The sequence below is a fragment of the Phallusia mammillata genome, chromosome 5 (genome assembly GCF_965637545.1).
Source record: "Phallusia mammillata chromosome 5, kaPhaMamm4.hap1.1, whole genome shotgun sequence".
Classification (NCBI taxonomy): domain Eukaryota; kingdom Metazoa; phylum Chordata; class Ascidiacea; order Phlebobranchia; family Ascidiidae; genus Phallusia; species Phallusia mammillata.
In genome coordinates this window covers 14750900-14822131 of record NC_137256.1, presented here as the reverse complement: position 1 = coordinate 14822131, position 71232 = coordinate 14750900, and the positions used below count along the sequence as shown (strand labels likewise).

The 71232-nt window shown below is 37.3% G+C and overlaps 6 protein-coding genes and 4 long non-coding RNA genes across 15 annotated transcripts in view; 2 read left to right on the top strand and 8 right to left on the bottom strand.

Moving 5' to 3' along the window:
* LOC145229171 (uncharacterized) overlaps window positions 1-1437 on the bottom strand; it is a 1631-nt gene extending 194 nt beyond the window's left edge. Inside the window, exons 1-2 of the long non-coding RNA XR_013860379.1 lie at window positions 962-1437; window positions 1-719 (exon numbers count right to left, since the gene is read on the bottom strand). The exon at window positions 1-719 is cut by the window's left edge and continues 194 nt beyond it. This is a non-coding gene — a long non-coding RNA (uncharacterized LOC145229171). The remainder of the gene's footprint in view (window positions 720-961) is intronic.
* Window positions 1438-5984: 4547 nt separating this feature from the next.
* Window positions 5985-8193, bottom strand: LOC145230639 (uncharacterized). Its single transcript, XR_013860712.1, has 2 exons — window positions 6683-8193; window positions 5985-6332 (listed from the first exon to the last, which is right to left on the bottom strand). It is a non-coding gene; the product is annotated as an uncharacterized LOC145230639 (long non-coding RNA).
* A 10939-nt stretch (window positions 8194-19132) lies between these two features.
* On the bottom strand, window positions 19133-19692 carry LOC145227624 (uncharacterized). The gene is made up of 2 exons (XR_013859939.1): window positions 19607-19692; window positions 19133-19329 (listed from the first exon to the last, which is right to left on the bottom strand). It is a non-coding gene; the product is annotated as an uncharacterized LOC145227624 (long non-coding RNA).
* Window positions 19693-21108: 1416 nt separating this feature from the next.
* On the bottom strand, window positions 21109-21960 carry LOC145229897 (uncharacterized). Its single transcript, XM_080095241.1, has 3 exons — window positions 21727-21960; window positions 21577-21668; window positions 21109-21450 (listed from the first exon to the last, which is right to left on the bottom strand). The coding sequence occupies exons 1-3, from the start codon at window positions 21768-21770 to the stop codon at window positions 21197-21199; spliced, it is 390 nt and encodes a 129-aa protein (XP_079951367.1). The 5' UTR covers window positions 21771-21960; the 3' UTR covers window positions 21109-21196.
* Window positions 21961-27721: 5761 nt separating this feature from the next.
* LOC145230140 (uncharacterized) lies at window positions 27722-30421 on the top strand. Of its 4 annotated transcripts, none has more exons than XM_080095519.1 (3): window positions 27722-28637; window positions 28913-28989; window positions 29109-30421. In XM_080095519.1, the coding sequence occupies exons 1-3, from the start codon at window positions 28594-28596 to the stop codon at window positions 29288-29290; spliced, it is 303 nt and encodes a 100-aa protein (XP_079951645.1). In that variant the 5' UTR covers window positions 27722-28593; the 3' UTR covers window positions 29291-30421. The 4 variants fall into 4 exon arrangements, with proteins under 4 accessions (XP_079951645.1, XP_079951647.1, XP_079951644.1 ...); XM_080095521.1 differs by having other exon boundaries at window positions 29093-30421; XM_080095518.1 differs by having other exon boundaries at window positions 28913-29010.
* On the bottom strand, window positions 30139-30841 carry LOC145230141 (uncharacterized). The gene is made up of 2 exons (XR_013860568.1): window positions 30724-30841; window positions 30139-30520 (listed from the first exon to the last, which is right to left on the bottom strand). It is a non-coding gene; the product is annotated as an uncharacterized LOC145230141 (long non-coding RNA).
* A 10032-nt stretch (window positions 30842-40873) lies between these two features.
* Window positions 40874-42105, bottom strand: LOC145228129 (52 kDa repressor of the inhibitor of the protein kinase-like). The gene has a single exon (XM_080093124.1). The coding sequence runs from the start codon at window positions 42103-42105 to the stop codon at window positions 41278-41280; it is 828 nt and encodes a 275-aa protein (XP_079949250.1). The 3' UTR covers window positions 40874-41277.
* Window positions 42106-42936: 831 nt separating this feature from the next.
* On the bottom strand, window positions 42937-44004 carry LOC145229586 (zinc finger MYM-type protein 1-like). The gene has a single exon (XM_080094932.1). It carries the CDS (start codon window positions 44002-44004, stop codon window positions 42937-42939), a length of 1068 nt encoding a protein of 355 aa, XP_079951058.1.
* A 4694-nt stretch (window positions 44005-48698) lies between these two features.
* Window positions 48699-59979, top strand: LOC145228128 (uncharacterized). Of its 3 annotated transcripts, none has more exons than XM_080093121.1 (14): window positions 48699-49031; window positions 49378-49457; window positions 50645-50749; window positions 51438-51556; window positions 53245-53351; window positions 53968-54075; window positions 54368-54502; window positions 54643-54750; window positions 54822-54953; window positions 55262-55337; window positions 56794-56954; window positions 57486-57656; window positions 57727-57853; window positions 59499-59979. In XM_080093121.1, exons 1-14 carry the CDS (start codon window positions 48974-48976, stop codon window positions 59566-59568), a joined length of 1557 nt encoding a protein of 518 aa, XP_079949247.1. In that variant the 5' UTR covers window positions 48699-48973; the 3' UTR covers window positions 59569-59979. The 3 variants fall into 3 exon arrangements, with proteins under 3 accessions (XP_079949247.1, XP_079949249.1, XP_079949248.1); XM_080093123.1 differs by lacking the exon at window positions 48699-49031 and adding an exon at window positions 49038-49301; XM_080093122.1 differs by lacking the exon at window positions 48699-49031 and adding an exon at window positions 49038-49322.
* Window positions 59980-60062: 83 nt separating this feature from the next.
* Window positions 60063-62518, bottom strand: LOC145228130 (52 kDa repressor of the inhibitor of the protein kinase-like). Its single transcript, XM_080093125.1, has one exon. The coding sequence runs from the start codon at window positions 61099-61101 to the stop codon at window positions 60274-60276; it is 828 nt and encodes a 275-aa protein (XP_079949251.1). The 5' UTR covers window positions 61102-62518; the 3' UTR covers window positions 60063-60273.
* Window positions 62519-71232: the final 8714 nt, after the last annotated feature.

The window sequence follows — 71232 nt, the reverse complement described above, 5'->3', positions numbered from 1 at the left end:
AGTAAACAGACTGAAAAACAAAAAAGGTGAAACAACATTGTACAGCTGAAAATGCAATGTGTTGCGAGTTACTGAAATAAAATTAAACCAGCTACCATATGAAAGATGAGGTTGTATCAAACAAGCTACCATAGAGATTACTGGTTGAAAATAAAGGTTTTTCGTTCCTGTCTGATGAATCACTTTTACTGAAAGAGTCTACATCAAAGTGAAAATGTATAAATATTTACCCAAAAGATGCTTTTTTAACGATGCCATGATTATGTCATGTAGATAAGACAGCGTTAATACCAACAAATGTTTGAACACATGTAACCAACACAACAAGTTGGCCTTAATTTGGGTACGATATTAAAATAACACCAACAAATCATTGAACACATCTAACATAACAAGTTTGCTTTAAATTGGGCACAAGAATTGTTAAATAAACCTGCCTTCGGGTAGTACAGCGGCAAAAAACACACATATTTCGATTTGATTCATGTAAAACTGAAGTGTGTGGTGAATATCTTAAAATAAAATGTTCCCCTGCAAGTGAGGCAAGAAGCATTTGGTATGCATCAATGATTTAGCTGACACTTCAGTGAGCTCATTTCACCCACACCATTCTTCCACAATCAATTACTTTCTTCCATATTGTCCAAGGCAATCTTGAATTACCTTTGGAATGATTCTGCTACTTTGTTCTGCTTCCATTCAGTTTTCCACATGTTGAACTGCAACAAAAAATAAAAGAAAAAGTGTATGCAACATTTAATTTGACAAGTAGGAGTTTACACAAAAATGCTTGAGTTAGGCCAGTGAAAATGAAAGCCAATGTTTTACAAAACCAGGATCACACTAGAGATGAGCTACCATATTTTTAAACATGCTCAAAAAAATAACAAATTGCCATCTGCTAAAATAATAGAAACAGTTGAGAATGACAAGCATATCATGACAATTGATAACCACTTACCATGTATCATTGCTTTTCAAATCCAATGTCCCAAGTCCTTCATTTGATAGTGTGCTATGCCTTAGTTTGCTTCATGAAGCACTAGAAATGCTTCCCCCACCCTGAACTGTCACTTTTCATTACTCCATTTGTTATCAGAACATGGATGCCTATTAGATACAACAACTTGGGCCCATTTTGTATTTTACAGTTTACAATCGAGGAGAATCTGGTACTACTGCTATTTCACTGCTTAAAATGCGTTTGCTTTTGTTCACATTTAACTGCCAATTTCATGTAAAACCCATTTCACCTGCGATTATTTCCAATAAAAATATAATATTTTTCAATAAAAAATAAATTTATTGCTTCACTACCCTTGCCGATAAAATCGGGCTGTGTTATAACACATGTTCTAAAATTATAACACCGCCCGATAAGAAACGGGGATTTTTTCATAACACAAGCGCTTTTAATCGGGCACTTGTTGACGAATCGGGTGTACATACAGTTTTTTTTTTTTTTTTTTTTTTTTTTTTGGACGGTAACATTGACTTCATAGATAGGTTAAGTTGGACTTCCTTGGCGAGTTGTTTGTAGTACGATACGTTGGCTATTCTCGGGAATGAAATCTGTTGAGCAAGACTGAAGCAACATATAATTAAAATTCACGAAATCAGCAAATTGGAAACCTGCTAAAATACAAACATTGTTAATATGCGGTATATGCTGAAATTGACACGTTTATTGCTAACATACACAGACTAAACAGGTTAGCAACGACAAAATTAATGTAAAGGTTTGCCAATTAAGAATGCATGCTTAGAACGAGGTTAAAAAGAGTTAAATTGTTTTTTACCAGAGACAGGAGTTGACTACAGACTCTTATCTGTAAACTTGAGGGAAGACAGTGGCGAGGATGCTGTCAAAGTCCATTGTGGTGTAGGGAGTTTTTACCATCACTTTTTTTGGTTCCTGAGAACAACTCAAACAATTTGCGTGACAAAGGACACTGAACATACCTTTATATGCCCATGTATGGAAAGTCTGCTGCCGTCTCAAGCAGAGGCAGAGCAGAGTAAGCAGTTGATGCAGCAACAGAATATGCTATTAATGATTGTATAGGCGCACTGACAGCAAGTAATTAGAAAATAATACACAAGATTAATTACAAGAAAGAAGATAAAAGTAGAGGATGGAAGGTGGTGTGGGTTTTGTAGGGTTTTTATAATTTTATATTTGATTTTTTATGTTAAATATAAATCAGGAGTATAGGTTGCAAGGAAGTGCACTTTCCTTAGGATTCAGATCTTATCCCTTTAATTGTTTTCGGCACTGAAAAGGTGATCAGCCTCAGATACCTGAAAAACAACTAATAAAATCCTGCAACAAAGACCCGTAACAAAGTGGTTATAATACACAACCTATACAGAGGTCAATCTTAAAATCATTAAGGGAGCACTGATTAAAGAAAAACCTTTATATACAAAGTAACAAAGCTTATGACACAGCTTTAATCTTACGTTTGTCAGACGTGTAACCGCTTGAGCAGCTAGCTGTCATCTCCCCACAATAATTTTAAATTATGGGGCAGCATAACTGCTCAAAGTGGCGCCTACCCTATTGCTCACAGGTTACTTCTTCCATCTAGACCACGAAAGGCGCCTCTACTTGCAATTTATCGATATCCTTAGGGTAGCTACAATAAATGCAAGCACGGAAAGATGGGAAAGTTTGTTTTTAGATGTTTATATGCATCATCGTGAGAGACATTTTTTGTACCAGGTGTTGCCTCACACCTTTACATTATTTACAACAAACAAAACATAAAAACTTATACAATAATTAAAACGTGTATAATAACAATAATATTAATAGTTACTTACATTACTTTTGTACAGAGCTTCGTCAGTCTAGTGCAGGTTTGCGCGCACCTCTGGCAATTCCAAATCATGTTGAATCTCATTCTGTGCAAATGTTTTACTTTTAGATTTCACCTTAATTGATCTTTGTCCTTTTTGATTTTTATTTCTTCCGGGATGTTGTTGAGGCTTGTCACGTCTTTTAATGAAAGTTGAATCTTTGGTATTGACCTTTAAACACTTAGGAATAGGATGTAAGTTTAAATTATTGCTGTTTTTCTGAACAACAGTCCAACTTTTAGAACGGAAAATTTGAGTGACAAAACAATTTGGGGCAATGTGTCCTACCTGGGAGCAAATATAACAAATAAAATCGTTATCTCCGTTAGATTGTAGCTTCATCTTTGAACGAGAAACGTGCATTTGACTGGTAGTTCCGTTGTGCAAAATTTGCTGTTGTAAAACTTGAACATCGGTCAACAGTGCTTCTATGTTACCTAAGAGAATATTGTTAGAAACCTGACTGTGGTACTTACCGAAATTGTTCGCAAAAGCGTCTCTTGCAGCTCGTCTCATGCTTCAATTCTGTTAAAATAGTGAAAAAAAAATTTATGTAGCAAATAAATAACAAAAACTTTTATGTAAAGAGCACAAAGATCTTCACTCACAGGCACCAATGCTAACCGTTATGCAAATAGCACAGAGATCCTCACTCGGGGCACCAATGTTAACGCTTCAGTTAGCCTATTGAGACTGAATTATCTGTCTCAAGTCCTAAACTGTCGTCACAAACTAAAATCTAATTTTATATTCAATCAGGGGTGATCGAATTCACTCTAACGCTTACGATCTCTGTGCACTACTGCTAGTTTAAATTAGAGTTAAACTATTTAGCAGGGCAGTGCCCCTAAATACTTACAACCTTTACCACACCACCTCTTGATTTTATTGGATGCAATGTAAGATTATACAATAACAAAGATTTACAAACTCAAAAACATAATCATAAGACATAAACTCGACGCAGTTGGGCGAGGCTTATATATACTGACGCAACTGGGCGCGGCCTTTATATCCGGTTGCCAGTTTGCGTAATACGCTTCTAACTTTACACAATAAAAAGAGAATACACGCGAATAAAGTTACGATAGTTGCGATAAAGAATGCGTCAGTTATTCGTTTTTGAAATGCATGGTTTGTTTCTTTTAACAACGCAAGCCTAAACGTTTCCTGTCCCATCTGAGCAAACCGAGCAATATCACATCCTTCTGCAGTTTGCCTGCTATTTGAGGCATGACGGAAATGATTGAATGTCTGTGTTATTTCAACACCATGTTTAGCAAATGGCACCATGTTGCATTACGCAACAAGGGCAGGGGTGTCAAACTCGTGGGGTTCTGGGGGCCACATTGCTGAAATTATGCCGAGGGCCGAATGTGATTTTTAATCTAGTTTGGTGCACATAAACAACCTTTTCGCTGCGACGACCACATTGCAGATCCTTATCACCAACCACCAACAGCCGCCAATGGGGCAGTTAAGTGTCAAAATTTCCGCACGGTGTCGCCACGCAACAGTTATAGTTGTCATAACGGCACAAACCAGGGTTGCCAGGTGGCCTAAAATTCGGACAAAAAACGATAAATTGGCCTAATTTCACATGCTGTGTCCGACGCCTAAAAACCATTAGGACATTTAGTTTTTTGTCCTAATATGTCCGAATTTTGCGATATGTCCGAAATTCCTATTTTTTGAAGGTTGCAAACCTTTTTTACGACAAAACGTGGTTTAAAACTGCAACTTGTTTAGGTTAGTGCCTTGTTTATGACGTTAAACACATAATTGTCTGCCAGTGAATGTCTTGCCATTGTTGTGTACAATGCAATTGTATTGTAATAAATGGTTATCTAAGGTGTGAAGCAGCAACTTGACGAAACAGTTTTTAACGTTACCAAACCAATGATAAACGCTACAGCAACCAGTGGCGTAGCCAGGGAGGGGCCAAAGGGGCCATGGCCCCTCCCAAATTTTCAAAGTTGTATATTGAGAAACTTTAATTTAGTGTAGTTCGTCTTTGTGATTTCTTTCAACTATCAAAGGAATATATAAATTAACAAAAATGACTGTTGTCACCAAGTTGTAAGCTAAAATACATGCTTTTATTTAATCATAAACATTACTGCCAAGGTAGTGGTGTATGTAGAATACATCGTGTAGACGTTTCGACAATCTCTGTTGTCATCATCAGTACATGTCACCACTACCTTGGCAGTCTATATACACCACTACCTTGGCAGTAATGTTTATGATTAAACTACTTTTCAAGTCCATGCTTTTATTATTTATGTAGACATGGAATAAATCAATAAAGCGTTTGGCTGTGCCGTTGAACCAAAGTTTGTCAAGTCACGTGTTTGGTAAAAGCACGCCTTCGCCGAGCATTAGCAAAAAGTTGTATTAGACGGCAAACTATATTTGGCCCCTTCCAAAATTTTCGTCTACCTACGCCACTGACAGCAACGTATTGCAATTGCCGACTAAATATTATTTTAAACATGTCATTTTTTGTCAAACATAGGAAGTTTGTTATGTTTACGTCCGCCACTTTGTATTTTTGTAAAACTCGCTTTTATGAGTGTGGGGAACGTAAGCGCACAAAAATGGCAGTTGGCACCTCGATATTGATACCTTGTTTGCAATTATACGCTCTAGTTTTTTTTTTGTCCTAAAATGTCCGATTTTCAGACAAATATGGTCCGAATCCAGTCGACACTATCTGGCAACCCTGGCACAAACGCCCGCAAATTTAGAAGCCTCAAAACAAATCCACTCCGTCATATTTTTACCACAAAACACTGTTATTTGCCAACATAAATCAATTAAAAATGGATTATTCTAAATGGACAACATACAGATTATAATCTGAGTAAAATATGTGCCAAAACAACTGGCAAGAAAGAGGATTTAATTTTAAGATGCGTTGTATTTCTGTTTTTTTTTTGCAATAGCTTATTGTTTTTTTCCTCTGCATAACTACTAGACAGACTTCAGGCTTATGATAGGAATGACAACTTCACTTGTGCTGTGAGCTTGATGGAGAATGTAGGTAGCAGCTCTGAGTAACAGTGGCCCAAAGTAGGGTTTACTCAAATAACCAGCTTGGGCCAAATACCACACACAACTGAGGAACAAGTGCAAGTTTATTTTCATTTCAAGTCAACATGTGATAAAATTTCCAACAGTGTTGTGAAGGCTATTGTGAAAGGACGCCTAGTCTGAAATGTTTGTCTGAGTTTTGCTTAAGTGGCATTGCACATGCTTCACTGAAAAAAAAAGTTTTATATAATGTCAAAATGAAACTGGAAAACAGTGGAGAAATTGTAAATTCAGAATTAGTGCAGCAAGAAGAGGGCTTGTTGCTACATGCAAACATCTAGCAGCCATAGCTCTTATGGTTTCCAAATTTCACATCACAGAAGAGCTATCTGTTAAGAAAAGTTGTACAGATCAGCTTCAAACGTTTCACCACCCTGCAAAACAATTGAAAAGTAATTACTTACTTTATTTATTACATGCACTGTATAGTGGTGACTTGTAAACCTTGTTTTCTACAAATTAAAAAATTGAATGAAACACAACTGAACAAAGTAAGTGCAAGGAATGTTAACCAATGAAAGTTTCGCATAACATCACCAAAATTTAGGGATATTATTTTGGCAACTGAAAGAAGAAATATGCAAAACTATGTGACTCTAAGTTTGCACTGTCCACAGAAGCAATATGCCATGGCAAAATGTATGAAAAAAGGGCATTGTTCAGCAAAACAAAAAATATCCACATGAGTCCAGTAGGTCTGTTTATTGACAACCAACAGCCATACCTTGCTGCAACACCAGATGCAAAAGCAGAGGAAACTGATTTGGTTAAGATTAAATGTCCATGTAGTAAAAAAATCGAAATTATTACCGAAGGTGCTAACTTCCCATACCTGAATTTGTGAGTGACAAATTACAAAACCTTCAATCAAAAAAAATCGTAAATACTACTTTCAGATTCAAGGACAAATAGGCATTGCTAATAAGCAGTACTGCTACTTTGTGGTGTATGAATTCGGAGATTTTTAAGTTTTCAGATTCAAGGACAGATGGGCATTGCTAATAAGCAGTACTGCTAGTGCTACTTATCATGTATTTTTTTACAAAAAATACATCATACTTTTTGGGCTCTTGATTTAGGCTTAAAATCTTTTTTAAACCACCTTTATTGTTTTGTTGCCATTTGGCAACATAAAATAATGTAAGAAACAAACCACAAAAAAGTATTCACAGAGACCAAGTTTGTTGGTAATCATAATTACTGTCAAAAATACACACACCTAAATAAAATAAAAACATGGATGCTTTAATGCAACAGCCAGATAGTCCTATAGACAACCCACAAACAAAACACATCGTCCTGGACAGAACTGCCATAACCTAACTGGCATACACACAAAAAATGTAACACTTATCTCTAACAATACATTGCCTAACATTTGTCCACATAAAACAAACAAACAAAAAGTTTATTTGACAGGCGCAGCATAACGAGGCATGGATTGCTTTAATATATTGTATATTTTAGCTAGTTCTATGACTCTTTTTCCTTTTAGCATTGTGGTTAGGAATGTTAACAAATACATCAAAGGATGTAAACAAATCTTGCACTCTGATTCCTCTATCTGCCATAATGCTGTCTTTGGGTTAAGAAAACTCTGAGGCATTTTAGTATAGTACAGAATCTTCTATTACTTGCCTATCACTTGCACATCCTCCATAAAAATTACTTAGGAAAGTCACCAGCCCTTTTGGTAAAATTCCAACCAGAATCTTTATGGTACTTTTACATGTTGAAAATGTGGAATTTTGAGCTTTAACATTTTTTTTAATTATTTTTGTGTCGTCCAAAATAACTCTGGTAGCAGGAAACTGCTGTACTTCTCGTGCTGGCCATGTATTAATTTCTTTCATCTGATAGAATAAATAAATTATCGGTTTTCAGTTTAAGGGTCATAACGCTTGATAGCCACCTTCCTTTTCTCATGCAGTTGACTATTAAGTGGAAATTTATGGCCACCTTTACTTTCCAGGCAATTTGGCACACAACAGTATTGTGACATTGTATCAGCAAATGATCAATTTCTTAAACTTTTCTTTCAAACGTTCGACTTCATCAGACAACAGTAGCCCCGCAATACTTTTTTTTTTTTTCTTCTTCTTCACGGGGTTCAAACCCAGGACTCTCCCGGGGACGAATCCCGATCAGGGTTTTTTATGTCTGTATGTGGGTCAGGCGCGCCAGACCGTTCGGCCAAGTTCCTGCCCAGCCCCGCAATACAAATCCCCTGCTAACCATAACTGTTGCGTGGCGACATCGTGTGGTCATTTAATATTTTAATTAACTGCCCCATTACCGTATTTGCTTGATTGTAAGCCGCGGCTTATATTGTTTTTTAGCTGCCGTTAGTGCGGCTTATAATCGAGGGCGGCTTACAATCGGGGGCGGCTTATATTTTAGTATTTTACCGAAATTATTTCTACACTCCAACATTGTAAATAATGTGGGGTTCAAAACATGTATGTGTGTACAGATTATACGTTCTGTTGGGTACAGTTATCAACGTAACTAACAGATATGGGCAAATAGTCATACCATATAACAACAGAAAGATGTATTAAGAAACAATAGTGTCAAAAATTTCAGGGTGCGGCTTACATTCGAGGGCGGCTTACATTATTTTTTTAACACCTCGACATGCGGCTTACAATCGAGGGCGGCTTATAAACGAGGGCGGCTTACAATCGAGCAAATACGGTATCTGCTGGTTTTTATTTTTAAATTACAGATGTAACGAAACAGGTTTATATCATATATATACCATCTATTGACGCCCCAAAAGCCCAGATTAATTTTCAACTTGATGTACAGATTGAGCTGCACATTGCACAATGTGAAGATCAATTTTAATTGTTTATTACGTCATAATGTATATTGTGACGCTTTCGTACCTATTTTTTCGCATTGTTTTCACACAATAGGCCAACAAAACGTCTGTCGCATATGGTTGTTAGGCTGGTAATACTCTTTTCAGTAACACAAAATCTGTTTAGGGCAGTTTCAAATTCAAAAGTTTTGGCCAATTAAGGAGGAAGTAATTCTATATTCTTTTTGGCATCAGTTTGTGCAACTGAAAAAGTTAAAATCAAAGTGAAAGTGAAAATCGACCGTTTCCATTGCTAAACAATAGACTTTGTTGCAGGGCCCCCGAGAGCGAAAAAATATGCCGGTGCAAGTCAATTGATGGGCGCCTCTTTCAACACTATAGTCATGTCCAGAATAGTTTATGCGCTGGTGATCAAACATTTAATAGGTTCATTTTTAAATAGGTTTAATAGGTTGCAAGTTGGCCAATGGACCATTTTTCACCCAATAAACAGCTTGGACAAGGACGCCAAACCTTAAGAGTTTTGAAAACCTAAAATTCCTATGCTTGACTGCCGCGCTAGAGCAGGGGTGGGGAACCTGCGGCCTAAACGCCACATGCGGCCTTGTATGTCAAAATACATTTTTGAAATGTTGATATTACAGACTGCACTAAAATTCTAAGGCATTTCAGTAGGACTACCAAGAGGCAAGAGCCCAAGGTTCTTTGAGTTGCAAAAGAACAATTGTTTGAGCATAATCGAATGTCTTAAACTCGTCTGTGGTGTCACAAGCAAGGATGGCAGTACGGTACGATGGTACGGTACGGTACGGTACGCAGCAAATTTCATCAAAAAGTACGGTACGTAGGTACGGTACGCAAAGAAAGCTGAGGTACGGGTACGGTACGTGGTACGGTCCTTCACTAGAGCGTACCACCGTACCAAAAGCGTACCGTACCACCGTACTGGTACGCATATTAAATGTTGATTAAACGGTCATATTTGAATCGTTACCATTTGCAGATAATATCAAAATTGTCTGAAACTTGAATTTAAGTTGTTTAAAACATGATTTCATCACAGTGTCCCTGTACCAAAATAGTGCTCAAAAAAGTTTATGACGTCACTGCTTAATAATGCGTGCTTACCATGCAAAAGGAGGGTTACGCGCATAGGCGCCGAGTGGGCGGTGGCGGGGTGGTTTTGTAAAGCACGGTGGCGGCCACCGTGGATATTTTGATTTGTTTGTAGCGGTATAGTACGAAACATCGTAAAATCTGAAAAAAATTGGGAACAACTTTGCTCTCAAACAAGTATGCTGGCATAAAAGCAACAAAACGCGTGGAAACTGCAACGTGTTTTGGTTAGAGCTTTGTTTATGACGTCAAACAAATTGTTGGCAGTGAATGTATGGCCATTATTATGAACAATGTGATTGTACTGTAATGAATGGTTATAGTTTAGACCAGGGGTGGGCAAACTACGGCCCGCGGGCCGCATGCGGCCCGGCAAAGGAGTTCATGCGGCCCGCCAAATGTTAGCAAATTTTAAAGAGAAAGTTACCGAGCAACGCTGAATAGTATTATAAGCACAGGCGTACAGTTTTGAAAAACAATAAAAAATACCGAGGGTGCGACTTGCCGATACCTATACCATGTGCAGTATCTGTACCCGTACCATACTTAGGAACTAAACACAGATACTTTTTATATGCTTTAGCCTGTTGTTTCTGCCACATTATTATGCAAATAGTCACCTGACACAATTTCTTCGTTCGATAAAAGTACATAAAAGTAAAAGCGATTCACGTTTTTAAATACAGCCCACTTTGCACTGTTGACGCCAAAACTTAGGTCACTTTGGATTAAGTTTAGGTCGTTACATTACTTTGCAAACGGACAAAAAACGGCTTTAGAATCGTTAACACAGACCCGCACAACACCTAAAGATGGATACTAAAAGCGGCTCGCCTTGTTTAATGTTGGCGCAAGGAATTTATTAACAAAAATCGTGCTTGTTTAAATGCTTGTTTATTTTAAAACAATTACAATTGTAGTGTTTCAACCAATGTTTGTCCAATCAAGTGACAACAAACGTATTTGCACATAGCTGAAAATATGCTATGTGAATATTTTGAGCTAGATCAGGCGTGCACAACCTGCGGCCGTACGGCCACATGCGGCCGTGGAGACGAGTTTGTGCGGCCGTGACCATGTATATTAAAATACATGCCCTCCTGGCCGTAATGTAACTAAAACTATTTTCCCAAATATTTTGATTTTTAAACTGCAAAAAATGGATTTCGTAGAACTGGAAAAAAGATTACCAGCCTAGTAACTATATATACAATACGTCAGGTTTTTTATCTGCTTATTGTGTACAAACAATGCGACAAAACAGGCACCGCAATCGTCACAATACAGATTATGACATCATAAACAGTTAGCTTCGTTTAGCTAAATTAAGTACCAAGAAAGACATTATTAATCTGAGCATTTTAGGTGGCTTTAAATGGTATATATATGATATAAATCAAATTCTTTGCACCAGTTATTTTAAAACAAAAACAAGCAAGCAATTGGCGGCCGTTGGTGAAACACTATGCGGCCCCATAAGATTAAGAACTTTTGAATGCGGCCCTTGCACTGAAAAGTTTGCCCACCCCTGGTTTAGACCGAACGTAGCAAAGCGAAGTTGTACGGTGGCCCATGAGGGCAACGTGCGAAAAAGTTTAAATCGCAAAATATATTTAAAAATCGACATATATATTCAGATCGCGATTTCAATATTCGCCGATCGCGATTTCAATATTTGCCGATCGGGATTTCAATATTCGCCGGTCGCAATTTCAATGTTTGCCGATCGGGATTTCAAAATTCGCCGATCGAGATTTCAAAATTCACCGATCGCGATTTCAATATTCGCCGATCGCAATTTCAATATTCACCGATCGGGTTTTCAATATTCGCCGATCGGGATTTCAAAATTCACCGATCGCGATTTCAATATTCGCCGATCGGGATTTCAATACTTGCCGATCGCAATTTCAATATTCACTGATCGCGATTTCAATATTTGCCGATCGCGATTTCAATATTCGCCGATCGCAATTTCAATATTCACCGATCGGGTTTTCAATATTCGCCGATCGGGATTTCAAAATTCACCGATCGCGATTTCAATATTCGCCGATCGGGATTTCAATACTTGCCGATCGCAATTTCAATATTCACTGATCGCGATTTCAATATTTGCCGATCGCGATTTCAATATTCACTGATCGCGATTTCAATATTTGCCGATCGCGATTTCAATATTCGCCGATCGGGATTTCAATATTTGCCGATCGCAATTTCAATATTTGCCGATCGGGATTTCAAAATTCGCCGATCGGGATTTCAAAATTCACCGATCGCGATTTCAAAGATGAACTCTCAAAGCTGTGGTAAACCTGTGGAAGAACATTTTAAGTTTTGTCCTCACTGTTCCAGAAAGACATTATTAATCTGAGCATTTTAGGTGGCTTTAAATGGTATATATATGATATAAATCAAATTCTTTGCACCAGTTATTTTAAAACAAAAACAAGCAAGCAATTGGCGGCCGTTGGTGAAACACTATGCGGCCCCATAAGATTAAGAACTTTTGAATGCGGCCCTTGCACTGAAAAGTTTGCCCACCCCTGGTTTAGACCGAACGTAGCGAAGCGAAGTTGTACGGTGGCCCATGAGGGCAACGTGCGAAAAAGTTTAAATCGCAAAATATATTTAAAAATCGACATATATATTCAGATCGCGATTTCAATATTCGCCGATCGCGATTTCAATATTTGCCGATCGGGATTTCAATATTCGCCGGTCGCAATTTCAATGTTTGCCGATCGGGATTTCAAAATTCGCCGATCGAGATTTCAAAATTCACCGATCGCGATTTCAATATTCGCCGATCGCAATTTCAATATTCACCGATCGGGTTTTCAATATTCGCCGATCGGGATTTCAAAATTCACCGATCGCGATTTCAATATTCGCCGATCGGGATTTCAATACTTGCCGATCGCAATTTCAATATTCACTGATCGCGATTTCAATATTTGCCGATCGCGATTTCAATATTCGCCGATCGCAATTTCAATATTCACCGATCGGGTTTTCAATATTCGCCGATCGGGATTTCAAAATTCACCGATCGCGATTTCAATATTCGCCGATCGGGATTTCAATACTTGCCGATCGCAATTTCAATATTCACTGATCGCGATTTCAATATTTGCCGATCGCGATTTCAATATTCACTGATCGCGATTTCAATATTTGCCGATCGCGATTTCAATATTCGCCGATCGGGATTTCAATATTTGCCGATCGCAATTTCAATATTTGCCGATCGGGATTTCAAAATTCGCCGATCGGGATTTCAAAATTCACCGATCGCGATTTCAAAGATGAACTCTCAAAGCTGTGGTAAACCTGTGGAAGAACATTTTAAGTTTTGTCCTCACTGTTCCAGAAAGACATTATTAATCTGAGCATTTTAGGTGGCTTTAAATGGTATATATATGATATAAATCAAATTCTTTGCACCAGTTATTTTAAAACAAAAACAAGCAAGCAATTGGCGGCCGTTGGTGAAACACTATGCGGCCCCATAAGATTAAGAACTTTTGAATGCGGCCCTTGCACTGAAAAGTTTGCCCACCCCTGGTTTAGACCGAACGTAGCGAAGCGAAGTTGTACGGTGGCCCATGAGGGCAACGTGCGAAAAAGTTTAAATCGCAAAATATATTTAAAAATCGACATATATATTCAGATCGCGATTTCAATATTCGCCGATCGCGATTTCAATATTTGCCGATCGGGATTTCAATATTCGCCGGTCGCAATTTCAATGTTTGCCGATCGGGATTTTAAAATTCGCCGATCGAGATTTCAAAATTCACCGATCGCGATTTCAATATTCGCCGATCGCAATTTCAATATTCACCGATCGGGTTTTCAATATTCGCCGATCGGGATTTCAAAATTCACCGATCGCAATTTCAATATTCACCGATCGGGATTTCAAAATTCACCGATCGCGATTTCAAAATTCACCGATCGCGATTTCAATATTTGCCGATCGGGATTTCAAAATTCACCGATCGCGATTTCAATATTTGCCGATCGGGATTTCAAAATTCGCCGATCGGGATTTCAAAATTCACCGATCGCGATTTCAAAATTCACCGATCGCGATTTCAATATTTGCCGATCGGGATTTCAAAATTCACCGATCGCGATTTCAAAATTCACCGATCGCGATTTCAAAATTCACCGATCGCGATTTCAATATTTGCCGATCGGGATTTCAAAATTCACCGATCGCGATTTCAAAATTCACCGATCGCGATTTCAATATTTGCCGATCGGGATTTCAATATTTGCCGATCGCAATTTCAATATTTGCCGATCGGGATTTCAAAATTCGCCGATCGGGATTTCAAAATTCACCGATCGCGATTTCAAAGATGAACTCTCAAAGCTGTGGTAAACCTGTGGAAGAACATTTTAAGTTTTGTCCTCACTGTTCCTGTAAAATTCCCACTGCAAATGAAAGTTAGGTTGCTGCACCTGATAATGTTTCAGAGGGAAAGAAGTTAAAAAGGCTGCTTAGCTTTGACTTTTTTAATGCAAAGAAAAAAGATGAAAAAGAATCATTTCACTTTAGAGGAAAGATGAAAAAGACCAATTATCAGACATTGTAAAAACAGCTACAAACTTTTTTATCCTGATGGTAAAGAAGTGCTTACAATACCAGGTTCGAATGAAGTCTTCTGTCTCCAAAAATACAAAGATGAACTCTGTAAACCATACTCCAAAATATATCTTTACCTCTGCATGATTGAAGAAGAGGTTTTGTATGTCAGTGATGATGACAATGAGGGTGATTTGCCCAAACACAACTGGAAACATTACATTACTACAGACTCTGATGTTTTAAATGAAAATCAAAATAGGTATGTAAACCTACATCTATTGTATAATGTGCAAATTTGTTTATTGCATTTGCATTTTAGGGAGATTCCATCATGTAGCTACACAAAGGTTTCGTTGAGGTGTCCAATATGCAACCAGAAATACCCCAAAAGTGAAATTGAAGAACATGCTGATGCATGTTTGGAGAGCCGGCAGCAGCCATATGCAGTCTCGTTATCAGATTCTGAAATAGTAGGTAGACAAACAAGTATTGTTGAGCCGACGAGTTGCAACCTGACTAGTATGGAAAAGAAAGAAAAATTGTCAGCAGCCTTAAAAATGGCAGTTATAGAAGTGGATGGTGGTCCAGCATTTTTCTCACCTATGACTTTTAAGTACATTGTTGGTGGAATGGAAGCTGCCACTGCATCGGTTCCGAAGGAGATTAGTGGTTCTCAGTTCGCTTCCATCTACAAACAGGTGAGTGGAACGGTGGCATTTGATGTATGATCAAATAATAACATCTCTGTAGAAACAATGTTAGCATACAGTACCATCATGTAGAGCAACATGCTAAGTAAATAATGTTTATTGAGTTGTAAAAGTTGTGTTACTTCTTACTACACATGTAGTATGGCATTTTTAACAGTACTTTTTTAAGGTTTTTCATTCCGAGACCGAAGATGTGTTAAAAGCTGTTTTGCAAACAGACGAAGGATTTACCATGTCTTAAACGTCTTAACGGTAGAAAAAAATATGTTGTCAAACGCGAGTAAACTTGTTTATGATACTCCAGAAACCTTTTATAGCATACCATGTCGGTTAAAGCGCAGAATCCATAACATGGAATACAATACGACAGCATAAAGGCCCGGAATTATCCAGAATTCGACAGTTTCAAGCGCCTAAAAGTAGACGGATCGAATCTAAAAACGACCAATTTAATTAGTGGATTTGTGTAACCTTGATACTGATCATCTTTACTGAAGTTAGAATAAAGGCCAAAAAGAATCAATAAAAAAATATTAATTGCCTGACAAATCCTAATGTTTACCATCTGAATGTGCAAAAACTTGCGTGCCATTTTCAAATGCTCTGCGTGCCACTTTTGGCACGCGTGCCACGTGTTGGACACCCCTGCTTTAATCCCTTACTACCGTTTTCGCTATGCTAGTTTCACTAAACCTCGTGGTCGGTTTGGCGGAATATTTTTCGAAACCAACGAAGTTACATACTGTTTAAAGTACAACAACAAAACTTTTTTCTTTAACCGTAGTTACGTTCAAGGCTGATTTGCAATGTTTTCTAGTAATTTGGTATTTTACTTCACATATTTATTATTTTGTTTCGTTTTTTTGTAAATGCATGTTTACTTACCACGTGCATAAGGGCCGAATATTGAAATCCCTATCGGCGAATTTTGAAATCCCGATCGGCAAATATTGAAATCGCGATTGGTGAATTTTGAAATCGCGATCGGCGAATTTTGAAATCCCGATCGGCAAATATTGAAATCGCGATCGGTGAATTTTGAAATCCCGATCGGCAAATATTGAAATCGCGATCGGTGAATTTTGAAATCGCGATCGGTGAATTTTGAAATCGCGATCGGCGAACAGTGGCGGCTCGTGCCTAAAATGTCTGGGGGTGCTGCTCCAATTTTTATCCTTTATAGGACAAATATAAGTTGGCAATATATAGAAAAGCCACATTTCTAGTTTTCTAGTCATTGTTTTGTGTAGAAAAACAAGTAATACGAATCCTAATTAGCAACTCCATTGTGACGTAATGGTTGTTACGCAATAATGTACACGGGTGTAAACCGCAGACGGTATCATTGGGGAATTTTGTTTACTTGCACAGCGACAGGCCAAACTCAATAACATTTAGTAATAATGTGGCACAAATACACACGTGACACAGACTCGAAACAAAGCGGTTGTAAATACGGTAAAACACAACAACAGTATATAGAAAAAAATTATTAATAAATGAGTCAAAAAAGGTCGAAGTATTTCAATTGGACAACATTTAAGAAAAACTGGTTATAACAATGACTACTAACTAACACACTTGCTATTCAGTCATTATTATGGTCATGTATCATTTAAGTACCTTATAGCCACAGTCAGCATTTTCAACATATTCCATTACACGTCACAGATTATAATTGCCACACACAAAAATAGCCATAAAGCTTTTTATTTGTATCATAACTGACAAATTCAACAACCACATTACATTTGTGTCAGAACTTGTTTATTCAACATCTTTTCTTAATTTTTGTGTACAACTATAAATTGTTTGTAAGTTTCTTAACTGCTAAACTTTCTGCTTTATTTGGTGGCAAATAGCTTATAATTCCTTTTTTGAAGTACAAAACTCTGCAAGCTTTGAAAATTACAACACTCTCACTTAAATTTAAAACATATGATTAAACCTTGTGCTTCTATTTTACAACCAAAATGAATCATAAAGCTATAGTTTAAGCAAAATAATTGATAGCTTCTTCCTTGATTTCCAAATGACAACCAAGAAACCGTGTTTTTTTTCTATTTAGTGCTATCACTGCAAGTGCAAGTCTTTTTGGAAATAATGGTGTTCCTTAGGAAAGTTTGCATCCTTTTCAGTGTTGACATCCTTTTCAAGAACCGTTTTGCTATTGAGAGACTCATGGAAATTGCTGGCTAGCTGGCTTTTCCTTTAAAAGTTTCAGTAATTTTCTAACAACAGGATATGTTTGGTGGTCACTACTATCTCCCCTGTAGAATGTTCATTCTTAAGAAACATTTCCTGTAAAACAATTTAGCAGCTACTGTTTAAAGAAACATAACATGTCCATTATATCAATACACAAGATTGCACTTGGTTGCAAATACTGTCCACATGGTGTGTTTTAAGAAACCAAAACTTGAAATTGTCATCACTAAGGTATTTCAAAATTCCTGTTGCTTGTGCAATGCTTGTTCTGCATTTAATATTGCCTGAATTTCAGTGAAGCATTTAACTTCACAGTGTGAGTAGTTCTTGTGGTTGCTTATTCCTGCATGACATTTTTGGAATAGAAGATGTTTTATCCCATTTTTCCTAACTTTTTTTTCAGGTTTTTATTATAAAGGTTAATCGTGACTTTTCAAAGTGTTAGATGACCTTTTTCTTTTTCAAGGTGGTAGATACACTTTCTAATTCAATGATAACTGCAAAAACTGAAGCCCACTTACAGTCATCTTAAAAATTTACGACTAACCTTCAAATTCAAACAAATAAATCAAAACATGGCAAAAAAATTGTTTAACTGTACTCACTGTCGAACTTAGAATATAGTACACGGGTTTGGCCAAAATCCATAGAAAACATGTTTAATAGAGAGACTTTGGGTTTGGCTTTGGAGCACAATAAACCCGGAACAGACAACACAACTACAGCGGCCGGTTCACACGCTGCGTGATTGGTGGAGCTGCGCGAGCCGCAGCACCCAGTCGCCTATATCGCCCGGCATGTAGCTTTTCCAAGTGCGCATGCGCACAAGTGTAAAACGTCACGATTCGTCATGAAACTGGAGCTGCAGTTCCACCATAGATAACATATTCATGCCATAATTTTTTTAAATGAAAAAAATGCCGATCAAGGCGGAAATTATACTTATAAAAATTATACTTAGGAATAAAAAATAAGTATCATGAAAGTTATCTGTATTGTTGTGGCAGGAATATTAGCACGAGCCGCCCCTGTCGGCGAATTTTGAAATCCCGATCGGCAAATATTGAATTCGCGATCGGTGAATTTTGAAATCGCGATCGGTGAATTTTGAAATTCCGATCGGCGAATATTGAAATCCCGATCGGCGAATATTGAAATCGCGATCGGTGAATTTTGAAATCCCGATTGGCGAACATTAAAATCGCGATCGGCGAATATTGAAATCGCGATCGGAATATATATGTCGATTTTAAAATATATTTTGCGATTTAAACTTTTTCGGACGTTGCCCTCATGGGCCACCGTAAAGCTGGGCGAACGGCCAACTTCTTTAGGAAACGTCTTATACACAAAACACAGTTTGCTAAATGAATAAATGCCATTGAATGTTTATTCGTCAATAAAAAAATTAAATCATATTTATTTAACTACTGTTGAATTAATTGACATTGTGACGTCATATTCCCTGTACATATGTACATGTTTACTGTACAGTAATAAAATGTTTGAATCACCAAAATGCCTGAGGAAAACGTTTTGTGATTTTTTCTTTGCTACATATTGCTATATCCTAATTCTATATGTCATTAAACATATGTTACCAATACCAGTACCAACTACTGTTTATTAAGTACAATTTCTGTCCTGTTCCCGATTGAATACCTGGATTTCATGCAAAACTTCATGGCAACTTTTTATTTTCAACATGGAAACAAAATGAAATAGCCAGAAACATTTTATTGGGATCATAACTAACAACAAACCATTTGAAATACTGAATATTTGTTTGTTTTTTTATTGGCATAGCAGTGTTCTGATGTTTCAAAGCCAGTACACTCCCAACATGCGCCTTGATGTAGACTTAGTTTCACCTTGATCAAGTAATGACACTTCAGGATCTTGAGTTACATCTAAATAACAACACTCTAGATTTGAAGAGTATTTAAGTGTTAAAGATTATAGTGGTATAGTATTTATACATATTAAAACTACTTTTTACATATTATTTTCTCCTACTGCACATGACAAACAAAACTAGGCCACAAAATTTACCAACATTTGATAGAACAGCATGTGAATGACAAGGCAAAAAGTATACTAATGCCAACTTTTTAAAACATTGCAAAAGTTATACTGATAATTGATACTGATATATATCAAACATGTTACTACAAAATACAAACCTACATATGGTATTGGTAAATCCAATCAAGTCAGACATGGGAATCCTTGGTCATAGGGAACCAGAAAAATACAGCTTACTTTACATACATTAAAACTAGTTTTTCCTAATTAAAACAAGTTTTGTTTTGACAAAATACCTGGCTTATATTACAAAAAAATGTCTTTATTGTACCTGCTAAACAAAACATAAGTTTTCATAATTATCACAGATAATTTTTCTTGTAGCTGCAGGTCTGCTCACATACACATATTAGTTAACTACAGTGACTATACGTTCATTATTTAAATTTTTACATAAAAATTTACAAATGAAAAATATTTTGGTATGTTTGTCACTTAAGGCCGATGCACACACGATGCGATGGATGCGATTGCGATGAATGCGATAACTGGACCATTGCGATGGTTGCGACGTTTCATGCACACACGAAGCGATTTTTGCGTTAAACAAGCGCGCCACAAGTGGATAAAAACTAAAAATATGGCCGGGTACCGTTCGTTTTTCCATGACTACCAGTAAAGCTCCAAGCAAATTTCAAATTCAAACAAATGCCAAACATCGTCTGCACAAGCACCACCATATTGTCTCCAAAATATCTTGAACCACCATCAATTGAACAATGGAAAATTATTGCCAAAAATTTTGAAGAATCATGGAGTTTTCCAAACTGTGTTGGCGCACTTGACGGAAAACACATTTCCATCCAGGCACCAGCTAACTCTGGAAGTGCTTTTTTTAACTATAAACACACATTTAGCATTGTTTTAATGGCCATGTGCGACGCTAACTATTGTTTTACATTTGTTGACGTGGGTGACAATGGTCGACACAGTGATGGTGGCGTTTTTTTCCAATTCCACAATTGGTCGGGCCTTAGAGGATGGTACCTTAAACTTACCTCCTCCCAAAATGTTGCCTGGCTCAAACGTGGTTTTACCACACACAATTCTCGCTGACGCAGCATTTCCTCTCAAACAAAATTTGCTTCGGCCGTACCCAGGACGTAACCTTAACTTAGCTCAAAAAATATTTAACTATCGACTATAGAAAATGCCTTTGGTATATTAAGCAGTAAATTTGAATATTTCGTTCACCTATTGTCGCCACACCTCAAAAGGCTGAAATTATCACGAAAGCAGCCTGCTGCTTGCATAACTTTTTAAAAATCACCCACAAACAATATTGTTTCCCTGGTGGATCGCGAAGATCGTTTTGGTAACGTTCAATCGGGGCAATGGAGAAGTGAAAATGCTACCATGCGCCCAATAGAACAAGTAGGGTCGAATATGCACTCCCAACCAGCTGCCATCATTCGCGATGAGTATGCCAACTACTTTCTTAGCCCATCCGGCCAAGTATCTTGGCAGGATACATATGTTAACCGCTTGCGGTAAAATAACCATTATGTTTTGTTTTATTACTTCCTGTTTTTTATTTATAACTTCCTGTTTTATTTTGGTGTTTGAAATAAACGTACATTTTGTTTGATTGGGATCACCTCTTTATTAAAATATACGTAAACAACAACAAAAAGTAAATGCAAAAAAGTGATGCAAGGAGGAAAAAACGAAATTAATGAGTTTAACCCCCCCTTACAATTGTTCTTCAGCCTCATACAATAAATTTAAAATTTGGTGCTGAAGCTTCGAACTATTTTTAAACTTTCTCAACTTGGCCACAACTAAATTCCCAAAATCAACTAACTCATCATTTGGTTGTTTGGTTTTTGCCTCATTGCATTTTATAATGGAGTATTGGCTTGTTTTTAGTATAGAAAGAAGTTGCTCGTACTCCCTGTCATTTGACATCTTTCTTTTCTTGGATGATGAGGGTGTTTTTTCAGGGACTAAAAATTGATACCCACTTAAATTGGTGTTATAATTACACTGGGTACAAAAACCAATATTTTAACATAAAATAGGTTACTTCACAACACTGACTACTACAAAATAATTTAAATATAAAAGCATACCAAGTATACAGTCATCCAAACATGTTGGAATTTCCTCATCTTCCATATTTTCTAAAGTAAAATCGAGCATTTTTTCATAGTTTGAGGATGTTCTGTAATTGAACAAGGTAGGTAAGCAAACCAACATAGCTATAGAAACCAGAAGCTTACTGGCGGTGTCTCATGTGATCTGAAAGGAATGGAAGATTATCCATCCATTCCCATATTTTTTTCAAACTGCCAGCAGAACCACTGCTTTCTGTGCAGTTTTTCAATTCCCTCCCATACCTTGTCCTCAAACTTCGCCACCTTTTTTTGCATGTGTCAACTGAAAAAAGTAAATTTTCTATAAAACATAAATGTGACTACCACTTAAAAATTTGCTGCTTTACAAACAAGGGAATTTACAACTTACTACAACAAAACTTTCCCAGCCTGTCTTATAATGAAAACAAGGTAAAGTTATTGACATAAAACCACCTCTAAAACAAACACTAAACTGTTCTTACACAATTTTGTGGGTCAAATTATTAATATTCAACTTCTGAAAACAAAAAATTAAACTAAACAAAAACAGCTAGGACCCAGCCTATACTTCCTGTATCCATTTTTTATAAACAGTAACATGTAACTTCCATCTGTAACAAAACGAGACAATAACATTTTGTCAATCATTCTCACAAACATAAACACAAGTAAACAAGACTAACAAACAGACACAAAACAATAATAATTCTATACTAATTTAAAAATAACCTTCTTCTTCCCACTCAACCGCTATTTTTGACCAAACGTTTAACTTCAAATTGTCATCTTTGTAGTTGTTCTGCTTGCAGTCGTATAGCACGGGGTGTTCCCTTACTGGATTTATTAACTTTTCATTAAATGAAATCATTTTTTTATTTTTCTGTGCACAAAACAATGCCAAAATTACTACAGTTTTAAAACTCTCCAATTCGTTGTTTACCAACAACACAAAGACGCTGGACTCGAAATCGCAGTGACCTCTGCGATGGGTGACACTAAAACGCTGAATGGGCGGGACGTCGCGGAAACCGTTAAATATCGGGTAAATTGCTGACGGTTAGTGCTTTTAGGTTTGGGTTGAGGTTTTGTAAAAGTATGTGAATCAAAAAATGTCCCTGCCTAAAATTTATTCAGCTGTTTCCTGACATTCAGCAAAAATGCTTGGGCGGGAAGTCTCCCTCGGCCGCTGAATGTTTCGTTCTGTCGCGGAAGGTATCCGGGGGAATTATTTTTAATGATTTTCTATTATAAAACCTTATCCCAACCTTGATAGCACTAACCGTCAGCAATTTAACCCGATATTCAGCGGTTTTCACGACGTCCCGCCATCTCGCGCCCGTCCCGCCCATTCAGCGTTTTAGTGTCACCATAGTATACTAACATGGTAGTCCAGCTCCTCTTTTCCTCTTGTTTCTTTTATTATCCTGCGCATTTCGGTTACGCATGACTAACACTGCACGTCGCCTGAAGTTTTGTATGAGGTACATGGTAAACAGCTAGTTTTTAAAAGCCGCTGGCGACAAATCCGTGTCTGTTTTGAAGTTTTTTAGTTATTGGGTTTATTTTTTAATGTATGTAGAGCTATTAAAACGTTTTTAGCTTTCAATTGTATGAACTCTTTGAAGTGTATTTTTGAAAACTTATAGACAGGCATCTTTTTTGTAGAAATTGCTTTAAAATTGAGGCAATGAACCGAATTGGCGAGTCAAGGTTTTTCAGCATGTTACTACACTAGCAAACATGGCCTGTGTCTTGTCATCAGGTGCACTGATGAGACCTTGTCAAAACAGTGAGCAGTATTCGCAGCTTACGTATCATCTATCTATTGGCTTATTAATCATATTGCCATCACTTCGGTTCCCCAGCAGTTGCTTAATGAGGCATTAAAAATTAGTTGTTTTCTGTGGTTTATACCCATTTGTGGTATTGAACAGATTTTGGTGAGGCATCATTTTTTGTAATTTGAAGCACATTGTGCAGAAAGTACAGACACTTTTGACAGTTTTATTTTGATATATTTTCAGAGCCCCTTTTTTTGGTTTCATTGGTAGACCTTTGGAACATTTTAGAAGAGCTTTTCGGCAAACGTGAACGACAAGACACAAATAAATAAATCCACGAATATTAAAACCTATTGGGTACTCTCTCTGTAACGTCCCGTGAACGCGCCCCGGTTACAGCGCGGAACGTCACACGAGGGGGGATTGAAACGCGATTCCTAAAGGTCTCCAACACGCAGTCCACACAGATAGGGTGTTTTGTAGATCTTATATTCGTCAATAAACAGCTTTTCTACAACAACCGACGCAGCACCGTGCTTCACGGAAGTCAGCAACGAAAAGAACTAAACCACGTTGCGTTATCACACAAAACTGGCAGTCGATTGTTACGTCACACAACGCACTAGGTTACAACACAAGTTGTACTAAGGAAATGCGGGAATCTATAGAAATCGGCAATTACTGGCAAATAAGATGTAACACTCTCTTTATCCATATCAACTTCCAGAATGTCACATGTCCTATTTTGGAAACTTTCATAATGAAGATCAAGGAAAAACTTTTGCAATACACAAAAAAGTCTAGCTTGTTGGTTGGCCAAAAAACCCTTTCTCAAGCATTTCAGGTATACACTTTGTAAAAGTTGCAGTAACTCTGATGAAGGATAAGTGTGATCTCCAGGGTTTTTCTCCATTGAAGAAATCAGCTTGCCCTGCTGTGATTGCATGGTGGGCAACTTGCGAACAATTTTGTTTACTTTTGTAAAATTGTTTTTTGCCATGAACAAAACATCACCTTCCAAATACTCTAAACTCTATGTTACCAATCACAGCATTTAACTGTTTTATCTGCACCAGTTTAACACTTGTTTATGATGTCTAGCAATTGTTTTCGTACCTTGAATTTTTTTCAAATAAACTTTTTGCTTCACAGCACTCTTTTGCTTAGTTTCTCATCTAATCAGTTCTTTTATGAAAAATCTGCCGCTTGTTGACAGTTTGAAATGAGCTACTTGGGAAAAAAATATGGTCTTCGTTTAAGCTTGACTTTTCGTCCGTCCGAATCGAGTTCCTGGTCGGGGTCAAAGTCGTTAAATATCAGTTCATTAAAAATGCAGTCAGTTTGGCAAAGTTCAATTTTCACCAGACTTTAGATTAATCAGTAACAAGCTTTATGCACCCTTGAATATGTTAGGTAAAACCACGCTCAAATCACTTCAACGCGTTTAAAGAAGGACTAAAAGGCAAAAAAACTCAGTAAATTATCCCCAACAGCACAATTCCAACCAAACGTAGTAATATTACACATGGTAGATGCATAAAACCGACCACGCACGCTCAGTTTTGTCATTTTCCTGCTCCTAAAGCACCCAACTCAATGCAAGCATCCGACAAGCGTGCAGAGTTAATCAAGCGTGACGGTAACAATAGCTGGACCAAAATCCATAGACTTTGAGCTGGACTACTATGTTAGTATACTATCATAGATAACTTAATTCACTAGATGCGCAACTCGTCTGCCGACTAAATATTAAAAAAAATCTCTCGGGTGAATTACTACATAGAACAAGATGTAGCTTTTAATGTGTGGTTATGTTTTGTTGATGTATTTTTTAAACATTTTTATTTTAACAAATCTAATTTAATTACCACGAACGCGAATATATTGGTTTTGCCTTCCTTCAGACGTTGCACGCTCGAATGAACAAGTACACATTTCGTGTGCATTGGTAAGAACATACACATATTTTGTCGTCTTGTCGATAGTTTTTTGAGCTGCGGCGTTTAGTTTGATAAAAATGTTTTAGTTTTTGGAATTTTCTGAATAATATCATAAAAAAATGGCAATTAACCTTATTTATGTAGCAAGTTTGGACTTTGAATTCGCTGAATTGCACAATTTGCATATGTGTACCACCTTGCTACATATATGGGTTGCCATTATGGTGTCTGCATTTCTGGCCCCGTAGTCAATAAATCCAACTAAGTGGCCTTCCTAGAATACCAATTTTCTTGACTACATGAAAATAATAAATTTAAAAAAACATGAAAAAGTGCATAAATTGCTGCTGTTAACTAACTTTGCATCCACAGCATTTGACTGCCAATTTGTTGATACCACATGCACCAGAGCCAATATTTTTAACAATCTACCATACAGTGTTTTTTAGGATTGTGTGATGATATGTCAGTTCAAAAAATTATGTGTAAAATTGCAACTTATACCTGTACTACTGTAAAGTACGTGATGATGGCAATATAAGAACACCACTGGTTCTGAGATGATTATACGCTGCTGGAGCTCTAGCAAACAACTCAATTGCCCAATGAACCACATCAGGGTGGTACCGTCTCCGATTAATGGTCTTTGAAGCATTTTTACATTGCATTTTTTAAAAATGAGGCTTGCCACTCATTAGTGAGTGTTTTTGACTTTCAACCAAATCCTGCAGATGGGAAATGACACATTACTGTTCCAAAATTAAATGAGAAACATTTGAATCTGCATACCAAGATATCCTAATGAATTCGGTCATCCACTGTTACCAATTCTTCTTCACTAGTTGCACTGGATTTCATTTGCTGCACTCTGTTGCGTTCCATTTTTTGCCATACTTTGCACACATTTTACACATTACCGGCCCTTTTTCTGTTACTGTGTTTGAATATTAGGTGATCTAGTTTTAAATGTGTTGCCATATCTACTGGCTACATTGCAGTGAGGTGAGCGAATTATGGTTGTGCCTGTCAGGGCGTTCCATGCTTGTATGACATGTTTGTTAATATTCTTGTTTTTTCCTGCTTACTCCCGTACAAAGTTTAAAGTTATCCAACTCCCCTGTAATGATGCAAAAAAAACAATAAAAGCCTAATGGTAAAAACTATCTTGTTTTAAAAGCAGGTGTTATACTTAAAAATGCATTTAAAGTTGATTTCCTCAATGGAGTAATACCCAAGGATAATGGTTTAACTCACCATCCATAAAATGGAGCCCATTTAACCTCAACATTGCTTGAAATGCAAAGTCTACCACAAAAATTATAACATACAGAAACCCTGATTAATTCATAATAAACATAACTCTACCTTATGTATGCTTTAACAATTTTATTTTAATATTGTTCTACCAAAAGGTACTTGCCTTTTCTATAAAATGACCACTTTTCTAAATATTGTACAACTTGTTGTTTAAAATGAATTGTTAACTTAAGAAGTGTGTACTAACTTTCAGCTGAGGACCTAATTGTTTAAAAGCTTTCTCAACACTTTTAACGCTGTGGTGTTTAACTTATGAAAGAACCTTTCTGTCAAATGGTGCTTTTCTGCTTGTCTTGGCCACAACAAATGATTTTAGCTGTAATAAACATTTATATGTTCATGGGCAATGTTACCAATTTTGTCCTGTACTGCTGTTTAGGAATTTTTTGGGATGGCAAAGCACTAATTTTAAACTTTTTTCTGCAACCAATAATCAGCAGATCGTTTTTTTCAAATTGATCTTCACATATGAATGCTCTAAAAGAATTACTGTTTGATTTTGACAACAGAAGTGGGTTAAAAGGAAATTAATATTACGTTTCTTTATGAAGCATGTATTATGTCTCCCTAAGTTGGGTCACGCAATGAGAGCACACATTTTTGTAAGTTGCTGTAATGTTTCTTCATATCAGAGTAGCTTTTAAATTCAGGATTGCCAATTTTAAACAAAGAGTTTTTGCCATTGGCTGGCACGGTGTGGCTAACCTAGCTATTACACAGAAATACAACTAAATCACAAATACGAGAATTTAGTTCTGTCCATGGTATATTTAACATACAAAATCAATCAAACAAAAACGGTTAGTGATCCTTTTAAAACACACAATAAACTTCTAAAAACGAACAAAATACAAGAGATACATGACACTTACGTAACCTGCAAGTTTATTATCACTTCAATTCCAAAGTGATTTGACGTTTAATGCAATAAATTGCTATTTTTTGCCAATATCTTCACTCTTCACCCATTGCCCGCCATTGTAAAGAAGCCAATGTGTACTGGTTCATTCAAGCGTGACCTGTCTGAGCGATTTCGCCGAGTTGCGCATCTAGTGGTAAGCACTTTTTTCCAAGGAATGCAGCCTGACTACGGTGACTATAGCCAGGTGATTGTTTCCGTCATGGTAGTTGGTTTCAATTTGGCGCGTGGTGATACCGGTTTTGTTGCTTCTTGTTATAATGTGACATGTAGTATGCAGTCTGCACCAACTATTTTTGTTAAAAAAACTTTACGGATAACATTTTGAATTGTAATTTATTTTGCGCAAAGTCGCGAACATCGTCTGCAACCTGTTTAATATCACACAATGTATTTTTGTTTGTTTTTTTAGAAAGACTGTAGCCTATAAAGAACAGCTACGGGTGACACTAAAACGCTGAATGGGCGGAATGGAGGGCGGGACGTCGCGGGAGATGGCGGGACGTCGTGAAAACCGCTAAATATCGGGTTAAATTGCTGACGGTTGGAGCTATTAAGGTTGGGATAAGGTTTTATAATAGAAAATCATTAAAAAAAATTCCGCCGAACACTAGCCTACATTCCGCGCCCGAAACGTCCCGCCATAGCATTTTTGCCTAATGTCAGGAAATAGTTGAATAAGTTTTAGGCAGGGACATTTTTTGATGCATATACTATTATAAAACCTCAACCTAACCCTAATAGCACTAACCGTCAGCAATTTACCCGATATTGAGCGGTTTCCGCGACGTCCCGCCCATTCAGCGTTTTAGTGTCACCCACAGCTACACTGTACTATAGTTTACTAAAATTTTAAAATATTTTATAGTATACTAAAATAGTATAATACAGGTCATGTGCCCTTTAAGTCTACAGCATCAAGTCAGCCACTGGTGAAAGCATATGGTTCTGTTGGGCGAAACCTTTTTTCCTGACTGACATGCCATGACCATCACCATTGGGAACATATTGCTCAACTTTAACAATTTTGCCTGCCAATTACAAAAGCAACAAAATGGTGTTGAAATCAGGGACAAGAAATCAACCAATAAGTGTGAGGTAGGTATCAGATGGCAGAACACAAACATATTTTTGTATCAGATTAAGAACAGACATAAATAACAGAAACTTCACAAGTTAACAGAAAAAAAACCTAATTTTTGAAAGGATTTTGCTTCATTAAAAATGTCCAGTTAACCAAAGACCCTTGCCTTAAAAAATGAATACTCACTCAAAATAGTACATACTGTGTTCCTCATAAAAACTTAACTTTTAGTTACTAATTTAGAAAGTTCAGGTTTTTACATCAATATTGATTCTGAATTTATAAACAGATCTCATAAACAAGTAAAAGATGCTTCTTGCAATGAGGTGGTGTTTACACAAGATGATAGCATCAACAAGAAATTTGGTCAGTTACTATTGTCATCCAGTGAGTGCATGGTGTTTATGACTGAAAAAAGTGCAACTTCTAGAAATACTTAAAAACATTTTTTTTCTATTTTCTAATACAGATTTTGTTGGTTGCAGACTTGCAGTACACTTTCTTTCTGTGCAACCCACTCTCACATAAAATCTCCAGCATGCACGCCTGTGTTATCGGGCTGATAATTGTGAGCAGGTATTTTTGCAGTGTATATGGCTATACTAAATTTTCTTCCAATGTACAAAATTTATTGCTCATACAATATGTAAATCTGTTGCCATGGTAGTTTTATTTTTGTTGAAAAGGTTTAGTATTTCTTTAGCAATGTCTACATCAGGGGTTCTTAACCAAGGGTTCTCGTACCCCCAAGGGGTGTGAGAACTGTTCCTAGGGGGTGCGGGGATGCTGAATCATTAAGGTTGGTTAGATCTATTCTATATAATTAAGAAACCCAGGGGGGTGCAAAAAAAAAGAAAAAAAGGTTAAGAACCACTGGTCTACATTCTACAGGCAGTCAGAATAAAGATTACATATTGTCTGGGTGTTGGTTATTACCCATTGATAAATTAATCATTTCTCCAACCAATTAGAACTTGGTTGTCGAATACAGTAGTACAAACATTTTTTTTTCTTGTATGATATTTACCACAAATGACATTTGAAGATAGTTTATATAATGGAAGCTGTTTTTATGCATGCTGAGTGCAGATTTTTTTCTTGGTACTATTGGGTTATTTTATTTTTGTGAGGAAGACTCAGTTAAGGTTTAATTAACATCAGGAGCTAAATATACCAATAACTTGAGGTTTTTGTTCTAATTGACAAACCTGCCACATCTTTCAGCAAATGTGTTTTTGGTATTTTTGTTGGTAAAAACCTTCTCACTACGGTCAAATTTTACTGTACCTATTTCAATCAAATTGTATACTTTCAGTTTAATATTGTAATACAAATAAATATTCCTTATTTTCTTTCTGAAGTTTTTGAAAAACTGATGTTTGTTTATTGATTCATTTACAATACAATTTCAAAATCAATATGATTACCTAATTTGCCTTTTTAATGACAGTCACAGGCTTGTACTCCATATAACTAAAGGACTCATATTTTATGTGTGTTTAATTTATGAATAAAACAGCCTTTTGCAATGCACTGGCACAAACAGTAAAATGTTACAAAACAGAAATGTGAAAGAGAATGTGAAACATGGATTTTTTTGTTTAAAACAAAAATATGGCTTCTGTAATTACAATTGTATGATTAAATGCTTTTTTAAGAAAATCGCAAACATGTTTGCTTCAAACTAGCCAGTAAACTGTGTTTTATGTTAGGATATTAATGCATGATCAAAACATTGTGTATGGTGTAGTAGGTTCTGGGTGGAGTTTATACCAAAAATAAAAAGGCATTTGCACAGCTTTGTGGTCTTCATTTCTCAGAAAAAGTTTCCATTTAAAAAGGGAGAACAGTTCCGTTTTGTTAGTCATTTAAGTCGCAATATGGCTGGGTCTCCCAACTGTGTTAAAAATTCGATGTTGAATAAAATAGTTCGAGTACATATATTAAAAAAACAGGACAGTGAAGTTCACGAGTAGGAGCAAAACTTCATCAGAATCAACCCTAACATTGAATCTTTTATATGGGAGTGTTTATACGCATTTAATGTTTAATGAGTACCTCAAACTCCTTTTGAGAGCGTACACAATATAACTTACCTACCTAAAACCAAGAACACAAACTGGCGCCAGTTTGTTTACAACGGTATGTGACGTCATAATGCGTACATTTTTATTCATGGTAGTCAGGCTGCATTCCTTGGAAAAAAGTGCTTACCGCATCTAGTGAATTAAGTTATCTATGATACTATGGTGTCACCAGAGACTACTAAGCAGAGACTGCACACTGCCCATTTAGCGACGACATAAATGGGGCGATATCTTTGCCAATACGCAACGGATCGAACTAAAATTTTGTATATAAGTTTGAATTAATTATTCAGATTTTTAGGAATTTTAATCTGATACTTATAAAACTTCATTTGTGTTTTAAAAATAAAAATGTTCTCTGCAAGTATTAAGATCGGTTCCGCTTGAACGCGACCACTAAGATTTCAGCGTTTACAATGGAAAAGGTTAGGAAAAAGTGGTGTTGTCGTCTGTTTTTTCGTGTTTTTGTGAAGCGTAGGCTTTTAAATCGGATATTAATGGTTGTTAAACAAACTAGAATACTTTTTAAAAGATATAAAGGTAAAACACCCATCCACCCCATGGAAATACAGGCCCAAGGTAGTGATAGAAAGCGAGATTTCTGACATGACCACATGTGTTCAGTCAAAATTGGCTATAGGTTAGTTTAAAGTTGTGCTGCAGGTTTTTGTCGACAGCTCTCTCCTATACTAAGAATGTATTGACTGAAATACACTACTCCCAAACGATTTATTTGTCTTAATATTGTTGAACTGAACTTTAAAGGGCTGTGGTAAAACTTTTCTTTTGAAACTAATGTTGTGGTGATTTTTTTCTATAATACAGTGACTTTAGAATGATAATAAGTTGTTGATAGGCTCTGACTTAAGAAGATGGAGTTGTGTCACCACAGCAACATGCTTAAACTCATCAAATGTGAAACCAAAACACAAGTTTATTGTTACTATTAAATCAGCAGTTTCTGTTATGTTTTGTAACAGACTAGATTTGTATGCACCTTGCTACCTCAAAGTTCAGATATAGACAATTCCAAAGTGTGTCTTTTATACTTTTTTTATTTTTGCTGCTAAACAATACATTTGTTTACTAAGTGGTATTTGTGTGAAGGCTTAACAGAGGAAGATTTTAGCTGGTAGAGAAAATAAAATGACATGCAGATGCAGTGGTTGCTTAAAAAAATGACATTGACTCATGCAAATGAAAATGTCACAACTCAAAGATAAACAATAGATGAAATATATGACTCAACAATGTACAAAAATTCAAAAAAGTTTGCTTTAATGATTGAATAAATAAAAAACACATAAAAAAGTAGGCAGTTGATTTGAAAACAGTCCAGCCTTAATAGTATTTTAAATGCAATACCATAAAGCTTGTCAAATGCCTCAAATATTATAAATTAAAATTAATGGCAATATCGATTAAATAATGCATGATACTATTTCCAGTTTCATCCTGATCATCAAACTAAAATATCAGGGATCAACACCTATGAGATTGGATAGTTTAAGCTGCAAAAACAACATCTAAAATCACTTTTTGTAAAAATGTTAAATTGATAAAACAACACAACTCCCAGAACAAAAGCGAAATGACAAAATTGATTGCATTTTATATGTGTAAGGCCTGACATGGTCTTTATTTGATGATAACCGATTTTAAAATTTTGTGCCATTCCTTTGAGAACATATGCTGTTTCCACTTTCATCCTGATAATCATCAAAATAATATATCTGGAATTAACACCTATGAGGTTGGTTAGTTTGAGCTGCTTGAATTGATATTTAAAAAAAACACAAGTACCAGAACAAAAGGCAATGTGATAAAATTTATTGCAGTTTAAATGTGTTGGGCATAGCATGGTCTTTAATTATACATGACAGATTTTAAAATTTAGTTACATTCTTTTGAGAACATTTGTAACTCCCAGCAATTCGTATTACATCTCTTTTCACAAATATAATCTATAGATGTTGGCAATAGTTGATTTTTGTCATACATGCACATCCGAAAATTTGGTAGCAAATTTCGTACATTCAATCGCCACCTGTGTCGTTTTTTTTCCGCCTTCGGAAAGTTTCTTTGTTCAATATGTTTTCAGAAGTAGTCAAGTTGATGTAGCAATCAATAAAACCTATTTCAAAAGCCTACGCTTCACGTAAACACGAAAAAACAGACGACAACACAACTTTTTCCTATCCTTTTCCATTGTAAACGCCGCAATCTTACTGGTCGCGTTCAAGCGGAACGGATCTTAATAAAAATCGCAGTGTGCAGTCTCTGCTTAGTAGTCTCTGGTGTCACCCTCTGCGATGACCGCGATTTTGTAGAGAACTGTTGAACTTTGCGATTTTGTCGCTTTTGTCGCTGGAGGGCGGAAATGACGTAATTTTTTTGGGCTTGCGACAAAAAATCGCATCCATCGCATCGTGTGTGCATCGGCCTTTACATTGACTGCAGTTTGTTTTACAACACTTGCCTCAAATTCAAAGAGGATTTTTATCTATTTAAAAAGATAAACTACTACTGTGCTTTTTTACTGACAAACAAAAACTCGTTACTTTTAAACCTTCATCCAGCCTACTGTAGAGTTTTCGGCAAAGTTTTAGCAAAAAATTACGACTGTACAGGAACCTTCGCCCAACTTCGCTCAACTTCGCCCAACTTTTTCGTTACGCTCACGAAACCTCGGCGAGTTTGCCCGAATTCGGGCGAAGGTTGCGTCCGGTGTGAACAGTCCCATTGAAATCCATTGTAGCGAAAGGTTCGCTCAACTTCGCCCAACTTCGCTTCGCTACGCTACGTCCGGTGTGAACGGGCCTTAATGCGCCTGGTGCTAGTTTACTGCGATGTGGCAAAATGTGGCTAGAATCAAATACGAATTATACTTGTAATTAAGCATATTTGGTAAGAAACAAAGCAAAATCACTTTGTGTTATGCACATGTACGGCCTGCGATCCAATTTTGACATTCATAATTGGCCCTACAGTAACAAAGGTTGCCCACCCCTGGTTTAGACTTTGGGTGATACAAGAGCAACAATTTGATGAAACTTTTTCTAAACGTTGCTAAACCAATAAAACGGTAAAGCAAACTGTTTTAACTAAATATTATTTAAAAAAATGTTTTTTTTTTAAAGAATTTAACGAATGTTACATTCCATTGAAAGTTTCTTGGGCATTGAGGTGGGTTCGTGTGGTTGCACGCATTAGTGACGTCACAAAAAGTGACGTCATAATTTACGTCCGCCACCTTGCATTTTTATAAAACTCGGCGCCTATGGTTACACGTACCGTAGACGTATTGTTAAAACGCGCACGTGACAAGAACAGAGATTAACTCGGCATTTGTAATTGATTTGTAATTGAGTTAGTTGAAAAAGCTAGCTAGTGTTGTTGTCTCTTAAGAAACATGCTGTTGAAAATTACCCACTGTCACTGCACGAGCCCATCGTAGAAAACGCATCAACCTTTCATTTCGAATGAGCTGGTTGTAATGGGACAGCTTGTTGTTTAGACCAGTGCTCTTCAACCGGTGTGCACGGTGTACCCTAGGGCAGTGTTTCCCAACCTATGGGTCGCGACCCAAAGTTGGGTCGCCTGACAATTCTGTTGGGTCGCCTGTTTTTGTGGCAATAAAAGCATCTACTCCTTGCTTCGCTTCGTAGCGTTATTTTATTATTTCCCAAGGCTATAAATTATTGCCCAATAATAATTTCATGACAATTTGGCGTGGTAGTGGTTAATTCTGATTGTGACGTTATAATGTTTGTGTGAGATCACTGTTAAGCGTTGCCTGGCTGATAAAATGCTTTGAGCCAGCTCAAAGTTGGTTAAAAATAAACGAATATTATTCGTTTGATTTTTCAAATTGGCGCAGAAATTTTCGAAAAGCTTCCCTGATTTACAAACAAAAATCAACCAAAAACAGTAAGAATGTATGTTTATGGGTCGGAAGAATCCACAAAACCAAATTTTGGGAAGTATTTGGGTCGCGACAAAAAAAGGTTGGGAACCACTGCCCTAGGGTGCATCAAAATATGCATGGGGTGCACCAGTACGATAAGGTATACAAGGGTGCATCAGAAACTGTTCATAAACCATTAATATTTGACTTTCAGGATATTAGTGTTGATGTCTAACACTTTCAGTGCGGTTGAAGTACGTCAAAAGACGTTTTGCGCAGAGTGCGGATTGACGTTAATTTACATCAAAAGTTTTTGATCAAAAATGCGGCAGCCCGTTAATGTACGTCGAGACCAAACAGCTCACGGCAATTTTCAGATCGCTTTTTACCCCAGTTGACCTTTTAAGTAAACAGGGTGCATGAGTTCGTCACCACAACTTTAAGGGTTCACCAAACCAAAAAAAGGTTGAAGAGCACTGGTTTAGACACCTCTCCTTGCTTGTTATATTGTCATAAAATGTATCCAACTTAATTCCGATTGGTTTATTTGAAGGTACGGTACGCAAATTTTCGTACCGTACCTTGAGTACGGTACGGTGGTACGGTACGCTTTGATTTTTGACATTTGGTACGGTGCTGTGGTACGGTACGCTCTACGTAACGAGGTACGTGGTACGGTCAACGCAATACGTACCGTACCGTACTGCCATCCTTGGTCACAAGCTGCTCTTAGATGAGGGGTGGGCAACCTACGCCCCGCGAGCAACTTTTGAGCTCGTATTTTATTTCGACTCGTATTTTATTTTGATCGACCCGGTGGAATGTGTGTGTTAAATCCCATTTTTGTACTATAGAATTGTTACATTACACGTTAATAGTTTTTAGTTTATTACTAAGAATAGGCATTGTTACGTACAAAGACAATCATTAGGTGTTTGACTTTGCCTTGCACTGCCATGTCATTGCATGACCAACGTTGCGGCTCGACTCCTCAATATATCACTGAATTTTGGCCCGCGCATGCAAAAATGTTACCCACTCTTGTCTTAGATTATTGATATTTGTAAACAAGCGAGTTTCTAGGCAAAATAAACCGTGAATGTTGTAGTGAAGGTGGAAATGTAGTAAGGAACTTTATTTAGCTTGAGCCGTAAGTCTTACAACTCTACAAGGGAAATATATGAGATTATGAGAACATAGCTCGGAAGATAAGACTAACTTTCAAAATCAACAGTCGCATCACCACACTTCGAATAGTTTTGCAGAAAGATCTCTTGGCGGTACGATACAAATCGCCTCGCGGGGTGAGTTTGGAAAGACTACGTTAAGGCTTGTAACCTATGCGGCACAACAGTGGCACAAAAAATAGGAACATCAAAAACAGATTTCGCTACAAGTCGCGCATGTATCGACGCAACAATCACAAAACTTGTTGCATAGAGTTGCACTACAAACAAGTCCATATTCAGAAATCAGCATCACTATTTTTTTTTTAACATACATTTTTTACCCTGTAATTTTTAAGCTAAGCATAATTATGGCCCCCCTTAGATTCTCATGGGCCCTGGTGCGGCACACCGGCTGCAACCCCCTCTCGTGGGGCCTGCTTTGTTGTATGGCAGTTAACTAACAAAAATGCAATTGTTCGCGCACAATTGTAATGTTTTTGTCTTTTCTGTGATGTCAGATTTGGATCATTGTTATGCGCAATTTTGCATAACTAGCTAAAATCCTGCAATCAACTTTCGTTTTTCTGAAATACAAGTTCAGGCTTACGCACCGCGAGCCCTCGAAATAATGACAAAGGGACAGTTTAGAAAAAATAACGAAAATGTTTGAGAAAAACTGGGTTAACGCAACCGAGATAAATTTTGTCAGGAATTGTGTATCATAAAATATGGTAACCCTATAGTATATAGCAGGGGTGTGCAACCTCGCCTGTGGGCCAAATGCGGCCCGTCGATTAAGTTTGTGCGGCCCGCGGAGACTCAGAAAATATCTAATATACTGGCAAACGAGTCCAATTATTCTACATTTTTGAGCATATTAATGCGCCCGGTGCTATTTTTCTGCGATCTTGCAATATGTGGTTAGAATCAAACGCTACTTATACTTGTAGTTAAAGCATTTGGGTATACCCAACAAAGTAAAATCACCTTGTGTTATATAGAGGTGCGGCCCGCGATCTAATCTTGGCAATCGTATTTGGCCCCCCAGTGACAAAGGTTGCATACCCCAGGTATATAGAATATATATACAACAAACACTATTCTTTCAGTCTCAAAAATAACTTATTTTAACATCCCGATTTTGAAAGAGTAGACACGACTCGATTATTACAGCAAAATGCCTGGCAAAGCCTCAAACACAAATTAATGATGTTTTGTTACTGCTGAAGATGATTTTTATTGGTAGCAATAGTAATAAGTATAATTAAGACTTACTCAACGCCCAATATCATAATCCCAAGGTATTAAAGTGTTTTCAAAAATGGAGTGGCAACCCTGCTGCTTTACAGATAAATAAAACTCTGCAATACGCCATTTGGAAAGCGAATGCTCCTTTGCGTCACTTATCGGAAATTATCTTATTGCGGGTCTTCCTTATTGAGGTCCCGTATTATTAGCCGCCAGTGGCGTAGGCAGCCAAAAAGTTTGGGAGGGGCCAAATAATTTGATGTCTAATACAACTTTTTGCTAACGCTCGGCGTGCTTTTACCAAAAACGTGACTTGCCAAACTGTGGTTTGACGGGACAACGAAACGCTTTATCAATTTATTCCATGTCTGCATAAATAAAAAAGCATGGATTTCAGCCTACAACTTGGTGACAAAAGTCATTTTTGGTAATTTATATATTCCTTTGACAGTTGAGAGACAAAACCACAATAATGAAGGACGAAACTACACTAAATTGAAGTTTATCAATGTACAACTTTGAAAATTTGGGAGGGGCCATGGCCCCTTTGGCCCCTCCCTGGCTACGCCACTGTTAGCCGCGTTTTGTAATGATAGCTACTATTGTTTAATAAAACTTGTTTATGTTGCTACACAGTACAGCCATCAGTGGTGGGATTCAAATTTTTGGTCAGCCGGTTCTATCACAAAAGTCACATTTTGTAGCCGGTTCTGTTACAAAAAGTCCATTGACAGTAACCAGTAATGCTAACCGGTTCGCTGATCTCATAAAATTTCGTGAGACAGTTCTATAGAACCGGTGCGAACCGGCTGAATTCTACCACTGAGTACAGCTGTATGTCAACAACAACAATCATAATTGTACCCAACTAAGCGTATGTTCATGTGTAACGCCTATATGCAAACGAAATAATTTCGAACGCGAAATAAATCAAGAAGCGTGAGTGTAGTGACGTGAAACATAAGCTGCGGTGGGGTAAAAACTTAAGCCGCGGCTTACAATTGAATAGATACGGTTTGGTGTATGGGCTAAAAAGACTTTGACTCTAATGTTAGGATGACAGTAAAATTTGTCGTAAGATCTTTTAGCACGCACGCTAGAATGACAAGTAATATAGTCATTCAAGAGTAGTTTTACTACTTTTACCGATAGCATCTTTACTAATACATACACAACACCGTGTGTATAAACACTCACAAAGTTCCAACACGCAGATATATATATATTTCACCTATTTGATAGGCATCATCAGTATAAAAACAACAACGAACAACGTGAAAGAATCGTACACAAGATAAACAGGAAAGTACAAACAATAGCGGTAAAAACCTGCTGACTGTAGGTTTATATTGGACCTTTTGCTTGCACAGTCAGAACACGCAGCAAAAGCGTAGAATTTATGGTGCAAGGCAAGAAAAGCAAATAAAGCACGTACGATGGAGAACGTGCACATGTGACAATAAATGCCACAACGCAGGACAGCGCAAATTGCGTAAAGAAATAAGAGAATGTTATTATTTCTTTACGCAATTTGCGCTGTATGGAAAGGTAAGAATAAAAAGCTTCCATCGTCGCTTTGCCCATTCCAAAATTCCTGGTCTAACGGATGCTCATTATCTAGCCATGCACCCAAAAGAAATAAAAAATAACTGCGTAAATCACGAAGGCTCAGTATAATTGTCTGTCGAGGTCAAAAAATGAGCTTTACCGAAATCTCAGGTCGAAATAACGACATGACGGCCACGTCAGTTCCGTTTTAAAGCGTTTTAGCCCTGTCGAAAATCTGGGTGTTCAAATTTGTAATGCACTAAAGTTGGTTGGTCTAATTCTAAGTTTTAGCTTTTAAGAAAATGGAAAATTTTAGTCTAATTTGAAAAAACGAAAAAATCTAGTTGTTCCAGTCTGGTCACAAGGTAGAGTAATTTACATTACAAACACCAGTAGTATTTTACTGTCTTCGGTATTTGGATCATGTTACACGATTAGCGTATATTCAATAGTCAACGAAAATCGTTGTTATTATGGTGATTTTCCCAAGCTTATATGCAACCTTATAGTCCGCTTCGTTTTCCTCTGTTATCTGTAGCGTAGCAATGTTCTATCCCAGTGGTTCTCAACTGGTGGTCCATGGGCCATTAGTGGTCCATGATGACTTTTTGGGTGGTCCGCAGGACGTTAATTATGTTTTGTGTTAAATTGGAAGTAGGTCTAGGCTAGTTGCATATAATTTATAGAATATTCAATACGCAAAAAGCTTATCCAAGTTATTGGGCTTTCGTTGTAATCTGTTATCTCTCTTTAAAAAAAATGAAAATTGTAATATATTTCAAGCCAACATGCTTGTTGTGGATGCTTTTTTTATCCTTACTTAACAATTAAAGGACTGGTCCACGATATTTATTTGGTTGGACTGGTGGTCCATGCTGGCCTGAAATGAATTGAGACCCACTGTTCTATCCGTTTGCATATCTAAGGCAGTAATGTTCAACCTTTTTAGTGACGCGGAACCCTTAAACCTTTTTGTCAAGTTTTAAGGAAGCTCCAAAAATATTTTTTTATTGGCATAGTACAGGTTCAACTTCAACAAAATGATTGACTGACACGCATTGTCATGTTTTTGGAACTACCACTGCGCGAGCTATTTGCGTGGGGTAACTTTCCCGCGCTCTTGCAACAACTTGATTTTAACATCGAAAAGTTTTTGGGTAAAAAATGCTTCTGATCATATTCCATTGCCATGTTATATCTCACGTGCAAATATTGTGGTTGTATCCATTACAATAAACCAGAATTATTGCTTCGAAATGATCTCAAATGGTATGTATTGCTTCGCAATGGTCTTTGTTAATGTCAAACATGTGTGACATACGCGAAATTGTCTTCGGGGATACTCCGATGCCAGAATCAAAATACTTTATTTCTGAATATCGTGGTATTAATGATTCCAACCCTTTATTAAACTGAATAAATAAATCAGAAAAATACGGTCTCTTTAGCTCTCATCTCATGGACTCGCGAGTCGAACCGCTTGTCATATGAGTTCAGATTCGGTTTGGGTTTACTTTTCGTTGTTTCACGGTTTTTAAACCGGTTCAAATGCCCTTTATTTTAATTTAATTCTACCCTTCGGGTTTATTGAAATAAACCGCTTCAACTGGTTTATTGCGGGTTCCGGTTCGGTTCTCGGTTATTTTGATTATTTTACGTGGGACCCATGGTTTTCCGCGACAAACGTTTTACAGGCACGTAAGCATCAATCATTGGCAATACTTACTGTAAAAATGGGGATAACTGTCCAAACCTCGCGGCACTTACATCGTTGTTTGCCACTTACAAACACTTCTGCACAAAAACTGAAGGGTCATAAACAGAGCATTGGATGAAAGTTATGCGAACCACTAGTAAACACTTACACTCGAATGTAGTATTGCGATCACCAGTGTTGTTTGTTGCCAAAAGAATGTTGACTGTAAATGGAAGAAGCGTCTCTCCGACATGCAGAAATGCGGAATAACAATTTGATTGATTTCCTTCTGGTGATATCATTCTCAATCTTTTCATGTGAGTGTTTTTAAATGTTGTATCTTCATACTTTTAGTCGTTCGTTTACTTTGTTCTTTATTTATGTTAGACATGGTAATTTGTGATGAGTATATACGATGTTCTGCTTGCTTTCGAACGAGCAAAACAAGCATGATATCAGAAATGAGTTGTTATACAGTATTAAATCGGCTGGTTTTGTACATAACTTTTGTATGTTTCTGCCTCATTAAGGTTGCACAGCTCTCGTCTCAAAATGGTCAAACTTTTTGGTTTATCGAACAAAAACATTCCTAATGAGCAATTTTATTTGTACACGTACAGTAAACATCAATTGATCCGGACTCGATTGGGCGGACAAATTTATCCGGATTAGGCGAAGAATCGTTTCATTCGAAGATTTCGAGATTGATGTTCTAGAATCTAGATCAGGGGTGGGCAAACTACGGTCCGCGGGGCGCATGCGGTCCGGCGAAGGAGTTCATGCGGCCCGCCAAATGTTAGCAAATTTTAAAGAGAAAGTTACCGAGCAACGCTGAATAGTATTATAAGCACAGGTGTACAGTTTTAAAAAATAATAAAAAATACCGAGGGTGCGACTTGCCGGGCACTTGTCCCCCCCTGGAAAAACAGAAAAAACGCAAAGGGTAGAAAAATCAGCAACTCAAAACACAACAAACATTTACACAGTGTTTCATGGAAACTATTCCTGAAACAGAAATTGAAGACGCCGTGGGTCTCTACCGAACTTGTCAATGATCTTGTTAATTAGCACATTTTTCTGTTGTTTTATTTTATCGCGGTGAACACTGAGCATACAGATGCCGGACAATCGTTGATCACTCATGGTTGTTCTTAACCAGGTCTTTACCCTGCGCAGGGTGCTGAAAGACCGTTCAACTTCGCATGAAGTTGCAGGCAGCGTCAGTGCGATGAGAATAGCTTTGCGCACTGCAGGAAACATGTTGGTGTGCTTCACCAGCTCTATCATGCCTAAGGAGCTGCTCAGTGGCATGTGCCTCTGTAAGTCATACCACGCTAGACTTTCTTCGACAAGATTGTCAATGCCATACATTTCCTTTACAGATAGAACGATGTGTTTAAACTCCCCTCTTTCTGTTTGCTGCATTTCTTTGGGGTGCAATTTGAAAATGTTGAAATACGGTTTGTTGCTATCACCAAAGCGAATTTCGAGAGATTGGATCAAGGAATCCATGTAAGGGATATAGGTGGTACGACGATAATATTCTTCAATGGTGCCCCCCACATTCGACCGGTGGATCTGGCGTGCGCATCGCCTGGGCACAGTCAAGTCGACACCAAGTTTATCTGCCAGAGTTTTTACCTCGGGCATGATATCCTCTGAAAACACACGCTCAGCACCCTCTCTGTGAGCCCGGAAAGCTTTTAACAGCAGGTCAATATGATTTCGAACCCCAAACATGTCCATGTCAACTGCCTGTAGCAATTGGGTAACTGGCTCCAGCATTGCCGAGTACTTCGCAATGATCTTCAGACAGATGAGAAACATCGTGGTTCCAGCTGTACACTTAAGCTGATGTGCCGTCTGCCGTGTACTTTGTGACTCGTGCTGATTTATCTCAAGTTGCTCCAGTTGTATATAGATTGCACAAAAGTTCTCTGAAAACTTGCGAATGCTTTTGTACTTCGCACTCCATCCAGTGCCGGATTAAGGGTCTGCTGGCCTGTAGGCACATTTTATAAGTGGCCCGAAAATCAGGGTTGCCAACTAAAAAATTAGAATTATCATTGTTGGCAAATCTTGTCACAAAGATCGCTGTTGCAACTATAACTCAGGGTAGGCCTACCGTGCAAAAACTTGGTCATATGCCTAACTAAATTACAACTTTGCGCGTTTTTTGCGATTGAAAACGTGTTAACTAGTTTTCGGAGGTCAATCTTACGGAGTAGATCGCTTTCAATACACAAAATAACTATTTTGAAAACATAACTAAATTTCTAATGATTTTAAAGTGGCCTGGATTTTTGACTGGCCTGTAGGCACGTGCCTACTTTGCCTAATGGTTAATCCGGCACTGACTCCATCTGGTTTCACACAACAAAGGTACACTCGAAACGAGTCTCCTGCGCTTTGGACTTTCACGGAAAAATTTGATGATAGACTTCACAGTCCCAGTTGTGTGGCTAACATCTGCGACGGAATTTAAATCATTAACGACCAAGTTCAGTCGATGTGCGGAGCAGTGCACGAAAGTGGCTTTGGGATAGATACTTCTGATACGGGCCTGAACACCGTTGTCTTTTCCTGCCATTGTTGAGCATCCATCGTAGCCTTGGCCATACAGTTTGTTCAGATTAAGACCAAATTTTTTTACTTCGTTCATAATAGCATCTGCAATTGTGGCAGCGTCCATCCCTTGAAGAGGAATGAAACCAAGAAATTCCTCACGTAGCCTATGGTGGCTAGGTCATTTTGCTGACCTTGCAGATCAACAAATCTTACACCGATGGACAGCTGCTCGGTGCCTGAAATGTCTGCAGTTTCGTCTGCAATAATGGAAAATCCGATTGAAGTATTTGCTGCTTCTACAACTCCATCTCTCACTATTTCTTCAGAGAGATTTATCAACTCGTTCTGTATACGAACGGATGTGTATCTTGCATTTTTGCTTGCGCTCTCCATGTGATCCTTCAGGATAGTGTCCCCTGCTTCTACTCTGAACTGCAGGAGGTCGAAGAAGTTACCCGAGTTACTTTCCTTCCCCCTCAGTGCAATGTCATGACTGCAGCAAAACAGGATGCTGGATAGGATAGGAAGAAGTTTCTTACGGTTTTTTGTGACTACTTCGTTAACCGCTTCATCCATTTGACTCGAGATTGACACCTCTGGGTTTTGCACGGCGTTGAGAAAACCTGTACAATCTTGCAATGCGCCTTTGTGCCAGGAGGAAGCCATGTGATTTCTCGCGCATTCATTAAAATCTTTATACTTAATAAAAGGGGTCACAATAAACGCGCCCTTTTTGCCTCGATGCAATGGTTGAGGAAACAACACACAATACTTGCACAGAGCACCTTTCAAAACGCTTGAATAGGCCAGCCATGGAGAATATTGGTCTATCCACGCGTGGCGGAATGAGCGGGAGCCATGAGAATCGCTGTTATAATTGTATTCATTTGGTGGAACATATGGGTTGATTAAAAGGTCGTATCGATGATCACCAGATAAACGTTTTGTAGACTTTACGTATAGTCCTATGTCCCTATCTTGACGCAAGTGATTGGCTACTTTCGCAGGTGGTGTTTGGAATGGATCTTGATTGCTTACAGTAACTAACGGGTTGTCGACTCTAATCTGCTTTGCTGGTTTGGTATGCGTTACTGGTATAAACTTATCTTCTTCATTTTGCTCTGACTTACGTTTATTTAAAAACTTTCTGATATCCATCGTTCCTGCCAACAAAAATAAGTTACTAAACTTTTATCTGCTAGCGAAAAACAACACCAGATAAACAAACCCCGTCAAACGCACAAGTTGTAACTGTTAACATAATAGTTACTATACAACAGATTAAATGAATCAAGCATTATAGCAAAAAGCTTATTGTTACGTCATTGGTGGAAGTGTTAAAAAGCCACAATGTGATATCTTCACTGTGTCTGTTGGTGCATCTGATTTGGTTTGTAAATGTATTAAATCCCGTATCCGGTAAAAATATTTTGCCAACATTCCAGATATTTCAATGATAGTTTATATTGTTTTTTGTGTGTAATATTTTGCTACTTTGGGATTGGCAAGAATGAGTACTGTGGTACGTACCACTGTCAGTTGATTTTGTCCTTAAATACCATTTCTCGAACGGCGATATGACGATGCCCCCCTGTGTTTTTTTCTGCGGACGTGGGATACCTATACCATGTGCAGTATCTGTACCCGTACCATACTTAGGAACTAAACACAGATACTTTTTTATATGCTTTAGCCTGTTGTTTCTGCCACATTATTATGCAAATAGTCACCTGACACATTTTCTTCGTTCGATAAAAGTAAAAGCCATTCACGTTTTTAAATACAGCCCACTTTGCACTGTTGACGCCAAAACTTTGGTCACTTTGGATTAAGTTTAGGTCGTTGCATTACTTTGCAAACGGACAAAAAACGGCTTCAGAATCGTTAACACAGATGGATACTAAAAGCGGCTCGCCTTGTTTAATGTTGGCGCAAGGAATTTATTAACACAAATGGTGCTTGTTTAAATGCTTGTTTATTTTGAAACAATTACAATTGTAGTGTTTCAACCAATGTTTGTCCAATCAAGTGACAACAAACGTATTTGCACATAGCTGAAAATATGCTATGTGAATATTTTGAGCTAGATCAGGCGTGCACAACCTGCGGCCGTGGAGGCGAGTTTGTGCGGCCGTGACCATGTATATTAAAATACATGCACTCGTGGCCGTGACGTAACTAAAACTATTTTGCCAAATATTTTGATGGTTAAACTGCAAAAAATGGATTTCGTAGGACTGGAAAAAAGATTACCAACCTAGTAACTATATACGTCAGGTTTTTTTTATCTCCTTATTGTGTGCAAACAATGCGACAAAACAGGCACCGCAATCGTTACAATACAGATTATGACATCATAAACAGTTAGCTTCGTTTAGCTAAACTTAAGTACCAAGTTAGAAATTATTAATCTGAGCATTTTAGGTGGCTTTAAATGGTATATATATGATATAAATCAAATTCTTTGCCCCAGTTATTTTAAAACAAAAACAAGCAAGCAATTGGCGGCCGTTGGTGAAACACTATGCGGCCCCATAAGATTAAGAACTTTTGAATGCGGCCCTTGCACTGAAAAGTTTGCCCACCCCTGATCTAGATAGTGGTTGATCACCTTAGTTAAGATCATAAACTACCCACTAATAATACTATTTAATGAAAAAAGAATTTATTGATACTTTATAACAGGGGTGTCCAACACGTGGCACGCGTGCCAAAAGTGGCACGCAGAGCATTTGAAAATGGCACGCAATTTTTGGACATTCAGATGGTAAACATTAGGATTTGTCACGCAATTATTATGTTTCTATTGATTCTTTTTGGCCTTTATTCTAACTTCAGTAAAGATGATCAGTATCAAGGTTACACAAATCCACTAATTAAATTGGTCGTTTTTAGACTCGATCCGTCTACTTTTAGGCGCTTGAAACTGTCGAATTCTGGATAATTCCGGGCCTTTATGCTGTCGTATTATATTCCATGTTATGAATTCTGCCCTTTAAGCGACATGGTATGTTATAAAAGGTTTCTGGAATATCATAAACAAGTTTACTCCGTACTCGCGTTTGACAACATATTTTTTTCTACCGTTAAGACGTTTAAGACATGGTTTGGAAAAAGTAGGCCTACCAAACGTTGGCACGCGAGTATATTTTAGAACCTAGATTGGCACGGCGGTGCTTTCGAGTTGGACACCCCTGCTTTATAAAACAGTTTTACTTTAGTTAGTACCGATTCTACGCTATATATTTTCTAAGTTAGCCTTTCGTGCCATGAAAAATGTTCTCAGCAAAGCAGTCAACAGTAAGCAGATGTGATAATACTGCCGTCGACGATACCTGATTCTATGTGCAGAATCGGTACTCACGTCTCATATTTCGGCTATATCAGTCGATATCTTAAAAATGAGTAGGCTTAAACGTGCTTACATAGTTTTGCCACAATCTTTTGCAAAAGTGGTTTAACACTGGTTTTTGACACAGTCGTCAATGCATTTTTTCTGCTTTGGAACGATAACACCTCCAATTCTTCTGTTGGACGAAATAAATCATCGAAAAAACTTTTTTTAGCATCCCAGCATTTGTGAAAGAATAAGGTGTAACAGCGACAAAACAATAGCACAACTTACCAGTTGTCACAACTTGTGAGACCAGGGGCGGCTCGTGCGAGGGGGCTGCGGAGCTGCAGCACCCCCAGTATTTTTACTTGACATTCCTATTCCAAGTTGTTATACAAAACAATCTTTACATATAGTTTTTATGTTTGATCAGTGTATACTAAGAATAACTTTTATGGCATTAATCGGCATTTTATTAAAATAAAATTAATAAAAATTTTGTATTATTTAAAAAAAAAAATTTGAAAAAATAATAATATGTTATCTATGGCGGAGCTGCAGCTCCAGTTTCGTGACGTTTCATGACGTTTTCAGTTGTGCGCATGCGCACTTGGAAAAGCTACATGCCGGGCGAAATAGGCGAGAGGGGGCTGTGGCTCGCGCAGCCCCTCGCGTGACGTAGCGCTAGTTGTGTTGTCTGCTTCGCATCAGTGAGCTCCAAAGCCAAACCCGTGTACTGTGTTTTTAAGTTCGACAGTAAGTGCAGTTAAAGAATTACTTTGCTATCATTAAATTTGTTGTTTGACTGTTAGTCGTGACTTTTTAAGATGACTGTAAGTGGGTTTCAGGTTTTACAGTTATCATTGAATTAAATAAGTGTATCTAATCTAACACCTTGAAAAAGAAAAAAAAGGTCATCTAACACATTCAAAAGTCACAATTAACCTTTATAATAAATAACTGAATTTAAAAGAGTTATGAAAGTATGGGACAAAACATCTGCTACTCCAATGTCATGCAGGAATAAGCAACAACAAGAAATACTTAGTTTTAGTTCCTAATGCTACCAAACAATAATTAAATTTGTGACTGTGAAGTTAAATGCCTTACTGAAATTCAGGCAATATCAAATGCAGAACTAACAACTGCAAGCAACAGGAATTTTGAAATGAAGACAAAAAAGAGTGAAGACAATTTAAAGTGTGGATTTCTTAACACACCATATGGACAGTATTTGGCAAATACAAATACTATTTGCAACCAAGTGCAATCATGTGTATTGATATAATGGACATGTACTGTTTGTCTAAACAGTAGCTGCTAAATTGCTTCACAGGAAGTGTTGCTTAAGAATGATTATTCTACAGACAAGATAGTAGTGACACCAAGCACATCCTATTGTTGACAAAGAACAGCTAGCTACTCAAAATGTTTCTGTAGATCTGATGTTCATGATTACTTTGAAAATAATTAATCTAGAGATGATGTTTTGACAAGTTAAACTACTAGGATGAAAAATCCTTTTTTGCTGTTTCCATGATTCCTTCAAAGGCAAAACAGTTCTTTTTAACACTGACAAAGATGCCAGTTTTGCTGAGGAACACCAATATATCCAAAAGACTTGCAGTGCTAGTACTAAATAGAAAAACATTTTCTTAGTTATCATTTGGGATTAAGGAAGAAGCTATCAATTATCATGCCCTAACTATAACCTCATGATTCATTTTGGTTGGAAAAAGGAAGCACAAGATTTAATAGTATGGTTTAAATTTAAGTGGGAGTGTTGTAAATTTTAAAGCTTGAAGGCGGTTTGAACTTGAAGGAGGAATTACAAGCTATTTGTCAGCAAGCAGCAATTATTGCAGTTAAGGAACTAAAATACAATTAATAGTCTGTACGCAAAAATTCAAGAAAGATGTTTAAATGAACAAGTTCTGAAACCAATGTAATGTGGTTGTTAAATTTGTTAGTTATGATACCAATAAAAAGCTGTATGGCTAGTTTTTTTTGTGTGACAATAATCTGTGAAGTGTCATAGAATATGTTGAAAACGCTGACTGTGACTAAATTTACTCAAATGAAACATGAAAATTTTTGTTGTCGAACTGAAATTCCTGTTGTGTTTTACCGTATTTACAACCGCTTCGTTTCGAAGCTGTGCCACGTATGTTTTTGTTTTTCACATTATGACTGAACGTTATTGTGTTTAGCCCGTCGCTGTGCAAGTAAACAAAATACACAAATGATGCCGTCTGCTGTTTACACTCGTGTACATTATTGCGTCACAATAAAATTGCGTCACAATGGGTTATTGTGTTTAGCCCGTCGCTGTGCAAGTTATTGTGTTTAGCCCGTCGCTGTGCAAGTAAACAAAATACACAAATGATGCCGTCTGCTGTTTACACTCGTGTACATTATTGCGTCACAATAAAATTGCGTCACAATGGGCAGCACCCCCACAAATTTTAGGCACGAGCCGCCACTGTGTGAGACTGTAAAAAAGCAAGCGCAGTATAAATGGACTTTCAGATAAGTCTGCTGCAGGTGTACAGCAAAACAGTAAACGTGGGAGAACACATTTTTTTATCGCGCAGAGTCAAATTTTTGAATGTTTATTTTTGATAAAAACATGTTCTGTCACGTTGTAATGCACATGGGTTCAAAAGTCAAACCTGGTCAAACTTAACCAAACTGCAGACGATGTGTTTCAAGTTCCAACTCCTAGTGCAAACTGAAACCAACCAATACTGATGAGTGATGATTGTTGTTTGTTGGAGGCGTTTATGACTCGAAATGCTTTTTATAAAAAAGAAAATATACAGCGAGAAATTTCTTGTTTTTGCATATCACAGTTAGTAGCCACATCTAACTAGCCTAGGTGCTGTATAAATCATAGGTCAGGAAACTACAGCCTGTTGGCTGTATGCCTGCATCTTGTTCTCCACGCAAAATTATCTGTCTTGCAGCCGCGTTATAAAGGCTTTTATTTAGTATGTGTCCCCAAGTAGATAAACGTTGTTGTTTGAGAGGTTTATCAAGATTGTAAACAATAGATGGAAGGGAAATGAAAGTAAACAATTAGTACACCCACTGTGACTTGGCTGATCTTGGCCTGCTGCATGTAAAAAGTTGTCCATGCCTGGTATAAACCATGGAGCATTGTTTGAATCCATTAATGCAGTGTCTGTTTCATGTAGGTCAAGAAGAAGTGAAGGATACTTTGGCTACCTATGACAAGTGTGGAGGATATTTGGCTGAAAGCAAGGGTCTTCTTATGGTAACCTTTTTTAAACATATTTTGGGATGGTATAATAAGAAACTAGTCCTTTCATCAAACACTGCATTTTGCAGACACAGGTGGTTATTTTCATCGTAATTTTCATGCAGATAACCAAATTGTAAGATTATCTAAAACCAGCTTAAATCTTGGTAAGCGCAAAATAGCCGAATGGTTTCACAAGATTGTGGGTTGTAATTCTGTCTCATTCACTTTTGTTTTCTTGAGCAAAAAAAACAGCATTGTTTAATGGAACACGATGGTTTAAACTTAATTGACAGATTCGAAAAAAAATCAAATATAAAATGATAAGTGGACTCGCAGGAAAACAGGCAGCTTGAATCTGGACCTAATATAAGCATACCACATTTTACAGATGCTTTCCCAACAAGGCTAGAAATGAAACAAACAAAGAAACAAAACCACTTGCTTTAATCTTAGTTTTTTTAAGTCCCCTTCATAAGTATGGTGTTAAGGGTGTGTTAACCACCCGATGATGCCAAACCCATATGTCTCTTATATCCCTGGTGGTTGAATTATTAAACAGTGGCTGAATGGCACCAAAAATTACAACTGAATTTAAAAAAAGTTTGTATCAAACTAAAACATCGGCAAAATGCCATATTTGTGTGAAATGTTTTGGTCAACCAGAACTTGGATGCATCACTAAACATTGACAGAAAGTTGTAGGGTTTGCTTGATTTTCACAAATGCAATGTGTGAATGTGATTTTACCAATTTTGAATTCAAAAATAATCGTGTCATATGCTATTAGTATGTTCCCCATTCATTTATGTGTGGAAGCATTTGTTTCTGTTCGCAGTTTCAGGTAATAAATGTTTGTAATGTTTAAGTGACGAATGTACCTTGGTTGTGACATGAAAGTTTTGTAAATGGTGTAAGTGGGTAACAATTGAATCGGATGTAGTAAATATTAATTGGCAGTATTTCGAAAGACTCTTTGCCTAAAGTCTTTATTTTCTGCCTAAATTAGTGTGTAAACAAAAAATAGGTTTGTATCTTAACTTTGGTTACCACACATAATAATTCTGCGAAATATGTTGCCGTTATAAAAGCATAAAGCCATTACATGATAAGTGAGCTTATATGTGTAGCCAAATTACTACACTTCAGTTAGTTAAAAAGACCAAAACATGCCCCAACAAAAGGAAACTTTGTTTTAACAGACACCAAACTATCCGAAAACTAAGGAAGAAATCAATCAAACTTACTCTGAAGATCTTTCGTGCATTTGGACCACGAATGCATCCAATGATAAAACATTATTTGTCGTAAGTATTAAGCATTTATATTATGCTACTTTAACCTGTTCGGTATCAGGAAAAATTATGGTAATAGTTGATTTTAAATCGTGAGTGCAGAACCTGCAACCATGAAAAAACAAGGTATTTTCTTACCTTGAAGAATTAATATGTTATCTAGTTCAGTGCTTGTTAAAGCGGGTTTGATTATACCCCAGGGGTTTGCCAAATAATTGATTTGGATATAGTGCTTTTTAAGGGGGAATTGAAATCTTTTTTGTTGCAATTGTTATCATATGTGTAATTATTGCATAACTAAGAAGTGTCAAACAGGAGACCTACAGACCAAAGCCAACCCGCATTTTTGAAATTCTGTATGAATAGCAAGAATTGTCAGCTCAGTTACTAAATTTACCCCAGCTGAAATGAGTTTGTGATATATCTCATTCAAGGCAATATTGATGCTTCCTCTCTCTTTGATAATTAATCCAAATACCTAAATTGAAACTTAGCGTACGCCAATGTACAGAAGGTGATGTCACACCTGTCTTGGTCAGATGAATTTAAATTAAAGATCAGTAACAGGTATAAAACAATTGGCAAATTTTAATCTCGATGAACCAGTTTTGTGTACATAGAAAATTCGTTTTTTTAGTTGATGTTCTACTTGACTTAATTTACCATAATTGAACAATAATTATTATCTAACATTCTGTAGGTAAAAATATGGGACATGGTGATTGAAAATGCACCTGTGAGCAAGCACTCAAACAAAACGATTTGTTATGACTATCTGAATATTTCCATTGCTTCAATTGGAGTTAAGCAGTTTTGCAGGTAATAACATGTAGCATGATGTGTATAATTTAACACACTAACCATTATTACACAGTGCAGTAAAAAATCTTTACTCCATGAGATTGTACTTTTGATAAAATTAGGTTAAAGCAGGGGTGTCAAACCATGGCCCACAGGAAGGTTTTTGTGGCCAGTTTTGTATTTTTGAAATAACTTATTATCAGCGTAATCACCTACATAATTTATGGAAAACTTACATTCTGAGAAATTGCCATTTATTGTTTGCTTTCTTTTTATGTAGATTGATACACAACTGTATTGAAAACTCACGCAAAATGCATTTAGCAATGAAATATCTTCTGCACTCTGCAGTGATATAGATTATGTCAAATATGACACAAAAAGCAAGTAACCTGAATAAAAGAAATACAAAATGAAGAGACAATACATCAGTGAACATTATTCAGCTTATGATAAATACCAGAATGAGTTCAAACAAGATGAAGTAAAAGAATTACAAAATTCTTTATCGACATCAGATGGTTTTATAGAAAGTATAGAAAGAAAACCTGCAGATGGAGTGCATTGATCTTCAGTGCTCATTTTATTTATAGATGTTTAAAGACATTCCATTGCTAGAATTTTGCAAAAAAATGGATTTTTTAATGGATAGAGGATTCACAGATTGGCAGTTTCCAAGACCTCATTATTTGGCTGCACTTGCTTGTGCGTTCAAGTTTTTTTTTTCACGGATGAACCATGTCAATTTCCCTGTGAGATCACTAATTTCTGACAGCCATATAGAAAAACTCGCTTTGCATTGCTACATCATCCATCTCTGGGAGTATTGCCAAACTTGTTCAAGAAAAACAGTATCAAACTTTAGTTAGAAATTATCAGACAGCCATTTCTAAAATTACAAATTAGCAGCAAATAATCAACTGACCCTTTGGCTAAAAAGGTTGGACACCCCTGGATAAAGGATGTGATGTAATAATTAAGAAATACACTTTTTATGGATTTATGATTTGTTTGTTTTTTTCTTGTTTTTTCTTCCCTACCGTTTGTCAATCCCCTGTAGTATAGGAGCCAATTGCCCAATGGATCAGGATATAACTTGAACTGGTGGTAGATATAGTCATGTAGTTGTAACTGTTTCATTGAACTTCATAGCCCCTGTGGTTCTCCTGCTCGACCCTGAATCAACAAATAAAAAAGTTTCTATAAGTAATGGTCTTGCTATAATTGCAAGTGTTGGATGTGGTGGTTAAGTACAATTAGTTTAGTTGTGTGGCGATTACTATGTTTCACCCCATAACCCAATCAATTACCCAACAACGGAAACTGGGGCATATTTTTAAATAACATATGTAACATAGTAATAGTATGATGTGCGAGTAACAGTTAAGTACCATTAACCAAATGTTTCGAAAGATTTGTTTACATTTGTAAAAAGCACTTCATGTTCTATTACGTGAAGGTTAACATGAAGACATTAGCACTTAAGCAAAACAGATTTAAATGTGCTGTGGAGTAGAAAAGGCACTATTCTACAGTTATTTGGGTTCTTCACTGCCAAGATTTATCATTTCTAAACATATCACAAGAAGTTTCATAACTAGTGCAGTTGTTAAGAAATTATTGCAAATTTTTTACCTGATAAATTATTAAAATATTTATATTGCAAAGAATGTATATTATTGTTTGATGTCATAAACTTTTTATAGTTGGAGTGCACCAGATGATGTAGTAAAGGGTCTTGGAAATAGCTTGACAATTGCATTTCACTCTGATGAAACAGGAAATTATCGAGGTGCAATGCTTACATACAATTGTAAGTAGAGATTTACGATACAATATATAATGTGTGTTTGTTATGCTACAATTGGAACTGAACATTGTGGCCAAAGTGTAATGGACCTACAAAATGGGCCAGATTTGGTAAAAACCAATAAATTGATCTGCCAACTCTGAATGTTTGTTTGTTATATCTTTATTCTTGGTGGGTGGACAACACCTGAATGCGTTATGCTCACAATGTGTCCAACCTAAAGCTGCCTGTTTTTATTGCAACTTTCACATTTTTAAATGATTTTATTTGAGTTAGATATTTGGTGTCTTTAATTTAGCTCAACCAATCAGTTTGTACTGGGTTAGAGCAACGCCGCTTTAGTTTCTTGTTCAGGGAAACACAACAGAAGGCAAGTTGGCCAAACCTTTGCATGATTCTATACCTAATAAGCTAAAATTCAAACAGGCGAACATATTTGAAAAATTGATCATCTTAGGGTGGCTGCATGCAAATTATTGGAAAAAAAACATGCAAAAACAGCTATGTATTTATTGTTTCTTGCCATTGTAACATTTAAATATATGGAAAGTTTTGGTAAAAAAAAATGCTCATATTTCAAGTGTGTTGTGTTGTTTCAATGTTTGGTATGTTTTTAAAGCTTTTCCGAATTTTGAACCATGTGCCCATAATCCATGCAACAGTGGGGAGTGTGTCGTAGATGAAAATCAAGTTGACTTTTTGTGTAATTGTGTTAATGGCTATACAGGTATACACACTACTTTCTAAATATATTTCTAAAACATATTTACTAAAGGTAGATAAGTTCTGTTCTGGTGATTGCATTTTTAAAATTTTATGAGAAACTGTAATAATTTATTATATACTTGTAAATGTTTTTGGAAAATTTTAAAATGTGCAACATAATTATCAATTAAACTGTCCAATAGAGTTTCCAAATCTTAAGTTTTGATATCTGCCAAAGCTTGGTTCGACTGTTCAGGTTTCACTGACATACAATGGTAAAAAGTAGTTTGATTTCTACAATTCTCAATTTTCAGGTCGCCATTGTGATATTGATATCAATGAATGTAGTTCATCCCCTTGTAAAAATGGAGGAACGTGCACTGAGATAAAAGATGGAGGTTATGTTTGTCAATGTCCTAAATTGTGGGACGGCCCTGACTGCGAGCATGGTATGAAAAGACTACACTTTTTTCCTTTATGTTAAAACTGGATTTATGTGAGAAATAAATCACAACAAAAAAACTGCAGTCAGAAAAAAAGAAAGTGAGCTGTGATGTAGTTCAGTGAAATAAAACACAATAATTTTTAGATATTCAATCTGATCCATGTAAAAGTAGTCCTTGTTTAAATGCTGCTAATTGTGAGTGGATCACAAAAACATATGCATTTGTTTGTCATTGTCAAAGTGGATTTACAGGTAACTTTTTTACTGCAAATTTATTTCTTGTTTTATTTTTCTAACAAATGAAAAATTCATGCTAACAAAAGGGGTCTTCTGTGACAAACAAATTGATGAATGTTTGGAGAAACCGTGTAAAAATGGTGGCTTATGCATTGATCGCACCAATTCATATGAATGTGTGTGCAATCCAGGATGGACAGGTGTAAATTGTGATACAGGTATTGTTTTTAGTTGGTACTTTCAATCAAGGATTTGAAACTTTCAAAAGCCATATTGACTTTGAAGTGTGATAACACCAAATTGTGGTTGTTTGTGCATGTTAAGTCTTTTGCAGCATGGAAATGTTATTGGAGAGGTTTTATTTAAACATAATTTTTTGGGGTAAAAAATGTTTTTCATAAAGAAACTTTTTTTAAGTCAGTCTGGGTGTAATCTTGTGCTTGAGGGCCCTAAGGCTAAATGGGCAAAAATTAAAAATTTGTTTCCAATATGGCTATTGGAAGAATACAAATATTTTTCTTGATAGTGGAAGATTCTTGTTCATCATCCCCATGTAATTCAAAAGAAGCATGCATTTTTGATGAAAAAACATCAACTTTTGGGTAAAACCTCAATTGTTTTTATGATACTAAATTAAAAACATAAAAGTCATTTGCTTTTTCTGTGTGGTTCCTTTTTTTAATATTGTTAAACACTGAATTTCTTATAGTTTTTGACAGATTGTTGAGTTATGTCAAAGTATAGTTTCATCTATTTTCAGCATTTAATTACAAACAGTATATTAATCACAAATCATATCCATTAAAAATGCATGACATGATAATAATTTGGAAGCATCTACTTTCAAGATGTGTGTTAAAACTGTTTGCATATTTCGCATTCTATGTTTGACCAGTTGGAAAAAAGAAATGGCTAAAGAATTTTTGCATTCAGTACTAAAATGTGAATTGCCAGGAGTTTAATTGAAGTGTGGTACAGTATTACCCCTTTGTAAGAAATTAGTGTTCAAAAAAGAAGAGGAAAATTGTTAATTAAAATGACAACTTGTGGTTTCTTTCTGGGCTTAAAACTATCTTGCAGGGGAACTTAGTAGCTTCTTTACGTGTCGAATCCCACCCGCTTTTCCTAAAATGGATGATTAGTTTAGGTTTCAACTAGTGATGTACCGAATCGGCGAAATTTCGATTCGGCCGAAACCGAATATTCGGTGGTTTTGCCGAATAAATTCGGCCGAATCAACCGAATCATTTATGACGTCACGCGAAGTCGTACGCTACGCGTTTGACATGAAAATATAAGTTTATCTACCAGGCAATTAGTGCAGAATGGTTGTGTTTCGTCCCTATTTTAGTTCTGTGGGGTTTAACATTGCCTCAAGCATGATTGCCAACCTGACAATGAATTACTGATTAGTTGTCTGCAGTGGTAAAAGCGATAATGTGTTAAAAAAGATAATGATTGGCGCGATTTTCGTTGGTACTATGCAGAAAAGACACGTTTAACGCTTTAAATATGTGTTCGTAAAAGATTCGGTTTCGGCCGAATCGCTACAAATTATTCGGCCAAAACCGAATCTTTGCAAAAGTGGCCGATTCGGCCGAATAAATTTGGCAAACCGAATATTCGGTACATCTCTAGTTTCAACTTGTTTCACCAATTCTTTCCCACAGACACAATTTCCTAATGTGCAAGCCTCACCCAGGTGTGTGAATTCCTGCCAAATAATGCTTTGTAGCAACAGTGTAGCTGCAGTGGTTCAACATCTATGTCCATTTGTATTGTCTGCTATTTCATACTGCATAACATGCCAACATTGCACATCTATTTCAGGCTTCATGAATGTTTGTATTGGTGCTGCTATGATTTTTTTGATAAAGCAAAATAAACTTAACTGAGTATTTTAAAAGTTCAAAAATCATGATTTTTACTTTGGAAGTATTCATTGTATTTTTAAACAAAATTGTCGATCGATTATTTTTTCAGGTTAAGGTTTGTATTGTCAAAAGCAAAAACAGTCTTAATGTTAATTGTAACAGGGTTTAAATGTTGTACCGATAGGTGTCAATGCAAACCTGGATGGGGTGGTGTTTTTTGTGATACTGTTCAAACCACATGTGGAAAGTATGTGTGTCAGAATGGAGGAGAATGCATCAATGAAAGTGAATCTAGTAAACGTTGCAGATGTCCGATTGGATTTGGAGGGTCTAGTTGTGAAAAAGGTACCTTAATCAAGGGCAGAGGATCCAGTGCCAGCCAAGACACCTTGACTTTTTGGTTGTATTTGCATCAGCTTTGATTTTCTGTTTTTATTAATTCTACACAACATTTGTTGCTGTTAAAGACTTGTTTTCTTTGTCAAAGTTATTTTCAATTTTTACCACCCATTTATTATTTTACCATCCCATTTGGGGTTGGTGTAAATGTGACTCATGTTTACATTAACTTTTAAATGGTCAAATTTATTAAGTGTTGAATCAAACTTACTGACCAATGTTGATTGCGGTATACATGTTTTTGATGAATCGCATTTTGTTTAACTGTGTGAAAACTGCAATTTTGAACAACATGTTCTTTGCATACAAAATCCTAAGAATCCCAGATTGTTTATGATAAAAAACATTGCATGTTAGCTATGCAATAAACTTGAAAATCTCTGCAACATACAAATGTAGCTTTATAGTTAACACCAAAAAGAGTCATGTAACCTTTTTTCCAGGTATTATTGCAAATCTATAATTTGTTTTGTTTAGATAATCAGATGTGCCATAACCCAGGCATTCCGTATGTTTCACAAGATTTTTCCTGGACTTACGGGGCAACTTTGATGTTTTTTTGCACAGAAGGTTATCAACTTTACGGTTCACGAAACTTAACATGCCAAAAAAATCAAACCTGGTCAAGCAATATGCCTGTTTGCATCGGTAAGGGTATATACTCGACATAATTAATTTACCAAAACCATAAAGTGTAACAAAACCATTGTTTCATCAGACAAGAAAAATAACACAGTGCTCCTTCATTCACAACATATGTCGACTGCACTTCTTTCACTTGTTATACTGAGTATTACAATGGCGGCAATTCTCACATTATTTGTTTTGTGGGTGTTATTGTATGGGTAAGTACAGAGTTGTATAACCTTACTTACCGGCTGGCCCAAAAAACATAAATAACTATGTAACAGTGTGGCAACTGGCAATACCCTTTTGTGATTAGTTAACATTTGTTTAATTATCTTGAATTTGGTACCACTACCCAAAGGGGGTACATATTGCCCAGTTTAACCAATCCGTTAACCTATTTCGTATAAAACATCTAAACTTACAAGACATCGGAGTTTCACACAGGGGCGTGACCAGAAATTGAAAAGGGGGTCAAACATTTTATTTTGGGAATTTCCTGGTAGTCATTTCCTTTCTTGTTCCGGTTTCCAAATAAACACGACGCTGCAGATGGCAAGGTTTCGCAAAAAAATGATTTTAACCAAAAATAATAATTTCGGGTTCGAGTTTTGTTCCGGTTCGTGTAATTTACTCAAACGGGTTTGCGTTTTTTTAACCGATTGAAACCCTGTTTGTTTAATTTGAAATCTATCCATTATCTGCACTGCCCTATACAAAACTTCAAAATGATTTTGGCCGTACACTACGCGACACCCTATAATTCGTAATTTTTACACACCTTATAGCTGTTAGTTATTACATTCTGTAGTACATAATGTAATTTACGGTTCGGCTAAATATGTTTTAAATTGTCAATGAATATGGTGGTTCTCCTTTAACAAATGGTGCGTAAAAGTAAACATGGTCGCACACTGTAAATACCTGATCATGACCTCATGATTTCTGCAAATTTTTTAAGTTGCACTTAAAATCAGGTAACACATGTACATCCGTTGCAAGTGCGACAACGGTGTAGTTGAATACCATTATGGTGTTGTATGTGTTTATTTGCAATACAATAGAAAGTCACTTTTCTAGTTTTTATGTAAAATAATGTCACTAATAACCCGGGTATAGGCGGTATCATACCCAGGGTCGGATTACACCCTTTAACCATAATCACCTAATGCAGTGGTTCCCAACCTTTCGTTGACCGTGGCCCCCTAAAAGTAACTTTTTGGCCTCGTGGGCCCCCTTCAAGTAACCCTGTATGACCTGTGGCCCCCTTAAAAATGTAAATGGCAATCTCATGTTGGAATTCGGTACTAATTTCGACTTTAAACAGGTCGAATAGAATAAACAAGAATCCATAATTGTAAAAAAACTCAATATAGACAAATAGTATGTAAAATAGTCGATTGAATTAGGGAAGAAAGTTAAAAAGGAAATGGATTTTAGTGGGTGTTTCTAGTTAATCAACACCTGTGGCCCCCCGGAACACAGCTCGTGGCCCCCCTGGGGGGCCATGGGCCCTGGTTGGGAACCACTGACCTAATGCTTGATGGCGAGAGAAGCGAGCCTGAAAGCTAATCATACTATTGTTTTGCTATAACATTTACACCCACGGTAACGCAGTTTCAACTGGTAATATCAGTCTTGTGCATTTAAATGCAACGACAGCATCTAAAATTAGGCTGCTAAAAGCTGCTGTGCTGCTCGTTTTTTGATTTTAGACATGAGTTTGCCTGGTGGTTAAGCAACCCTTGTTGTGCTCTTGTTACCCTTGTTATACACAATGGTAGATATTATTTGACCTACCTATTTCACGTGTGTATAAAATAAAAAGAGTTGTAAGCCATTGTTGTTTGTTTCGTGTTGCAGACCATGGATGTGTAGTCGGGGCTTGACAAAAGTGATGCAGTTGTCTGGAGACTCTTTATCGGTTCTATGATTACCTTTTTCAATATTTGAACCTGACATTTTATAGCTCTTGGTTTTATGGCAGTTGAAGACTAAAAAAAACAAGATTAAGCAAAAGCAAACGTTTTCAAAATTGTTGGCATTCATTTTTCTGATTATGAAATGGATTTTCACAAAATAATCATTATTTGTAATTTTTATCTGTATGGAAGATTTGGTCAGCAAGTTTTGTGGTGTGATAAACTGATATTGTTTTGCAAATTGTTTTGTAGATAGCCAACTTGTGTACAGTAAACGCCAATTTGTTTATTGTATCACCGAAAATGCACTGTCATTGTTTTGCCGGTTGTGTTTGTTGTGGTCGTCACGTTGTTCCTAGATATGACATCGTTCTGTTTCGTGATACAAAAATAAATCTAGAGATGCAGTTACAAACGAATAAGAGCATGTCACGAGGTATTATCTATAGAATCTAGATAACATCACCCTAATATGCTGTTAAGTTTACGTTCCAGAACGACATAATCATAATTCAACACTTTATTGCTCCATGATCTGGATTTGATCAAAAATAACGTTCAGCGACATATCTGTTCTTAATATATGCAGCGTGCATGGGCGTCCGCAGGGGGGGAGGGGGGGCACTTGCCCCCCCTGGAAAAACAGAAAAAACGCAAAGGGTAGAAAAATCAGCAACTCAAAACACAACAAACATTTACACAGTGTTTCATGGAAACTATTCCTGAAACAGAAATTGAAGACGCCGTGGGTCTCTACCGAACTTGTCAATGATCTTGTTAATTAGCACATTTTTCTGTTGTTTTATTTTATCGCGGTGAACACTGAGCATACAGATGCCGGACAATCGTTGATCACTCATGGTTGTTCTTAACCAGGTCTTTACCCTGCGCAGGGTGCTGAAAGACCGTTCAACTTCGCATGAAGTTGCAGGCAGCGTCAGTGCGATGAGAATAGCTTTGCGCACTGCAGGAAACATGTTGGTGTGCTTCACCAGCTCTATCATGCCTAAGGAGCTGCTCAGTGGCATGTGCCTCTGTAAGTCATACCACGCTAGACTTTCTTCGACAAGATTGTCAATGCCATACATTTCCTTTACAGATAGAACGATGTGTTTAAACTCCCCTCTTTCTGTTTGCTGCATTTCTTTGGGGTGCAATTTGAAAATGTTGAAATACGGTTTGTTGCTATCACCAAAGCGAATTTCGAGAGATTGGATCAAGGAATCCATGTAAGGGATATAGGTGGTACGACGATAATATTCTTCAATGGTGCCCCCCACATTCGACCGGTGGATCTGGCGTGCGCATCGCCTGGGCACAGTCAAGTCGACACCAAGTTTATCTGCCAGAGTTTTTACCTCGGGCATGATATCCTCTGAAAACACACGCTCAGCACCCTCTCTGTGAGCCCGGAAAGCTTTTAACAGCAGGTCAATATGATTTCGAACCCCAAACATGTCCATGTCAACTGCCTGTAGCAGTTGGGTAACTGGCTCCAGCATTGCCGAGTACTTCGCAATGATCTTCAGACAGATGAGAAACATCGTGGTTCCAGCTGTACACTTAAGCTGATGTGCCGTCTGCCGTGTACTTTGTGACTCGTGCTGATTTATCTCAAGTTGCTCCAGTTGTATATAGATTGCACAAAAGTTCTCTGAAAACTTGCGAATGCTTTTGTACTTCGCACTCCATCCAGTGCCGGATTAAGGGTCTGCTGGCCTGTAGGCACATTTTATAAGTGGCCCGAAAATCAGGGTGGCCAACTAAAAAATTAGAATTATCATTGTTGGCAAATCTTGTCACAAAGATCGCTGTTGCAACTATAACTCAGGGTAGGCCTACCGTGCAAAAACTTGGTCATATGCCTAACTAAATTACAACTTTGCGCGTTTTTTGCGATTGAAAACGTGTTAACTAGTTTTCGGAGGTCAATCTTACGGAGTAGATCGCTTTCAATACACAAAATAACTATTTTGAAAACATAACTAAATTTCTAATGATTTTAAAGTGGCCTGGATTTTTGACTGGCCTGTAGGCACGTGCCTACTTTGCCTAATGGTTAATCCGGCACTTACTCCATCTGGTTTCACACAACAAAGGTACACTCGAAACGAGTCTCCTGCGCTTTGGACTTTCACGGAAAAATTTGATGATAGACTTCACAGTCCCAGTTGTGTGGCTAACATCTGCGACGGAATTTAAATCATTAACGACCAAGTTCAGTCGATGTGCGGAGCAGTGCACGAAAGTGGCTTTGGGATAGATACTTCTGATACGGGCCTGAACACCGTTGTCTTTTCCTGCCATTGTTGAGCATCCATCGTAGCCTTGGCCATACAGTTTGTTCAGATTAAGACCAAATTTTTTTACTTCGTTGATAATAGCATCTGCAATTGTGGCAGCGTCCATCCCTTGAAGAGGAATGAAACCAAGAAATTCCTCACGTATGGTGGCTAGGTCATTTTGCTGACCTTTGCAGATCAACAAATCTTACACCGATCGACAGCTGCTCGGTGCCTGAAATGTCTGCAGTTTCGTCTGCAATAATGGAAAATCCGATTGAAGTATTTGCTGCTTCTACAACTCCTTCTCTCACTATTTCTTCAGAGAGATTTATCAACTCGTTCTGTATACGAACGGATGTGTATCTTGCATTTTTGCTTGCGCTCTCCACGTGATCCTTCAGGATAGTGTCCCCTGCTTCTACTCTGAACTGCAGGAGGTCGAAGAAGTTACCCGAGTTACTTTCCTTCCCCCTCAGTGCAATGTCATGACTGCAGCAAAACAGGATGCTGGATAGGATAGGAAGAAGTTTCTTACGGTTTTTTGTGACTACTTCGTTAACCGCTTCATCCATTTGACTCGAGATTGACACCTCTGGGTTTTGCACGGCGTTGAGAAAACCTGTACAATCTTGCAATGCGCCTTTGTGCCAGGAGGAAGCCATGTGATTTCTCGCGCATTCATTAAAATCTTTATACTTAATAAAAGGGGTCACAATAAACGCGCCCTTTTTGCCTCGATGCAATGGTTGAGGAAACAACACACAATACTTGCACAGAGCACCTTTCAAAACGCTTGAATAGGCCAGCCATGGAGAATATTGGTCTATTCACGCGTGGCGGAATGAGCGGGAGCCATGAGAATCGCTGTTATAATTGTATTCATTTGGTGGAACATATGGGTTGATTAAAAGGTCGTATCGATGATCATCAGATAAACGTTTTGTAGACTTTACGTATAGTCCTATGTCCCTATCTTGAGGCAAGTGATTGGCTACTTTCGCAGGTGGTGTTTGGAATGGATCTTGATTGCTTATAGTAACTAACGGGTTGTCGACTCTAATCTGCTTTGCTGGTTTGGTATGCGTTACTGGTATAAACTTATCTTCTTCATTTTGCTCTGACTTACGTTTATTTAAAAACTTTCTGATATCCATCGTTCCTGCCAACAAAAATACTAAACTTTTATCTGCTAGCGAAAAACAACACCAGATAAACAAACCCCGTCAAACGCACAAGTTGTAACTGTTAACATAATAGTTACTATACAACAGATTAAATGAATCAAGCATTATAAGCATTGTTACATATAACAATAACTCAGCAAAAAGCTTATTGTTACGTCATTGGTGGAAGTGTTAAAAAGCCACAATGTGATATCTTCACTGTGTCTGTTGGTGCATCTGATTTGGTTTGTAAATGTATTAAATCCCGTATCCGGTAAAAATATTTTGCCAACATTCCAGATATTTCAATGATAGTTTATATTGTTTTTTGTGTGTAATATTTTGCTACTTTGGGATTGTCAAGAATGAGTACTGTGGTACGTACCACTGTCAGTTGATTTTGTCCTTAAATACCATTTCTCGAACGGCGATATGACGATGCCCCCCCCCCCCCTGTGTTTTTTTCTGCGGACGCCCATGGTAGCGTGTAAAAAATATTGGCCTTGTGTTTTCTCAAAGTGCGGCAAGCTTGTTCTCTTGATTTCCACCCACCAAAATGTCATGTGCAAAACTGCAAATCGGACAAGATTAATCGGATTTCATTTCACTCCGTGAAATAAATGCGGCGGGAGCTCAAGGGAAGTGAGTTTGATGCACTATGAGCTGACCTAAACACGATACGCAGGAAACGTTTGTGAGACCAGTCCAAGCCGGGGCTCGAAAATTCATAGCCATGCTTGAGAAAGGGGGTGGAGTTTGACAGGAAAACAGACCAATTACTGTAAAGAAAGATCGCGGATAAACCACTTTACGAATTGGAGACACACGATGTCTGATAGTGGACAATAGGGATTGCTATATACCAACTACAACTTGCTTAAAAAAAGAACATTTTAAAGGCTTACCTATTTTGCCTACATCTAAATATCTGCCATAAACCTGTTTTAAACCAAAAAAGGTGCGAACCACAAATTTATGAGTCTTCACAAATTGAGAGATTTATATGCAGGGCCCTGGAGAGAAGAAAAACATGCTGGTGCAAGTCAATTTCCATAGGAATTCTAGAATAGTTTGTTCAGTTGCATCATAGTTTAGGCGCAGATGATCAAGCATTTAATACGTTCATTCGTCAATAAGAACAAACAAAAGCATGTTTGCAAATGGTAATTCACACTCATTAAACAGCTTGGACAAGAACGTCAAACCTTAAGAGTTTCAAAACCTAAAATTTTTTTACTGCCTGTGCGAGAGCGTTTGTACGGCAAAGTAAACGCTTAAAAGCATACTTGGTCGTGACATGTACTGCGTTCGTTTAAACCAGGGGTCACCCAACTACCGCCCGCGGGTCGGATCCTGCCCTCGAGGTCATTTCATCCGGCCTGCGACCACATTTTTTGGTTTGCCAAACCGTATCGATAACTTTGTGACATTCAAAAGTTAGTTTACTCCTTACGAAAGTTTTTCTGCCATGACGTGTACAATTATTATGTTATATAGTTCCATAGGATTACGACGCTTTTTGAAGTGTTAATTGTGCGCAAACAATGATCTTCATTTGTTGTGACGTAATTTAGAAGCATTGCTATTAAATTATATCGCACGGTAAAGTTCTGCTATTGTTTGTTTGCAGGCAACTGAACCGATTATTTGGTGAAAAATTTCCTCTAAGTCTTTTCACTGCTAAAACTCAAGTATTGGTGACTTTAGTCGGACTCGAGACCCCATCACTGCTAAAAAAAACAAGGTGTTTTGGTGAACTGTAGCGTTGGTTACGGTAAAAAAAACAAAGCTGTGACCAAATTAAATAGGTGTATCAAATTCTAGTATAACGTCCAGAAAACTCACCAGCACTATGTAATCAGTAGGGCAATTATTTTTTGACCTGAAAAACGAAAAATTTTGACCTACAAATTGAAAATGTTTACAAATTTTGACCTTAAAAAACTTTCTTTTACAAAATTTTGACCTATGAAGAATTTAAGTAGTTAAATTACGCATTATCGTTCAAAAAGTTAAAATGTGGCTAGGCTAATCTAACTAGAGCGAAAGAATGTGCAAAAGTCTAAGAAAAGGGCAAAATCTGAACATAGACCTAACCTATTCTGAAAAGGGAATGAGCTAATTAAAAATCACTGCCAAAAAACTGCAGCTAAGACACAACGAAAATTATTCAATACATTTGTATAAACGAAAGATACATGCAGTATCTAAAGCAAAACCGAAGCAAGAGCTGCACCTAACCTGCAGCTGCCGTAAAATGACTTGGGACCTACCAAAATTTTGCACGTTTTGAGGTGTGTTGAGCATCACGCCATATCAACCTAATTGTTTCACTCACTTGATGGTTTATGATTCGCAATAATTGGGGCAATGGGCCAATTACAACAGTATAAAGTAGGCTACAAGGTGTAAAACGAATAGTTTGTTGGCAGTGCAACCACTACAACACCACGACAATGCAATTTGTAAACAATTTTAACTTTGTAAAAAAATTTGAGTTTGTAAACAATTTTGACAATTTTTGACCTATTCTAAAAAAATTGACAAAATTTTGACTTTTTTTGACAAGTCAAAAAATATTTGCCCTAGTAATCAGCTCAAGTGTGCACTATAACAGCACTCCCTATGATAACTAAAATAAATCGACCGCTTGGCAAATATGCACAAGCACCAATTACTTTTTCATAAGTCAGGCTAGGGTCGGCAAGAAAAAGTCTCTTCGCAAAACGCCTAGCAATGAAAAAAATACTCTATACAAAAGAAAACATGCAAAAATATCAGGTTGGTGTTAAATATAAAACGGTAAAGTCAAATGATCTAAAACAAATATCGAAGTTTCATTAACAGTAAAAAAAACGAGCGATATTATATCGAAAAAATTAGTACGCCTGGCTGGTCCCTGAGTTAGGCCCAAATCATAGAATACTAACCATATATCAGTGTTTCTCAACCTTTTTTACTCTGCGACCCTCCTGAGGTTTTCTAACACAACGCGACCCCCATCAGAATGTGTTCAAACAGCATTTACTAACAAACGTCGTGCAGAAATAAAATGGTAGAAGCCTCATGTCAACGCATAAACCTTTAATGATACGGATAACACCATGTCGAGTAGCGTTGACGACTTTAAAAGTGCTTGGCCATCGCGACCCCCAGGTTGAGAAACACTGTCATAGGTCGGCTGTCGATTGTTACGTCACGTCCGTCACGATGTTACGAGCATTTACGTTGTGCTGAGTCGATTGGTTCTCGCATTAAAGTTTGTGAAAAAACGGTCCCTACACATTGCGCTGTACCAAAATGCTACCATGAGTCGATTCAAAAATGGAAGGGAAAGCTGAAGCCCCGAATTGGCAAAACTTTGCAAAATATAGGAAACATAAATTATGTCTAAAAGCAGTTAGCCCACAGGACTCCTGGCAGGTTATGTTGCGCAAACACAGTGTGGATTATAACTTTTTTGTTCCACTCTTGCAAATGCCCTAACTGTCAGCGTTTTTACAGATATGTTTTTTATTCGATAAGAAGAAAAACAAACACAACAATAACACAACAGAAAGAACACTTATGCGGTAGCGAACGATTTATTAAAGACCTGCCCATTTTGCTTTATGCGTTGAAAGTTTCCTTCTGTTTAAAGCAGTGGTTCCCAAACTGGGGTCCGCGGTCCCTTAGGGGTCCGTGAGGCAATTTTGGGGGGACCGCGAAGCGGTTCAAGTAATTCTATAATCTTATTTGGCGTCAGTTTGTGCCACTAAATAAGTTTAAAATCAAAGTAGAATTGATAATCACCTGTCTCTAATGCTAAACAATGGCTTTTATTGAATGACAACTATCAAAAATGCAATTGTTCGCGCACAATCGTAATGTTTTTGTCCTGTTTGTGATGTCACATGCTGTCTTTGAATGATTTTGTGCGCAATTTTGCATAACTGGCTAAAATCCTGCAATCAACTTTTGTTTTTATGAAATGCACATTTAGGCTTAAGGACCGCGAGCCCTCGAAATAATGGCAAAGGGACCGATTTGAAAAAAATATGAAAAAGTTTGGGAACCACTGGTTTAAAGCCTCAATATATTCAGAATTCTTTGCATATTGCACTGTGTTAAGGAAAAAGTCTAAGAACTATATTTTCGCGTAGGCCTACCTGCAACGGTAAATTACAAAGCGCGCACATAAAAGCAAACAGTTCAATAATTTAGATTCGCTAAATAAACCAAATAAATGGTGTGTATTTGTGACACCAAACGAATACAAAACACAAAGGGACGTAAATTCAGTTTTATCAAAATGTATCGCAATTTTGTTTCCATTGTCGAATTGTAGCAGATTAGGTAGGCCAAAAGTTTTTCCCAAGGGGTTGTATTCGAAGCAAGACCCAAATTCCGTACTCAGCTTCGTTTCTGTGTTTCAGGAAGAACCGTCGTGTAGTTTTTTTTTTATTATAAACCGCTATTGGTTTCGGTCGATTCACTTAGTTGCATTATCTTTCTGCAATCAGTAGGCTACTGATTTACCTAACTGTTCGGAGGGGATAATTTGCATACACGGTCCTTGAGCCTGTTGCCAGTTGCCTCGAAACCAGCATTCTGACTCCATTTTGGATAAGGCACTTGTTTCTATAGGACACTATAATTCTCGTCAAAATATTTTGACCCCCATCGAAGACATGGTATTTGCCCCTCTCTGTTTTAGGTTTGCGTCAAGCGTTTTTCGTTTAACTCGTTCCCATTTGGAACCCTACAGAAACTGAAGCAGTTTGGTTTTGAGTTTGCGTAAAAATGCGATCGGTAAGGTGATCGGTAAGACACTTACTTTAAAAATCAACATGGGGATTACTATAGACTTTTTTAAACGATGCGGCCTATCGGAAATTATAGCGAAATGTGGGGCTGCTGTGAGGTCCAGTGTTAGTAGACTGCTTAAAGCTTTTTAGTTTTTTTTTTTTTGGCTGTCGATACACATAAATGGTTGTTGGCTGTGGATACACATAAAACACACAATATCTAGCAGTGACTGTGCTTTCGAGTCGTATACTAGTGCTTTGTCCGTGATTACTGTGCAGTTTTCTTTGTTGACTTTTATCTTTACCACCAACTCATCACTGTCCGTAGATCGAGCGGTGCCTGAGTCTCTTCGTCACATAGACGGATCATGTGGGGTGGCATTTCTCTGAACCTGTGCAGTCTTTTTTATTATCACGATCTTCTTTTCCTAGCTATGAACAACTTCTGGCGTTGCGTTACATATTGCTTCAACGAATCGCTACATTGCTGTGATGGAATTAGACGAAATCACCTCCCCCAAACAGATCCATTTCATCTTGAGAAGATCGATAATATAGAAGGGTTTAAAACAATAGAGTTTCAGATTGAAAATAAAAAAACAGCGAAACCTGCTGGTAAGTGTTTTTGTTTGCAAGCCAATTACAAAGTGCTTCGTAATGTTTATAAAAGGTACTTTTGTGTAGTAGCAAATATTTTGACTAATTCTTAAAAAAACTGTCATAAAACACAAATACTGAGAGTATTTAAACTGAACAGTATCTGGCCCGTCAACAGGCAGCATGGTCATCGACGATCACCGTTTATTTAATTCAATAACTAGGAATGGAAAGTATTTTCCATGTAACGAGATCAGTCGATAAATCTTGGAATATATATTTCGCCTAATGGCATCATCAGTAGGACTGATGATGCCATTAGGCGAAAATATATATTCCAAGATTTATCGACTGATCTCGTTACATGGAAAATACTTTCCATTCCTAGTTAAAACACAAATATGACATCTGAAGATGTATTTTTTCTCTTTGTTAAATTAGTTTATTGGTAGTCAATATTTGGTCAACTTTAAAAGTGCTGGTACCAAACACTGCACAGTATTTAACGAAAGTGTATGAAACATCATAGACCAACAAATAGGTTTTGGAACAAACTTTACCATTTTCTAGTGTGTTGTTGCATGTGTCACATATTGTACCTTATTGATTTGCTTGTTTTTCTTACAAGACCTTTTTTGCAGAGGCAGTGCGGGAAATCCATCCAAATGTGCTGGAGACCCCATATACAAAGGACGTTGGTGATTATTTGAAACATGCGCCCGCTAGAAAAGGAGATCGCTTGTCCTTCAATTCAAGTTCGCCCGCTTGAACTTTGTATGTGGGGTTCCAGTAAAACTGGAACAGTGGTGTTGTTCATTTTACTTTTTCGCGTTCTTTTCATACATCTTGGTTTCCTTTCATTAAATATTTTTAACTTGAAGGTGGTGGACTACTTACAGCGACTATTTGACGTTTTGTACAGACGAAAAATGGACGTCGATAGCCGATAGGCGAGAACAGGCTTCTTTTGGACATGGGTTTTCGACTAAATATCGACGCAGAATAGGGGAGAGTGGGGTAAGTTGTTACAAGGGCGGTTTGTTACATAGATACTACATCGGCTTTTTTCATTATTGCGCATAATCATCACGACAAAAAGACGATTATAACGAGCAAACACATATAGCCATTAGCGCAGTTGGGCATTCCACTTCACTCTATATTTCCACATAGTATCATTTTTTCGAGAAACAAATTTTTCATTGCACTTACAACGTTTCATCTCATAAACAAACATTTCCACCTTTGGCCTCAGTTTTTGAATCTTACTTTTGTAAATAACAAATCTAGCAATCAAAAGCAAGCAGTTAATCAAGTTCAAAAAACCTTTTTCAAAGCATTCAGTGTGGATTCCAAAGAGTTTTATACAATTGTTAAGGTCGATTCGATTACACATGGCACTGTCAATCCAGGCACTTACGCTTTCCCAGTATACCTGGACATGAATACAATCACAAAATAAATGGTACATGGTTTCTCTGCACACACCACAAAATGTGCACACATCAGCCTCCGCAATCCCAAATCCATAAAGCCTATCGTTTAGAACAGGGCGGGCAACATACGGCCCGCGGGCCAGATCCGGCCCGCGACGGGGTTTTCAGCGGCCCGCGGACAGTTTCCGGTCTTACATGATAATGTGGCCCGCGGCCACAGTCTGCCACAATCACCCACTACTTGCTTACTATGTCAAATTATAGTTGTAACGGACAGTAACGCTCCCCAATAAAAAAAAAAACTTTCCTGCCGTTGTTACCATTGCACCATACGTCCATTGTTACGACATAACTGCCAACCTTATGTGTGGTCTGCTTTCACGGTTTCCTTTGTTTCCACACGTGTACCCTAGTTATAGTGTTTTAGCAGTACCTAAGTCTGTGGTGTATGCATTAAATTTGCTGTGGTGAATAATTTTATGTTATATCAGTTAGATTGTTTGGACTGTATTGTAATTGTGACGTTCTTGATTGTATTTGGTTTAGTTTAGGTGGTCAAGAATCCGTTTTAAATCACTGGATAAATACGCGATTAATGTGTCGATTCAGGAATCCGGCCCGCCAAGTACTTCGTTTTCCCATATCAGGCCCGCCGACTGGAGAAGTTGCCCGCCCCTGGTTTAGAACAATGGCTCTTAGGTTGAATTTCATTTGGAAGGAGCGCAGTCTAGTTTCCATTGTACATTCGTGCAAGTTTTTGTAGATATCTGACCAGTTTAGGGGCGCCCCTTGTAGAATTAGTTCCCATTTTTGTTGCTGCTTGATAGGTTGCTGTTTATTACCCGAAGCAAAGAACTCGTACGCATTTTTGGCTGTGGATAATTTGTCTTTTATTCCTGTCCATATTTTGTCCTGGACTGTTTCTCTGTCTGGTTTGTTAGGTGTGTATGCTTCCCAAGTTGTTGGAATTGCCGCAATAAGGCACTGGTAGTTTGCATGGTTTTGATTGTTGTTTATCAATTGGTAATTTTCGCAAACGCTTTCGAAGCTGCGATAGTCTAAATCAGTGGTTCTTAACCTTTTTTCCTTGCTGCACCCCTTTCAAATCACTAACCAATTTTCGCACCCCCTGGGTTTTTGTATTTATACAGAATTGACCAGCCGTTCCCAAACTGGGGTCCGCGGTCCTTTAGGGTCCGTGAGGCAATTTTTGGGGGACCTCGAAGCGGTTGAAGTAATTCTATAATCTTATTTTGCGCCAGTTTGTGCCACTAAATAAGTTTAAATCAATGTAGAATTAGGAATCGACTGTCCCCAATTGCTAAACAATAGCCTTTATTGCATAAAAACTACCAAACATGCAATTGTTGCCACACAATCATATTGTCTCTTGTTTTGTTTGTGATT

Coding starts and splice junctions, on each gene's coding strand:
- LOC145228129 (XM_080093124.1), bottom strand. CDS start 42,105: ATGTTTCTCATCTGTCTGAAGATCATTGCGAAGTACTCGGCAATGCTG.
- LOC145228128 (XM_080093121.1), top strand. CDS start 48,974: ATGCTTTTTATAAAAAAGAAAATATACAGCGAGAAATTTCTTGTTTTT. Junction 49,458..50,644: donor AAAGCAAGGGTCTTCTTATG/GTAACCTTTTTT, acceptor TTGTTTTAACAG/ACACCAAACTATCCGAAAAC. Junction 54,954..55,261: donor AGGTGTAAATTGTGATACAG/GTATTGTTTTTA, acceptor TTTTCTTGATAG/TGGAAGATTCTTGTTCATCA.
- LOC145229586 (XM_080094932.1), bottom strand. CDS start 44,004: ATGGATATCAGAAAGTTTTTAAATAAACGTAAGTCAGAGCAAAATGAA.
- LOC145229897 (XM_080095241.1), bottom strand. CDS start 21,770: ATGGATAATCTTCCATTCCTTTCAGATCACATGAGACACCGCCA. Junction 21,669..21,726: donor GATCACATGAGACACCGCCA/GTAAGCTTCTGG, acceptor GTTCAATTACAG/AACATCCTCAAACTATGAAA. Junction 21,451..21,576: donor TTTGGATGACTGTATACTTG/GTATGCTTTTAT, acceptor ATCAATTTTTAG/TCCCTGAAAAAACACCCTCA.
- LOC145228130 (XM_080093125.1), bottom strand. CDS start 61,101: ATGTTTCTCATCTGTCTGAAGATCATTGCGAAGTACTCGGCAATGCTG.
- LOC145230140 (XM_080095518.1), top strand. CDS start 28,594: ATGGTGTTGAAATCAGGGACAAGAAATCAACCAATAAGTGTGAG. Junction 28,638..28,912: donor AATCAACCAATAAGTGTGAG/GTAGGTATCAGA, acceptor ATTTATAAACAG/ATCTCATAAACAAGTAAAAG. Junction 29,011..29,108: donor TCAGTTACTATTGTCATCCA/GTGAGTGCATGG, acceptor TGTTGGTTGCAG/ACTTGCAGTACACTTTCTTT.